This window comes from Budorcas taxicolor, chromosome 20, assembly GCF_023091745.1.
Source record: "Budorcas taxicolor isolate Tak-1 chromosome 20, Takin1.1, whole genome shotgun sequence".
NCBI classification, from domain to species: domain Eukaryota; kingdom Metazoa; phylum Chordata; class Mammalia; order Artiodactyla; family Bovidae; genus Budorcas; species Budorcas taxicolor.
Genome location: NC_068929.1, coordinates 34897528 through 34969197, shown reverse-complemented (window position 1 = coordinate 34969197; position 71670 = coordinate 34897528). Strand labels below are relative to the sequence as shown.

General features: G+C 43.7%; 2 protein-coding genes across 4 annotated transcripts; one reads left to right on the top strand and one right to left on the bottom strand.

Annotated features, from left to right (window-relative positions):
- Positions 1-11740: 11740 nt before the first annotated feature.
- On the top strand, positions 11741-37301 carry NIM1K (NIM1 serine/threonine protein kinase). Its single transcript, XM_052659327.1, has 3 exons — positions 11741-12032; positions 33124-33392; positions 36552-37301. Exons 1-3 carry the CDS (start codon positions 11741-11743, stop codon positions 37299-37301), a joined length of 1311 nt encoding a protein of 436 aa, XP_052515287.1.
- Positions 37302-48076: 10775 nt separating this feature from the next.
- Positions 48077-69059, bottom strand: HMGCS1 (3-hydroxy-3-methylglutaryl-CoA synthase 1). 3 transcript variants are annotated; one of them, XM_052659141.1, is made up of 11 exons: positions 68940-69059; positions 63908-63968; positions 55229-55686; positions 54325-54450; positions 53648-53812; positions 52154-52319; positions 51171-51341; positions 50596-50702; positions 49389-49514; positions 49113-49276; positions 48077-48189 (listed from the first exon to the last, which is right to left on the bottom strand). In XM_052659141.1, exons 3-11 carry the CDS (start codon positions 55674-55676, stop codon positions 48100-48102), a joined length of 1563 nt encoding a protein of 520 aa, XP_052515101.1. In that variant the 5' UTR covers positions 55677-55686; positions 63908-63968; positions 68940-69059; the 3' UTR covers positions 48077-48099. The 3 variants fall into 3 exon arrangements, with proteins under 3 accessions (XP_052515101.1, XP_052515102.1, XP_052515103.1); XM_052659142.1 differs by lacking the exon at positions 63908-63968; XM_052659143.1 differs by lacking the exon at positions 68940-69059 and having other exon boundaries at positions 63908-63969.
- Between the last annotated feature and the right edge of the window lie 2611 nt (positions 69060-71670).

Below are 71670 nucleotides of genomic sequence, written 5' to 3'. Positions count from 1 at the left end.
TGAGTAAGCTCTGGGTGTTAGTGATGGACAGGGAGGCCTGGAGTGCTGCAGTCCATGGGATCGCAAAGAGGCGGACATGACTGAGGGACTGAAATGAACTGATGTAGAATTTTAGGTTGCACTTTTCTCTACCTTCTTTGCAGTCATTAACCACTCTTCAAGTTGCTTTCCATCTCCCCAAAACATGTGGACACCTTGCATCTGCTATTACTTCTCTTACACTGTTTATCCTTATGGGTTTATGCCTTTTCCCCTTTCTATTCCTATTGTGGAGTTTTGTAAGGAACTAGAGACCCATGAAGGACTTCCCTGGTAGCTCAGATGGTAAAAAAAAAGTCTGCCTACAATACAGGAAGCCCAGGTTTGACCCCTGGGTCGGGAAGATCCCCTGGAGAATGGAATGCAACCCACTTCAGTATTCTTGCCTGGAGAATTCCATGGAGAGAGGAGCCTGGTGGGTTACAGTCCATGAGGTCACAAAGAGTCAGACACGACTGAGCAACTAACACACACACAAAGATAAATGAAAGTGTAAAATTCTGTATTTGACTGGACAAGTTCAAATTGAGTCGCTCAGTTGTGTCCGATTCTTTGCAACCCCATGGACTGCATGCGGCACGCCACACTTTCCTTGTCCATCATCACTTCCTGGAGCTTGCTCAAACTCATGTCCATCGAATTGGTGTTGCCATCCAACCATCTCATTCTCTGTCGTCCCCCTCTCCTCCTGCCTTCAATCTTTCCCAGCATCAGGGTCTTTTCCAATGAGTCAGTTCTTCAAATCAGGTGGCCAAAGTATTGGAGCTTCAGCATCAGTCCTTCCAATAAATATTCAGGACTGATTTCCTTTAGGATTGACAGGTTTGATCTCCTTGCAGTCCAAGGGACTCTCAAGAGTCTTCTCCAACACCACAATTCAAAAGCATCAATTCTTCAGGGCTCAACTTTCTTCCAGGAAAACTCACATCCATACATGACTACTGGAAAAACCCTAGCTTTGACTAGATGGACCTTTGTCAGCAAAGTAATGTCTCTGCTTTTTAATATGCTGTCTAGGTTGGACATAGCTTTTCTTCCAAGGAGCAACAGTCTTTTAATTTCATGGCTGCAATCACCATCTGCAGTGATTTTTGGAGCCTAAGAAAATAAAGTCTGTCACTGTTTCCATTGTTTCCCCATCTATTTGCCATGAAGTGATGGGACCGGATACCATGATCTTTGTTTTTTGAATGTTGAGTTTCAAGCCAGCTTTTTCACTCTCCTCTTTCACTTTCATCAATAGGCTCTTTAGTTCTTCTTCACTTTCTGCCATAAGGGTAGTGTCATCTGCATATTTGAGGTTATTGATATTTCTCCCGGCAATCTTGATTGCAGGTTGTGCTTCATCTAGCCCAACATTTTGCATGATATACTCTGCATATGAGTTAAATAAGCAGGGTGATAATATACAGCCTTGATGTAGTCCTTTCTCGATTTGGAACCAGTCTGTTGTTCCATGTCCAGTTCTAACTGTTGCTTCCTGATCTGCATACAGATTTCTCAGGAGGCAGGTCAGGTGGTCTGGTATTCTCATGTCTTTAAGAATTTTCCACAGTTTATTCTGATCCACACAGTCAAAGGCTTTAGTGTAGTTAATGAAGCAGAAGTAGATGTTTTCTTGGAATTCTTTTGCTTTTTCTATGATCTAGCAGATGTTGACAATTTGATCTCTGGTTCCTCTGCCTTTTCTAAATCCAGTTTGAACATCTGGGATTTCTCAGTTCACGTACTGTTGAAGCCTCACTTGGAGAATTTTGAGCATTACTTTGCTAGCGTGTGAGATGAGAACAATTGTGTGGCAGTTTGAGCATTCTTTGGCATTGCCTTTCTTTGGGATTGGAATGAAAACTGACCTTTTCCAGTCCTGTGGCCACTGCTGAGTTTTCCATATTTGCTGGCATATTGAGTGCAGCACTTTCACAGCATCATCTTTCAGGATTTAAAGTAGCTCAACTGGATTCATCACCTCCACTAGCTTTGTTTGTAGTGATGCTTCCTAAGGCCCACTTGACTTCCCATTCCAGGATGTCTGGCTCTAAGTGAGTGGTCACACCATCGTGGTTATCTGGGTCATTCAGATCTTTTCTGTGTAGCTCTTCTCTGTATTCTTGCTCTCTTTTCTTAATCTCTTCTGCTTCTGTAGATCCAAACCATTTCTGTCCTTTATTGTGCCCATCTTGCATGAAATGTTCCCTTGGTATCTCTAATTTTCTTGAAGAGATCTCTGGTCTTTCCCATTCGATTATTTTCCTGTATTTCTTTGCATTGATCACTGAGGAAGGCTTTCTTCTCTCTCCTTGCTATTCTTTGGAACTCTGCTTTCAGATGGGTATATCTTTCCTTTTCTCCCTTGCCTTTAGCTTCTCTTCTTTTCATAGCTATTTGTAAGGACTCTTCAGACAACCATTTTGCATTTCTTTTTCTTGGGGATGGTCTTGATCACTGCCTCCTGTACAATGTCACGAGCCTCCATCCATAGTTCTTCAGGCACTCTGTCTATCAGATCGAATCCCTTGAATCTATTTGTCACTTCCCCTATGTAATCATAAGGGATTTGATTTAGGTCATACCTGAATGGTCTAGTGGTTTTCCCTACTTTCTTAAATTTAAGTCTGAAAATGGCAATAAGGAGTTTATGATCTGAGCTGCAGTCAGCTCCTGGTCTTGTTTCTGCTGACTGTGTAGAGTTTCTCCATCTTTGGCTGCAAAGAATATAATCAATCTGATTTTGGTATTGGCCATCTGGTGATGTCCATGTGTAGAGTTGTCGCCTCTTGTATTGTTGGAAGAAGGTGTTTGCTATGATCAGTGCATTCTCTTGGCAAAACTGTTAGCCTCTGTCTTGCTTCATTTTGTACTCCAAGGCCAAACTTGCCTGTTATTCTAAGTATCTCTTGACTTCCTACTTTTGCATTCCAGTCCCCTACGATGAAAAGGACATCTTTTTTTCGGTGTTAGTTCTAGAAGGTCTTGAAGGTCATCGTAGAAGTGTTCAGAGTCTTTGGTATTAGTGGTTGGGGCATAGACTTGGATTACTGTGATATTGAATGGTTTGCCTTGGAAATGAACAGAGATCATTCTGTCGTTTTTGAGATTGCACCCAAATACTGTAATTCAGACTCTTTTGTTGACTATGAGAGCTACTCCTCATTTAATAGGAAGCTCCTTATTTTCTTTTGATTTTTAAAAGCAATCCATTAGTATTAGAGAATCAAGTGTGCCAGTGCAGGAGACATAAGAGAGGTAGGTTTGATCCCTGGGTCAGGAAGATCCCCTGGAGGAGGGCATGGCAACCCATTCCAGTATTCTTGCCTGGAGAATCCCATGGACAAAGGACCCTGGCAGGCTACAGCCCATAGGGTCACAAAGAGTCAGACACAACTGAAGTGACTTAGCATGCATGCACGGATGGCAGTTTCCCTATATAACCAAAAATAAAGCAAAATTTTTGTATACCAATTGTAGAAGATGGCAACACATTACATTTTTTTTTTTTAAATTATTTATCTTTGGCTGCACTGGGTCTTTGTTTGCTTCGAGGAGGATTTCTCTAGTTGCAGCGCATGGGCTTCTCATTGCAGTGGCTTCTCTTGTTGCCAAGCGTAGGCTCTCGGGCCCGCGGACTTCAGTGGTTGTGCTTCCCAGCCTCTGGAGCACAGATTAGTAGTTGTGGCACAAGAGCTTACTTGCCTGCGGCATGAGGAGTCTTCCTGGACCAGGAATTAAACCCATGTCTCCTGTGTTGGCAGGTGGATTCTTAACCACTGGACCACGAGGGGAGTCCTAATTTTCTTTTGTAAAGGTAAATACATGCACATGAAAAAAAAAAAGTAAACCACATAACAGAGTAGTGAAAAGCACACACCTTTTCCTCATTCCAGTTCCCAGTCCAACAACTTCCCTCCCCAGGCGCAATAGCTATTGCTAGTTTCTCAGGTATACCCTCCTGTTTCTCATTTTTTAAAAAAATATTTTTTTAATTTATTTGCTGCTCTGGGTCTTTGTTGCTGCAGGTGGGATCTTTAACTGTAGCATGGAGGGTCTAGTTCCCTGACCACGGATCAAACCTGGGCCCCCTGCCTTGGGAGCAAGGAGTCTTATCCACTCAAGTCCCCTTATACTTCTAATATCACATTATGAGAGGTTAAAGCGTCTGCCGGCGATGTGGGAGACCTGGGTTCAATCCCTGGGTCAGGAAGATCCCCTGGAGAAGGAAATGGCAACCCACTCCAGTACTCTTGCCTGGAGAATCCCATGGACAGAGGAGCCTGGTAGGCTACAGTCCACGGGGTCGCAAAGAGTCGGACACGACTGAGCGACTTCACTTTCACTTTCATACTCTGCTGACCTCTTAACAATATTTCTTGGATATCATAGCTCATTCTTTTTTTTACAAAAGCACAGTAATCCATTATTTTTGTATATGTATGTATTGTATCTTATTCAACTGATCCTTTCTGATGGGCATTTACACAGTGTCTTTACTATTTACTATACTATATACAATTACTATAAAACAATGCAACAGTGAATATGTTTCTTTATATTCAAAATATGTATGTCTTTGTGAATGTGTGTATAGGATAAATTCTAGAAGTAAAATAGCTGAGGCAAAGATTACATACCCTTGTACTTTAATAGCTATAGCCAAATTGTCCTCCAAGGAATTGTACCAATTTATATCCTCAGTAGCAATGAATGCAAGCTCCTGTTTCGCTCTCTAACCAGTGCATTATAATCTTTTTAGTAGTTTCTAAATATAATTTGTACAAAATCTAATTTCAGGGACTTCCTTGGTGATCCAGTGGTTAAGACCCTGCCCTTCCACTGCAGGGGACATGGGTTCAATCTCTGTCTGGGAACTAAGATCCTGAGTGCCATGCAGCATGGCAAAAAAACCCCCGCATAATTTCAGCATAGTTTTTATGTCTATTTCTTTGGTTGTGAGATTGGGCATCTCTTTGTTATAAAGCCATTTGTATTTTCTGTGAAATGTCTGCTCAGGCTCTCTGTCACTTTCTTTTGGAATATTGTTTTCTTTCTTATTAATTTGTAAAAAATAGTTTCTTATTTAGAATATTAGCTCTTTGTCTTTCATATGCATTGGAAATTTTTCTCTACCATTTATCATTCAATTTGTTTTGTTTGTTTACGATACACTTTTAGCAAATGGAAAGTTATAGTTTTTAAAAATTATTTTATTGAAGTATAGTTGATTTACAATGTTGTGTTAACAGAAAGTTATAATTTTATTTAGTCAGACATTATTTTATTTTATGGTCTTCTCTGAGATCTTTAAAAAGTTTCTGATTTTTTTTCTAGTATTTTATGGTTTCATGTATTTTGCATTTATTTGGTGATCTATTTTGGAATTTATTTGAGAGTAGGTGCAAGATAGGGGTTCAGTTTTTTCTAGTTGGCTTGCTAGCTCTCCCAACAAGTTGAGATTCATACTCAATACAATCCCGCAGCACCATTTGCAAAACTGTAACAACTTTATTCTCTGATCTAAACAGATAAAGTCTCTGGACTTTAAGACAAGACAGTTGATTCAAGCCCACTGTGTGGATATAGGGGATGTAATCCAAAATAGAGCCTGACGACACTTGGCATTTGTGTCAGATTCCCTCCTCCCTCTACGCTGAATTAGGAGGGCAGAAGGGAGAAATTCCTGGGGGCACCTGAAGTCAGTCAGGGTAGCAAGTCTAAAACTCCATCGTAAATCCCAGGCCAAAATGAAGCTCAAGATATAGATCCCAGATCGAGAGAGTTGGGGAACCAGGAAAGCAGAGAAGCCCTGGCCAAGCAGTGCCCCAGGGAGTCGGAGAGCAATCCCAGGAGGCATAAGGCCTGGGTGCTTGGGGAGACTTGATCCTCTGAACGGGGCAAGGAGGAGGAAGATTTTTAATTTCATTTTTTTTCTCTTTTTTTAAAAAAATTTTTAATTGGAGGCTAATTACTTTACAATATTGTGGTGTTTTTTGCCATACCTTCACATGAATCAGCCATGGGTGTACATGTGTTCCGTGTCCTGACCCTCCCTCCCACCTCCCTCCCCATCCCATCTCTCAGGGTCATCCCAGTGCACCAGCCCTGAGCACCCTGTCTTGTGTATCGAACCTGGACTGGCGATCTATTTCACATATGATAACATACATGTTTCAATGCTGTTCTCTCAAATCATCCCACCCTCGCCTTCTCCCACAGAGTCCAAAAGTCTGATTTTTACCTCTGTGTCTCTTTTGCTATCTTGCATATAGGGTCATCATTACCATCTTTCTAAATTCCATATATATGCGTTCATATACTATATTGGTGTTTTTCTTTCTGACTTACTTTGCTCTATATAATAGGCTCCAGTTTCACCCACCTCATTAGAACTGATGCAAATGTATTCTTTTTACTAGCTAAGCAATATTCCACTGTGTATATGTACCACAGCTTTCTTATCCATTCGTCTGCTGATGGACATCTAGGTTGCTTCCATGTCCTAGCTATTATAAACAGTGCTGTGATGAACATTGGGGTACACGTGTCTCTTTCAATTCTGGTTTCCTTGGTGTGTATGCCCAACACTGGGATTGCTGGGTCATATGGAAGTTCTATTTCCAACTTTTTAAGAAGAGATAAGAAAGCCTTCTTCAGCAATCAATGCAAAGAAATAGAGGAAAACAACAGAATGGGAAAGACTATAGATCTCTTCAAGAAAATTAGAGATACCAAAGAACATTTCATGCAAAGATGGGCTCGATAAAGGACAGAAATGGTATGGACCTAACAGAAGCAGAAGATACTAAGAAGAGGTAGCAAGAATACACAGAAGAATTGTACAAAAAAGATCTTCATGACCCAGATAATCATGATGATGTGATCACTAATCTAGAGCCAGACATCTTGGAAAGTGAAGTCAAGTGGGCCTTAGAAAGCATCACTATGAACAAAGCTAGTGGAGGTGATGGAATTCCAGTTGAGCTGTTTCAAATCCTGAAAGATGATGCTGTGAAAGTGCTGCACTCATTATGCCAGCAAATTTGGAAAACTCAGCAGTGGCCACAGGACTGGAAAAGGTCAGTTTTCATTCCAATCCCAAAGAAAGGCAATGCCAAAGAATGCTCAAACTACTGCACAATTGCACTCATCTCACATGCTAGTAAAGAAATGCTCAAAATTCTCCAAGCCCGGCTTCAGCAGTACGTGAACCATGAACACCCTGATGTTCAAGCTGGTTTTAGAAAAGGCAGAGGAACCAGAGATCAAATTGCCAACATCTGCTGGATCATGGAAAAAGCAAGAGAGTTCCAGAAAAATCTATTTCTGCTTCATTGACTATGCCAAAGCCTTTGACTGTGTGGATCAGAATAAACTGTGGAAAATTCTTAAAGAGATGAGAATACCAGACCACCTGACCTGCCTCTTGAGAAACCTGTATGCAGGTCAGGAAGCAACAGTTAGAACTGGACATGGAACAACAGACTGGTTCCAAATAGGAAAAGGAGTACATCAAGGCTGTATATTGTCACCCTGCTTATTTAACTTCTATGCAGAGTACATCATGAGAAACGCTGGGCTGGAAGAAGCACAAGCTGGAATCAAGATTGCCGGGAGAAATGCAGATATGCAGATGACACCACCCTTATGGCAGAAAGTGAAGAGGAACTAAAAAGCCTCTTGATGAAAGTGAAAGAGGAGAGCAAAAAAGTTGGCTTAAAGCTCAACATTCAGAAAACGAGGATCATGGCATCTGGTCCCATCACTTCATGGGAAATAGATGGGAAAACAGTGGAAACTGTGTCAGACTTTATTTTTCGGGGCTCCAAAATCACTGCAGATGGTGACTGCAGCCATGAAATTAAAAGACACTTACTCCTTGGAAGGAAAGTTATGACCAACCTAGATAGCATATTCAAAAGCAGAGATATTACTTTGCTGACTAAGGTCCGTCTAGTCAAGGCTATGGTTTTTCCTGTGGTCATGTATGGATGTGAGAGTTGGACTGTGAAGAAGGCTGAGCGCCGAAGAACTGATGCTTTTGAACTGTGGTGTTGGAGAAGACTCTTGAGAGTCCCTTGGACTGCAAGGAGATCCAACCAGTCCATTCTGAAGGAGATCAACCCTGGGATTTCCTTGGAAGGAATGATGCTAAAGCTGAAGCTCCAGTACTTTGGACACCTCATCAGAAGAGTTGACTCATTGGAAAAGACTCTGATGCCTGGAGGGATTGGGGGCAGGAGGAGAAGGGGACGACCCAGGATGAGATGGCTGGATGGCATCACGAACTCGATGGACGTGAGTCTGAGTGAACTCTCGGAGTTGGTGATGGACAGGGAGGCCTGACGTGCTGCAATTCATGGGGTCGCAAAGAGTCAGACACGACTGAGCGACTGAACTGAACTGAATCAGATTCTTGGGCCTTCCCAGGTGGCGATAGTGGTAAAGAACCCTCCTGCCGATGCAGAACACATAAGAGATTCGGGTTCAATCCCTGAGTGGAAAGATCCGCTGGAGGAGGGCATGGCACCCCACTCCAGTATTCTTGCCTGGAGAATCCCAGGGACAGATGAGCTGGGCGGGCTATGGTTCACGGGGTCACAAAGAGTCAGACATAACTGAAGTGACTCAGCATACACGCAACCAGACTCTAGCCTAGAGATGTGTGTGGTTATTGATACCTGGCCTCTTTATCCTTTGTCCAGCCTCTCCTCCCCCATGTAGGAACAGGCACAGTGCTAGCAGCAACCTCCTCTTTCCTGTCCTTGTTTCTGTTTATTCAGCAACCCCATACTTAAACACAATAGCAATGTAAACCATTCTGTACCTAATTGTAATAACTAGATTATCATCAAACAGAATTGGGAATTCCCGTTTCCAAAGCAGTTTCTCATGCTTTTGCTCAGGTTTTGGTTCAGAATGCTTAAGTCCAAAAATCAAATTCAACACACATTTAGTGAACACTTTCTTTATATAGGACATCATGCTCCACGCTAAGAAAGACAGAAGATACACAGGACAGAAGATAAGCAGGATACACAGGGGAATTAAACCCCATTCCGACCTTCAGGGAAAGGAGACCTGTTGGAAACTGTACAAAGTGCTGTGGGGATCCAGAGAGGAAGTGATTGTTTCTTGCTGGAGGCTACATAAAGGAAAGCATGAAGATACCCAAGCTGGGCAATATTGCTCATCATCGAGGATGCCATAAACAATTGCCCTCCAGTGACATTACCCTGTTTCTGAACCTTCAAAATAAGCTGCTGGGCCTGGAGACTCACAGCTGATAGAAATACCTAGAAAATAAGCCTTGGAGAAAAATTGACCTGCATTATAGACTAAATTCAGAAAACTAAGATCATGGCATCTGGTCCCATCACTTCATGGGAAATAGATGGGAAAACAGTGGAAACTGTGTCAGACTTTATTTTGGGGGGCTCCAAAATCACTGCAGATGGTGACTACAGCCATGAAATTAAAAGATGCTTACTCCTTGGAAGGAAAGTTATGACCAACCTAGATAGCATATTCAAAAGCAGAGACATTACTTTTCCAACAAAGGTCCATCTAGTCAAGACTATGGTTTTTCCAATGGTCATGTATGGATGTGAAAGTTGGACTGTGAAGAAAGCTGAGCGCCAAAGAATTGATGCTTTTGAACTGTGGTGCGGCAGAAGACTCTTGAGAGTCCCTTGGAGTGCAAGGAGATCCAACCAGTCCATTCTAAAGGAGATCAGTCCTGGGTGTTCTTTGGAAGGAATGATGCTAAAGCTGAAAGTCCAGTACTTTGGCCACCTCATGTGAAGAGTTGACTCATTGGAAAAGACTCTGATGCCTGGAGGGATTGGGGGCAGGAGGAGAAGGGGACGACCCAGGATGAGATGGCTGGATGGCATCACGGACTCAATGGACATGAGTCTGAGTGAACTCTGGGAGTTGGTGATGGACAGGGAGGCCTGGCGTGCTGCAATTAATGGGGTTGCAAAGAGTCGGACACGACTGAGCGACTGAACTGAACTGAACTGATAGAATACCTGTCTTCCAGGATGGTCCAGTGGTAAAGAACCTGCCTGCCAATGCAGGAGGCACAAGAGACTCAGGCCCCATCCCTGAGCCAGGAAGATCCCCTGGAGCAGGAAACGGCAACTTACTCCAGTATTCTTGCCTAGAGAATTCTGTGGACAGAGGAGCCTGGTGGGCCACAGTCTGTGGGATTGCAAAGAGTCAGACACAGTTGAGCGACTAAGCATGAACATGCATGCAGAAAGAATACTACAGGAAGAAAGAGCAGGAGCAGCCCCTATAGGAGAAGTCCTGTGAGAGCAAACAGGATAAAGGAAACGTTGTTGTTATTCAGTTGCTAAGTCATGTCTGACTCTTTGCGACCTCATGGACTGCAGCATGCCAGCCTTCCCTGTCCTTCACTGTCTTCCGGAGTTTCCTCAAACTCATGTCCATTGAGTTGGTGATGCTATCCAACTATCGCATTCTCTGTTGCCTGCTTCTCCTCCTGCCCTTAAACTTTCCCAGCATCAGGGTCTTTTCTAGTGAGTTGACTCTTCGCATTAGGAAATACACTGTTGTTTGAATCAATGTAAGAACTTTTGAAAACTAATATTAATAGGAAACCTTTATCATCATGACTATCGTATAGTTTTAAAAGTCTCGCTTTAAAGCAAGCCAAGTCAACTTGCTTATTTCCCTAAACATCAATAAAAAGAAAAATTGTTTTGCTAGAAACAAAAACAGAGATGTGATTTTGCCAGAAATATTACAGCCTGTGAGGGATTTTCTGAAATGCTGACAGGTGTGTTTGTGTGCATGTACATTTTCTTCTGACTAAATCGTGTGTGATCAAGCATTTACTATGATATGAGTCAGAACCAAATGTGTAGATGTTTTTCGATTGTTGCTTCCCCAGCAGTTCTGCATTCATTATCAATGCTGTCCAGTGTGTTAACATGGGCTAATGTATTTTCTTATTCTCTGTTCTTAGGATGAATCAGTACCCACCAAATTTTTTAGACTGCTCACGGCTTAGAGGCAAGCTCGTCTAAATTAAGGCCGGCTAAGGTGGCATTGCAGGGATTTAATCCTCCTCTAGCTGCCCGTGTGACCGGAAGGCTGATTTGCAAGTTTCTTCTTTCCTGGGGTCTGGATTGTCAGGTCTCCGGGGACCTGCGACTTGACAGCAAAAGTGCAAAATGAAGAGGATCAGAGATAAGCACCAGCAGCGGGGAACTGGGGGCCTCCTGGGGGCTTTTACACACCAGGGCAGAAGATTTTCTGACCATCAAAGGAAATAGCAAACTGGAGCCTTTGTTTCGGGACAGAGCCACCTACCACAGAGCATCAGCACAGCCGGCCAGAAAGTTCTTGGAGCCTGATTAAGGCTAGGGTACCTGGATGCATGCCTGATGGTCCAGTTAGAGCCGGGAAGTTCACTATGAAGGAGAGTGTGAGATGTCTCGAGTGAGGCGGGCAGCTTTGGGCTTGGCTGGGTAGGCAGTGCTGGGGTTGGTCTCTGCCTTCAGCTGACTGAAGCCTAGAAAGGGGTCTGCGCATCCAGGAGTCTTTGCCCAGCTCTCAAGGACACAGGGCCCTTACAACCTTTAAGTCCCATCTCTCATCCCCCTTGGGCCCCTTCCGCTCCTCCCCATCCTCCCCTGCTTGCTGCCTCTGCTGAGATGGAGAGGTGAACCTACTGTGGACGATGACTGCTGTGTATGTGAATGGAGGCGGCCTGGTGAACCCCCACTGTGACAGGTGGGGTCGGCGGGAGAGTGAGGAGAGTGGCTGTCAGACGGAGTGCGCCAAGGAGGACGAGGAGGGAGAGCCTCGCCAGCTGACACCTTTTGAGAAGCTGACCCAGGACATGTCCCAGGATGAGAAGGTGGTGAGGGAGATCACTCTGGGCAAGCGGATCGGCTTCTATCGCATCCGAGGGGAGATCGGAAGTGGGAACTTCTCCCAAGTCAAGCTGGGGATTCACTCCCTAACCAAAGGTAGGAACTGACCTCTGCGGGTGATGTCCAGAGTGTGGGGACCTGGTTTGGGGGGCAGGTTAGGAGTCTGGGGCCAGGGAAGCCGGTGAGGCAACATCACTGAGTCCCTGCTAAGGGCAAGCATTAGGGCAGCTGCTGTCTGTCGTTATCGAAGTTCATTTTCACAGTGATGGTGTGAGCTCAGTGTTTTTATTTTCACTTTATAGATAAGGAAACTAAGATCCAAAGAAGTCCAGGGTGGCTTTAGCAGTTTCATCTTAGGTGACTTTGACTCCAAAAACTTCTGCTATACCGTGCAGGTGAACTCAAACACTGAGGGTGTTCTCTCCAGTTATGCCTTGGAGAAGCCGAGTGGAGTGTGGCTTGGTTCCAAGGCCACTCACATTGCAAGTTCTTATTTGTAACTTCTGTCTATATTTGTGTGTCAATACCAATGGCACAGGGACCCTCCCGGATGGTCAGTGGATAGCGGGTCCAGTCTCTCCTCCTTACCTGAGGCTGCTGCTTCTGTGAGATTTGGGGAAAAGGGACTTGATCTCAGGATCTTCTCTGCTTTGTCTGCCCTGCACCAATTCTCACTGTTGTTAGCTCCTTGCTTTCTACCACTGACCCGTGGTTGCTTGACTGCTAGCCCCTCTGGACTCTAGACCAGCAGTGCCCACTGCCCGGGCCTCAGGAACCGTGAGGAGAACCCATGTGGGCACTTTTCCAAGTTACCTGGAATTCGGCTAAGCTTGGAGATCGACATAATGGAGTTACTAGACAGAAAAAGAACACCTGCAATTCAGTATCATCTGTCGACTTTCTAAAGCCCATGGGCTCTGCTCTCTCCCTGCAAGTCCCATACTGACATTTACCACCACGTCTTCAAGGGTGTTCTTGCTTATGTTAGAATTTTCTTTTCTCTTCTTCTCTAAACTCCAATCCCATTCCACTCTCAACCCTGTTGCATCCCTATAGAGAAAGCAGCACACGCACATCCTCCCCCCAACAATCCCCCCCCCCCCCAAGTCACTGCAGCGTCCCCTTCTGTCTTGCTCTGAGCCCGAGTGTCTGGGTTCATGCCTTCACATCTCGGCTCCTCATCTTACCTACCTGGGTGCATGACAGCACCGCTGTGAGCCTTGGGCTCCTCACTGACAGAATGCAGCCAGGAGCACTGATTACATAAAAGTAAATCGTGTGTGTGTGTGTGTGTGTGTGTGTGTGTTAGTTGCTCAGTCATGTCTGACTCTTTGCAACCCTATGGACTGTAGCTGTCCGGGCTCCTCTGTCCATGGAATTCTCCATATCTAGTGTGTGTGTGTGTGTGTGTGTGTGTGTGTGTGTGTGTTGCTCAGTCTTGTCTGACTCTTTGCAACCCCATGGACTGTAGCTGTCCAGGCTTCTCTGTCCATGGAATTCTCTAGGCAAGAATACTGGAGGGGGTTGCCATTTCCTTCTTCAGGGCATCTGATCTTCCATCTACCCAGGGATCAAACTTGGGTCTCCCACATTCAGGCAGATTCGTTACTGTCTGAACCACCAGGGAAGCATAGAGGATTTAAATCTAAATTAGGACAGATGTTGCTTTTCAGTGGTCTAGAGGAAGAGTGAAGGGCAAAAGAATTTTTCAGTGGTCTAGAGCAAGAGTGAGGAGCAAAAGATAAAACACATAGGGAGAGCTGAGGGGCTGGAGATTGAGACAGCAGTTGGAAGACTTGATCAGGAAGGGGAGACAAGAAATTGGGTAAACGCTAACCAGGGGAGGAGTTCAGAAAGGAGAGAGTACCCAAAGTGGCAGAGAGGACAGAGGGGCTGATGTTTGAGCAAAGCCTACTGGATGTGGCCAACTTGGAACTCTTTGCTGAATGTGGGTTCAGATATTCGATTCTAGTGGAGAGGAAGCAAGAGAGAGTGGAAAGAACGTGGGCTTCAGAAACAGGCAAATCTGAAAACATGGGCTTCAGAGCATGGGCTTCAAATCCTTGTTCATTCACTTGCTAGGTATTTGACTTTGTGCATATTATACTCATTCTTTTGGTCCTCAGTTGCCTTAACTGCAAAACAGAGATAATTATTCTTAGAATTGTAGGGAAAATCAGGAATAACATAAACTACATGGCACATAGTAGCCACTCAATAAATGGTTGCTATCACTGTGCACGTCTGTATTTTACTTAAACTTATTTCAGATGGAAATTTGATATTAATGTCTTGAAAACCTGTGAATAGAAGATAGTGGTAAAAGTAATGCAAGGCAAACAAATTTAAAAGTTGTATTTATTTTTCCAGCTTTATTGAGATGTAATTGATGCACAATATTGTTTAAGACTACAATGTTCTGATTTTATATATGTATATCCTGCAAACTGATTACCTGGATAAGGTTATTTAACACATTCATCCCCTCACATACTTACAATTGTGTGTGTATGTATAGTGAGAACTTTAAAATCTATTCTCTTAACAACTTTCAAAACGTTTTAATGGGATTCTCTAGCAGTCCAGTTGTTAAGACTCCACGTTTCCAGTGCAGGGGGCACGAGTTCAATCCCTGCTGAGGGAACTGAGATCCCACAAGTCACCCAGGGCAGCCAATTTTTTAAAAAAATTTTAACAGTATTTTATTTAATGCCCAAACTATGTCAAACTATTGTCATTTCAACATGTATCCAATATAAGAAATTACTAATAAGAATAACTTACATTAAAAAGAAATTTTTTAAAGGAAACTTAAGTGACTGAAAGTAATTTAAAACATGCCAGAAACCCATCCGTGTTTCTCTTTATCTTACTTAGGAGAGTTAAGGGAGAACTCTTAACTGATACTCTTAACTCTTAAATGATATGAAAATAACATTTTTATGCTGTGGTTTGGTGCTATTTAAGGCTGTTTCCTTGCACTAAACTCACTGCATGACCCACGAGTGTTCAAGGTTCCGCTTTGGGAAACACTGACCTCATTTCATCCTCCTGTGTTTTACAAGTGGGAGTAACAGAGATTCAGGAGTGGCTGTCCTGAGGTCATGGGCAGAGGCAGGGTTAGAACTCAGCTTTGTTTTTGCTGAACCCAAGCTTCCTCGGGATTTCAGTGCAGTGACGGGGTGACTCATGTGCAGGGGAAATTTGTGGCCCCACGTTGGGGTGATGGAGGTTACCCTTTCCACCTCTCCTTTCCCCGGGGCCACATGTTTTCTCATTCTACTTCATACGTCTTTCTGCAGAGTGGTCTTCTGTGCTTAATTATCCAAAAGCACATCACCAACAATGACTGCTGCCCATATCTATGTAATCTCTCAGCTTTATTGCCCGTCTCCATCTGACCAGTCTCATCCTATTGCAGCTCAGATTTTAAAGAGAGAGAATATAAGTCCTCACTGGTCAGCCGGTGATGGGCTGCCGCTGAGTCAAGGGCCTGCCTGGGTCAAGTCAGTGGCCCAGGGTCACACGGCCCACCTCACTGTCAGAAAAGCCCAAGGTCCAAAGAAGCATCTCTGAGAAGGGAGAGTGGAGAGCACAGTGAAACGATGACACATCATCACAGAGACTGTAGCCAGCTAAGCAGGGCCCTGCCACTGGCCAACGGCACAGGGCATCTAATTCTGCAGACACCGTTATGTGAGGAGGACAGAAGAAAGAGGATCAACAATCGGCATTTACATAGTGACTGTCATCTCAAATGCGAAAGGCATGCCTGTTGTGTTACAGAGGTAACTTAATTCTAGCCCCGTGGGTTTCAGAGAACGAGGCTTTTCCTGCTTGTGTAGATAGTGCCTCAGCGGCCTCACTGCCATGCTCTCCTCACTCATAACCCCCCACAGAGGAACCTTGCTATCAAAGGCCCAGTGTCACCTCTGCTTATGGAATGGCATGGGGGCAAAGGGGGGAAAGACGGCTAAAAGCACAGGCAGAGGAAAATCAGTTCAACAAGCTCAACATATAAACAAGAGCCAGAAAGTGTAATGGCAGGTCCCTGCACATGCTGTACTGATGCGACAGGAAAACGAGTCCTGGACTTCACCTCCTGACTGACGGACTTGTTCCCTGATGGCCTCATCCTGGTCCCATGCTCATCTCTCCTCTGGTTCTCACGGAAGAGAGCCCAGGAAAGAATAGGAAGGTGAGAACAAAAGGATCCGAGAGCATGAAGAAGGGGGACCCAGATGCAAATTGATGTGAGGATGAAGAAAGAGCCAGGCAGTTCATGTATTGCTGCCTCTGCTGCTGCTGCTAAGTCGCTTCAGTCGCGTCCGACTCTGTGTGACCCCATAGACGGCAGCCCAACAGGCTCCCCCATCCCTGGGATTCTCCAGGCAAGAACACTGGAGTGGGTTGCCATTTCCTTCTCCAATGCATGAAAGTGAAAATTGAAAGGGAAGTCGCTCAGTCATGTCTGACTTGTAGCGACCCCATGGACTGCAGCCCACTGGGCTCTTCCGTCCATGGGATTCTCCAGGCAAGAGTACTGGAGTGGGGTGCCATTGCTTTCTCCGGGTTCATGTATTAGGAAGTAAGAACTTAGGGAAGATGACAGAGTGAAGACCAGAATACTGTGGGACTTCCCTGGTGGTCCAGTGGCTAAAACACCCCACTCCCAATGCAGGGGGCTTGGGTTTGATCCCTGGTCAGGAAATTAAGGTTCTAAATGCTGAAACTAAGAGTTCACATGATGCAGCTAAAGATTCTGCAAGATTGAGGGCAGGAGGAGAAGGGGGTGACAGAGGATGAGATGGTTGAATGGCATCATCGATTCAATGGACATGAGTTTGAGCAAACTCCAGGAGACAGTGAAGGACAGGGAAGCCTGGATTGCTGCAGTCCATGAGGCGGCAACAAGTAGTGACTGAACAACTGAACAACAATGCTGCAGTTAAGACCTGTGCAGAGCCAAATAAATAAATCTATATATATATTTGTTTTTTTAAAGGACAGTGACTTGTGACAAGAGGGAGGACATTAGTCTACCTGGAGGGGACTGGGTTAGAAAGACAGAGGGACATTCCTCTAAAATCTTCACTTCTACAATGGGGGCAGATTTATCAGGGAGTGGTTTAACCTTGCTGGGAATTCCAAATACCCTGTCCTGTTACCAAGCCATGTCAGATGACATCGTCTGAAGAGCTATTTGTTTAAATGTGGTTCCCATACAAAGCCAGCTGGCCCAGAATTGTCATCAGGTTTTCTAGGAAACACGGACAATCTGGATAAAATCACAGAGCAGATTCCCAGGGAAATGGAAGGTTTTAGTGCCAGAGGTAGCTCCCAGGACAGTAGTTTATAAAAAGGTGCCCGCTGCTCATGATCCCTCGGGAGAAGGCTCCATACAGGCCCCCCACTGGCTGGAGTTTATTTTTATAGCTAATGGCTCAGATTCCTTGGGCCTTGCAAGCAGATAGAGCAGGCTGAAACCACCACGAGTCCCATTTTAGCTGATGAGAAATTTCTCAAAAGAGATGACACACTCAGCTTCTGAATATTTTATGTCCCATCTGTTGCCTCAAACAAAAGCAAAAGCGGCCACAGCGCCTGGCCCTTTCCTGATGCTGCCCTTCCTGACCCCTTCTTTCCTGTCGTCTTCTCTGCCACTCTAGTCTCATGTTACTAGAACCCTTTTTCCTTCTCTCTTGATTTATTTATTCATCGGTTCATTCATTCTTTTTTTTTTAAAAAAAGCATAATTAACTCTCTTGTGCCTTGCAGCGGTCAATAAGATACAGTTCTTGCTTGACAGGAACTCTCAGTAAGGAATGGAGACAGACAGGAAACATTTGATAAGTGCTGTCACAGGGTGAGGGACAAAGGGTGTGCTCGACCGAACCTGAGATCAGTAAAGAGTCAGTTGATCAGGAAAGGTTTGTGTTATGTCTTGAGGTTTGCGGAGAAATGATACAAGGGGAAGGGGGATGGCAGGCAGAGAGAGATGTAAAGTGAATGGAGGTATAAGCCAGGGTGAGGAGTGTTTGGAGATTTCAAAGTAATTCAGTGAAGGGGACTTCCCTGGTGGTCCCTTGGCTAAGATTCTGCACTCTCATTGCAGGCGCCCAGGTTCAATCCTTGGTCAGGGAACTAGATCCTACCCCCTACAACTAAAGATCCTGCTTACCGACAAAAATCAAAGATTGTGGGTGCCACAACTAAGACCCAACACAGCCAAATAAATGAATGGAAAGTGAAAGTGTTAGTTGCTCAGTCATGTCTGACTGTTTGCAACCTCATGGACTGTAGCCCATCAGGCTCCTCTGTCCATGGAATTCCCCAGGCAAGAATACTGGAGTGGGTTGCCATTTTCTCCTCCAGGGGCTCTTCCTGACCTAGGGATCGAACCCGCATCTCTTGTAGCTTCTGCATTGGCAGGTGGATTCTCTTACCACTGTGCTCCCTGGGAAGCCTCAGAAGTGATTATTTTAGTGAGGAAAGTGAACTGAAGGTGAGGCCTGCCAAGAGTCAGGGATGTCAGAATCAAATATTAGTCTAATGGTCCAAATGACAATGTCCATCTCAGCTAAGGAAGTGACAGTGAGGATGGAGAGAAGAGGATGCATTTGAAGACTATTTCAGAATATTGAAAACCTGTGGTCGACTGCATGGGGGAGAAGCAGGAGGGGACAGGGAGAGGAAGAAATGAAAATGTCTCCCAGGCTTCCAGCCTCAATACTGAATAGTGACTATTGGAGAAGAAATGGATTTGAGAGTGCAGATTTTGAAGCCCTGAATTGGACATACACAGAGGTCATGAGGTAGAGGAGCTAAATGACCATCTTGGAGCCCCAGAGAAAGTATGAATGAATAATGAAGGTTTGGAGCTTAACAAATCCAGCTAGAGTGAAAGACTTGTGTGTCCTGGTCACAGGCTCCTTGGTGTCAGACACTGTGTCTTATGGATCCTCAGACTTCCCCCACATGCAGTATAAGTAATAAACATTCAAACAATACTTGGTGAATTAAGTCAGTGTAATAATGTCCTCTGAAAATCCAGTAGTAGTGAGAAGAGATGTGGGAGGGAGCCATGCATGGCAGTACTCTCTGGTGGTTCCTCATGCTGTAATCTCCCAGGAGAACTGGAAGAGAGAGAGAGCTGGAAGACTCACACAGGCTCTAGTAAAGCTTAACCAATAAGGCCTACTGGTGTTTATTTTTTTTAGTGTATTTTAAAATATTTATTTTTATTTATTTGGCTGCATCGTCTTAGTTGCTATACTTGGAATCTTTAGTTGCAGCACGTGGGATCTAGCTCCCCAACCAGGGCTTGAACCCGGGCCCCTTGCAGTGGTGGCACAGAATCTTAGCCACTGGACCACCAAGGAAGTACCCCCACTTGTTTTTAAAGGCAATCTCTCCTCTTGGGTACATTCATTAAAATAGCGATTTAAAATGATGTTTGCTGGGTGCAACTAGAGATTATTGTACTAACTGAAGTAAGTCAGAAGAAAGAAAGACAAATAATGTATGATATCACTTTTATGTGGAATCTAAAATATGATGCAAATGGACCTATCTATGAAGCAGAAACAGACTCACAGACGTAGAGAATCGACTTGTGGTTACCAAAGAGGTCGGGGAGGGGAGGGATGGATTGGGAGTTTGGGATTACATATAGAGTGGATAAACAAGGTCCTACCATATTGCACAGGGGACACATTCAGTATCCTAGGATAAACCATAATGGAAAAGAATATTGAAAATATGTGTATAAGTCATTCTGCTATACAACAAAATTAACACAATATTGTAAATCAACTGTGCTTCAATTAAAAAATAAATTAAAGGGACTTGTCTGGTGGTCCAGTGGTTAAGACTCTGCCTGCCAATGCAGGCGATATGCCTTGCAGCAACTAGACCCCAGCGCCACAACTACTGAGCCCGTGCACTCTAGAACTCTCGAGCTGCAACATGAGAAGCCACTGCAATGAGAAGCTCACACACCAAATCGAAGACCAGCCCCCACTCCCCACAACTAGAGAAACCCAGAGCGCAGCAACGAAGATCCAGTGCAGCCAAAAAAATAAAATAAAATAAAAATAGATAAAATTATGTTTTCTTGCTTTAAGAATAGTTAGTGGCTTTGGTGAATCCATCCTAAAAAAAAAGTCCAGAATTACTATAACAAAAGAATGTTCTATATTTATAATGCAAAAGACTAAAAATAATTTATATGATCCAATGATACAGGCATGCTCAAGCACATTAAAGCATATATACTGGATGGAAGTCACACAACTATTAAAAAATCACGATTATGGGGAGTCTGTAATAACAGGGAGGATGCTTGGGACATAATAGTAAACAAAAAGGCAAAATTGAGTTTATACTTCAATGGGGATACTTATCCTGGGCTCTTGTGAGCATTAAATGAGATCATTTATTCAACAAATATTTGTTGATCACCTCCCATGTAACAGGCACTTTTCTAGGGACTGGAAATAGAGCAGTGAACAAAATAGACAACAGTCTGCCCTGTGGAGCTTATGCTCCAGTGGAGAGAGACAGACAAACGTAAGCCAGGAAAATTTTCATTATGTTATGTAGTGATAAGAGACAAGAAGGAAGATAGAGCAGAGGGAAGGAGGTGGATCCCTGGGGACTGCAGTTTCAGACAAGATGCCCAGGGACAGCCTTTCTGAGGAGGTGCTCACTGAACTGAAGAGAATGAGGAAACTGGCCACGGGGTCCATGGGGGAACGTGGTCAGGCAGAGGGGACAGCCCGTAGAAGAGCATCAAGGTGGGAGAGTGCCTGTAATACCCTAGAAATGGCCAAGGCGGGTCACAGAGGAGAGCAGCAGGGACCAGATTATGGAGGGCTGATGTGCAATACCGCATTGTCAGGATTTTGGCTTTTTCCTACAGGGGACACCAGAGCCCTTGAAGGGAGCAGAGAAATGATGCGACCTGGCTTATGCTTAATAGGATCACCCTGGCTGCTCTGTTGAAAATAGGCTACAAAGGGTCAGAAGCAGAGATCAGCTGGGAGCCTATCATAATCCAGGCAAGAGAGAATGGTGGCTTGGGCCAGGAAGGGGGCAGTGAGAGGCTGAGAAGGGGCTGGCTTTTGGCTATATTTAGAAGTAGAGATAATAGGATTTGCTGACAGATTGAAAGTGGAGTGTAAAAGAGAAGAGTCAAGTACTCAAGGTTTTTGACTGCAAGAATAGTTTCCATTTACCCAAACTGGGAAGACTGTAGGAGGAACGGGTTTGGGGTGGAAGAGATCAGTATTGAATGTACACGTTGGACATACCTGTTACACAAGCACAGCAGAAGCTGTTGGTGCCTCACTTGTGCCTCTTTGGGTCTTACCATCTCAGTGCATGCAAGCTGGGCCTTTGTCTCTCATCTCTTTGCCTCTAGGCTTTCTCTAGCTGCTGGAGCTGCTTTTCCTGCATGCATGGGAGGCCAAAAATACAGGGGAATTAACATCTGTCAAGAGCATCCAACAACCAGTTACTGGCAGTAATTGATGTACCCCCACTCTCTCACACTTCTCATCAGTCAGTCAGTTCAGTTCAGTCGCTCAGTCGTGTCCGACTCTTTGCAACCCCATGAATCGCAGGACGCCAGGCCTCCCTGTCCATCACCAACTCCCAGAGTTCACTCAAACTCACGTCCATCAAGTGGGTGATGCCATCCAGCCATCTCATCCTCTGTCGTCCCCTTCTCCTCCTGCCCTCAATCCCTCCCAGCATCAGAGTCTTTTCCAATGAGTCAACTCTTCACATGAGGTGGCCAAAGTACTGGACTTTCAGCTTTAGCATCATTCCTTCCAAAGAACACCCAGGACTGATCTCCTTTAGAATGGACTGGTTGGATCTCCTTGCAGTCCAAGGGACTCTCAAGAGTCTTCTGCCGCACCACAGTTCAAAAGCATCAATTCTTTGGCTAGTAAAACTCAAATGATAACTCGCAGCAGGATTTTTGGAGGATGGAGGGAACAAAAAAAGATCCCCACTGAAAAATGAAGCAGTCAGCACCATAAACCTCATGGATCAGTTTATTAAAGGGTAACTCATAAGGTGGGATCAGGATTGGACAGACAATGATCTGGAAGCGTTTGTAGGATGTACTCTGCACTGCCAACCGGCCACTGGGACAATTTTAGAGCTAACCTAGGACATGGGGGTATATGTACGTGCTTAAAACAGGAAGTGTATTTCTAAATCAAGATGATTGAAAGGGTAACAAGTCTTGTGGGTACCAGGAATATGTCATCAAAAGTCTTCATCATTATTTGGAAACTAATAGAGCATAGAGGTCACCTGGACTTAACAATCCTTCAACAGTATCTATGCAGTAAAAAATCCACCTGCCAATGCAGGATACCCAGGTTTGATCCCTGGGTTGGGAAGATCCCCTAGAGAAGTAAATGGCAACCCACTCCAGTATTCTTTCCTGGAAAACCCCACAGACAGAGTAGGCTGGTAGGCTACATACAGTCCATGGGACACAAAGAGTCAGACACAACTTAGCGAATAAACAACAATATTAACTACAAAGCTCTTGACAACAGAAAAGTGATTCACTGCATGGTGCAGTCCTGGATAGGGTCAGTGGAAGGACAGGAGGAATTGTATGGGCCCAGGATGGTGTCAGTTGTGCTAAGAGTCATTCAGAATTAACTGGTAACTTGCTTAGTAACACATCCTTAATTGGTTGCGTTTCCTTTCCTCTCTCACTTTCTCATTCTTCTACCACCGTTTGCTGGGTACAGCTGTACCATTCCTCATCAACTGTTTGCAACTGAATCACTACCTCATGATCTGCTTCGGAACCCAAACTGAGACAACCACATGGAGAGGTCTTGTAGGCAGGTGTATATATGAACCTGGGATCACCAAGGAAATGATTGTAGAGATGGCCAAGGACTAAGCCTTCAGGTGTCCAACATTTAGAGGCTGGGCAGATGAAAAGAACACAGCAAACGAACCTTAGAAGAAGTGGCAAGAGGTAGGAGGAAAACCAAGAGTGCATGTTTTCTCAGAATCTCAGTGCAAAGATGTTCTAGGAGGAAGGATGAGCCTGAGAACTGGCCATTGTTTTTAGCAACTTGGAGGTCATCAGTGGCCCTGAGAAGAGCATTTTTCGTAACGTTATCTCTTAGGCTCAAGATATAACGAGGGTGGGACTTCCCTGGTGGTCCAGGGGTTAAGAATCTGCCTAGTAATACAGTGACACGAGTTTGATCCCTGGTTGGGGAACTAAGACCCCACGTGCTGAGGGGCACCTAAGGCAGCATGCCACAACTAGAGAAGCACGTGCGCCCGAGTGCCGCAACTAAGATTTATTTGGCAACTCAGCCAAATAAATAGATAAATTAAAAATACATATATAGTGGGAGGACCGGAGGCAGTGACATAGGACCAGCTCTTTAAGGGAGCTTTTCTATACAGAGAATGAGAAAAAGAGGTCTAATGCTGCAGGGGGAAGTGAGGTCAAGAGAGGCTTTTCTGCGACTTCTCAAAAACTTTTAAAGGTGTTCAGTGTACATAAATACACAAGCGAAGTTTTAAAATCTGAAATATTCAGTTAAGTGAATTTTCCAAACTAAAAACAACCTATATAACCACCACCAAGTTCAAGAGAAAACATCCCCAGTACTTCAGAGGCTCCCCATCCCCGCTTCTATTTACTACATCCACACATATAACTGGGCTTTCCTGGTGGCTCAGTGGTAGAGAATCCCACCTGCCAATGCAAGAGACCTAGGTTTGATCCCTGAGTCGGGAAGATCCCCTGGGGAAGGAAATGGCAACCCACTCCAGTATGCTTGCCTGGGAAATCCCATGGCCAGAGGAGCTGGTGGGCTACAGTCCATGGGGTCTCAAAAGAGTAGGACACGATATAGCGACTATGCAAGTGTAACCACTATCCTGACTTTTAACATCACAGATTACCTGTAAAACTATGTAAGTGACCTCATACAGCATGTCTTCTTTTTTGTCTTATTTCATGTGCTCAATATTAAATTTGTGAAAACCGGGGGCTTCCCTGGTGGTCCAGTGGTTAGGACCCAGCACCCTCACTGCCAGGGCCCCTAGTGCAATCCATGGTGCAAATCACACAGCATACGCAAAAAAAAAAAAAAAAAAAAAAAAATCTTGGGAAAACCATTCGTATTATTTTGTGTAGTTTAGATGCTTCATTCTTATGCTATACAGCAGCTCATCTTATGCTATGCAGCAGTACGAATATATTATAATTTATGCAATCTACTGTTGATGAACATGAGGATAGTTTCCAATTTGGGGCTACTATGAATAATGTTACTATGACTATTTTAGTACAGTCTTTTGCTAGCATGTACGTATTTTTGTTGGGAAGATTTTCTCATTTTTCTTAGATGGGTAAATAGCATGAATGTATGCAGGTGGAAAAGATTAAGTAGAAAGGTTAAAATTGATGATGCAGGAGAGAAGGAAGAAATTTTGGCTGCCTATTCTTGAGTAGATGAGAATAGATGGAATCTATTCAACATGTTGAGGCGTCTTAACCAGGCCTTAGGAGCAGGGACCATTTATCCAGAGGAACAAAAAGGAAGACAGAGTTTATGAGCACAGATTCAGGTAGGTTGGAAGACTTGAGGAAATTCTCTTCTATTGCTTTCTTTACTCAATAAAATAGAAAGCAAAGTCATTCAGCTATGAGCAAGGAGAGAAAGTATTAAAGAACTGATGGGAGAAAAGGAGCTGTGAAAGTATCATCTAAAAGTGTAGGAGTGAAAAATAAATAAATAAATAAAAGTGTAGGAGTGTTATTGGACCAGACAAATAAAGTGTTTGCCAAGAGCATTAAAGATGCACCCGAGGTTATAAATCATGAATTCGAAGTGAGACAAGCCATCATGGTCACTGATGGGTACAGGCAGAGAGTAGGTGAGAGGCTCGGTGTAACCAGGTATGTTTTAGCTGAGTGAACAGGATGAGAGAGGAGAGCAGAGATGCTGAGGGAGCACACAAATCCATGCCAATGACAATAAAGATGCTTCTCCAACACATGCCATCATCCTCCCAGTTCCTCAACCCAGAAACCTTGACCTCTTCTTCAACCCGAAACCTTAGCTGAACCCCGAGTCCTACTGACTCCGCCTTCTAAATATCTCACCCTTTCCTAGTTGATTAAGCTGTTGTAATCTGTCTCCCTCATCCGTGTTTATCCACACTGCAGCCAGAAGTGATCTTTTAGAAAATGCAAGCCTGGTTGTGTAAGCTAGCTCTCTGCTTGAAACTTTCTAGTGGCTTCTTTTGGTTACCAGAGGGAAGGGTTGGGGGCAGAGGGGATAGTTAGGGAGTCTGGGATTGACACTGCTATATTTAAAATGGGTAAGTAACAAGGCCTTACTGTGTAGCACAGGGAACTCTGTTCAATATTATGTAACAACCTAAATGGGAAAAGAATTTGAAAAAGAATGGTATATGTATAACTGAAATCACTTTGCTGTTCAGCTGAAACTAACACAACGTTGTTGTTGTTTATCAACTATGTGCTGTGCTCTGCTTAGTCACTCAGTTGTGTCTGAATCTTTGCAACCCCATGGACTGTAGCCCGCCGGGCTTCTCTGCCCATGGGGATTCTCCAGGCAAGAATACTGGAGTGGGTTGCCACGCCCTTTCTCAGGGGATCGTCCCAACCCAGGGATCGAACCTAGGTCTCCCCAGATTCTTTACCGTCTGATCAACTATACTCTAATATAAAATAAAATAAAGAAAAAAAGAAAAGGAAATTTCCCATGATTTCTCAAAGTCCCTAATTTGAGGTCCAGAATATGACTCAGGGACTTTGGTCCTGACTGACTCTCTGACTTCATCTTGGCTTATCTTTTCCTTCATTCCCCATGTGCCAGCTTCACTCTCTTCTTTCAGTTCCTCCTGGAGGTGCCTAAGTGGGGGTGCCAACTGGGATGAGGGAGGAAAATATTAAAGCCTTTTTTATATTTGTAATTGCATGGTTTTTAATATCTATGATTACACATATTAACAGTGTGTATATTTATAGTTACAGTTCAGTTACAGTTCAGCCACTCAGTCATGTCCAATTCTTTGCGACCCCGTGGACTGCAGCATGCCAGGACTCCCTGTCCATCACCAACTCCTGGAGTTTACTCAGACTCATGTTCATTGAGTCAGTGATGCCATCCAACCATCTCATCCTCTGTCATCCCCTTCTCCTCTGACAACACGTGGTCCACTGGAGAAGGGAATGGCAAACCACTTCAGTATTCTTGCCTTGAGAACCCCATGAACAGTATGAAAAGGCAAAAAGATATGCTTAAAAATGTTTTATTAGTAAGGGAAGCTAATCAAAAAAGTGTATAGACCAGTCCCCTAAGGTGTCAGGGGCTTTCCTATCTCAAGGTCTTTTCTCCTATACATCCCTATATACCCCTATATAGATATCCACCTCCACACATATAGCTCCTTATTGCTTCTCCCCTACTTTCCTCTAGTTAACACTTAGACTCCCGGGAAAGTGTTAGAAAGTCTTCCCTGACTCCATGACTCGGGGTGCAGCCCCTTGTGTTCCACTCAGCTGCAGCCTGCTCTCTCACCCTCCAAGCTTGCTGTGCTGGACATCTCCCATCTGCTTCCCCAGGTCCATTTTCCACCCTTCATTTTCCGCTCTGTCCCAGACTATAGTCCTCTAGGTTCCAGCTGGGTTTGGTTTGTAGGGAGATCTTGCAGGGGATCAAAGGAAGGAGAGCAAGAGTCTGAGCTCTGTCCCCCCAGCCTGACTGTGAGGTTGATTCAGGCCAGCTGTACTCTGGAAGAATGGTCGTGGCTTCTCTCAAGGCAGCTGTCTCTACACAGCACTCTCTAGGTTCTAGTATCTTTTCCTTCCCCTTATCTCCTTGGTCCTAAAGACAGATTTTTGGTTGATCCACTCTAGGTTTGAAAAATTTGAATTAGTTGTTGACACTTAATGATTAGAATGATTGCATTACAATTCCGATGTCTCTTGAAAAACATTAGATTTGACAACACCGAGTCTACATTCCCAATAGTAACAATTGTCTGAAGTTGAGTAACAGCTACCTCTTTGCTCTGAGGCATGTATTCCTCAGGATGCCACAGTCCCCACTACTCCCTGTTGCCTTACAGTAAGCCTGCCACCTTATTTCCACCCTAGCCTCTAGAGACATTTGAGTTTGCAAGTCCTGGTTTAAAGAATGTGTCAGTCTTTTCACTAAATTTGGAGAAAGGGGAGGTTTATCTTTCAAATTTCTCTGCTTCTTTCTTTCTCCTCTCTGCCACTACCCAGAGAGTCCTCTCTCTGCCATTGCTATCATCACCTCCAAAAACACTGCCCTGCTCTTAGGCATCCTCTGCTCCTATCCATTCCCCACACTGCAGCCTGAGTATGCATTCTAAAATGGAAATCAGGGACTTCCCTGATGGTCTAATGATTAAGAATCCACCTTGCCGTTCAGGGGACATGGGTTCGATTCCTGGTCAGGGAACTAAGATCCCACATGCCTCGGAGCAGCTAAGTCCTCACACCACAACTAGAGAGCCTGCACATTCTAGAGCTTGTGCTCCACAACAAGAGAAGCCTTCAAGCTGCAACTAGAGAAATCCCACTCACTGTAAGCAAGACCCAGTGCAGCCAAAAAAAATTTTTTTTAAAGAATAAAATGGAAATCAGATTATGACAATCCCTTAAAACCTTAAAATGTCTTCCCACATTTTAAGAATAAATATTAAGAATAAAATGTTTTATTCTTCTCTAAAAATAAACGCAATTTGAAAAAAAATTTGAAGTGTAATTAACTTACCATATTATAATGGGCTTCCCTAAAATTATATTACTTTCAGGTATACAACATGGTGATCCAATATTTTTATACAATACAAAATGATCACCATAAGTCATCTGTCACCATATAGAGTTATTATAATATTATTGACTATATTCCCTAAACTATATAGTACATCCCTGTGACTTTTATTTTATAACTGGAAGTTTGTACCTCTTAATCTATCCTTGTTATCTGAAAATGAAAAGCACAGCCTAAAAGTTGAGAATTATCTTTTATTCAGCAGGCAAAACTGAGGACTTAAGCGGGGAACACAGTCTCTCAGATATCTCTGAGAGATTGCTCTGAAGAGGTATAAGAGGAACCAGAATATATAGGAGTTCTTGCAACAAAGACCAGGTAGTCAGAAGTCCAAAAGATTACTGTTAAAGAAAACCAGATATCCCAGGTTAAGGAATTCAGCACTTTTCTATGTCTGGGAAGATGCAAGAGTCTGGACTCATTGAAACCATTCCTGGGATATGCACCTCAGCTAGTGGAGCCAATATCCTGTGCTTTCTCCTGAGTCTCCTCGGGTGCAGGGGGCTGGGGTTGCGGATGGGGGTGACTGCCGGGATGACTGCTTGATGGCTGGCATCCTATTTCCATCCCCAGTTCCCTCAGGGCTCACCTTCAGTGGCTGTAATGTGAAGGCTAGATGGCTGCAACATTCTGTTTACTGATAAATCAGGCAACATTTTTTTTCACATATAACCTATTTCTTCATTTCCTCCCTCCAAAGCTATATTTCTTTCTTTTTAAAAAAATATTTCTTTATTTGGCTGCATCAGGTTTTAGTTGCAGCGTGTGGGATCTTTTGTTGAAGTACACAGGCTTCTCTCTAGTAGTCTTGACAGGAGGTGGGACGGGCTGGCTTAGTTGCCCTGAGGCACATGGGGGTCTTGGTTCCCCAACCAGGACTCGAATTTCCCCTGCATTGGAAGGCAGATTCTTAACCACTGGACCACCAGGGAAGACCCAAGGCTACATTTCTTTCTTTCTTTTTTAAAAAATTTATTTATTTTAATTGGAGGCTAATTACTTTACAATATTGTACTAGTTCCAAGGGTACATTTCTTGTAATAACTTCTAAGGTTCTGGGTCATGTGACACCTGCCTACTGCTCCGGGCTGGTTAGTGACTCCTTCCCCTCCACCCCCACCCACTTCAGTTCTCAATGTCCAACATAGTGGGATTTTCAAACACAAACAGGACATCTTGCCCAGACCTGGCACACTGTCCCCTTCCCATGGCCAGGTATTGGGCCTCCTTCCTCACCTCCTGGTCACAGGGCATATCACTTCTTAATGGGGAGCTGTCTGTTCTCCCATCCGCACTCCTTCCTAACACATGCCACAGTGTAATCAGGTTTTTCTCAAAGTCCCTCTGTCTCACGTGTCTGTCTTCTTCACCATCTGGAACACACTAGGTACTGCCTGAACATTTGTTGAAGGGGTAGACTTAGAGACCTAGTTCTTCATGGAACCGCGATTTCTACCACTTAGTGGCAATCCAGAACACCAGGGATTTTAAAATGTTTCCTGCTATTATACATTAGTGTTAGAGGAGGCATGGCTAGAATCTGATTTAACACAAAGTGGAGGAAGCAGGTTGGGACTAGAGTGAGCAGGCATACGGTGTGGAATTTCAGGAAGGGCTTCCCCTCACAGCTCCTCTCTTGCCTCACTCTGACCCCGACCCTGGGAGGGCAGCCTCTGCTCACAACCACTCAGGTATACAATTGAAAAACCAAAACTAGGATGGTGGTAAAGGGCGGTTTGAGACAGCCGCCTGACCTGCACGCAGTGCGAGGAGCGAGAGTGCCGCTCCCGGGCGGGAGGGGGCGGCAGAGAAGGGCCGGCACCTGAACTGAAGCCGGGCGGGCGCTGGGAGGACCGGGCGGAGAGGCGGCTTCTCCTACCGGCAAGCTGCCAGACTGAAGGACGGAATTCACTACTCTAGCCCTTAAAACGGAGAAGGCAATGGCACCGCACTCCAGTACTCTTGCCTGGAAATCCATGCACGGCGGAGCCTGGTGGGCTGCCGTCTGTGGGGTCGCACAGAGTCGGACACGACTGAAGCGACTTAGCAGCAGCAGCAGCCCTTAAAAACAACAGCTTTGAGAACACAGGAAGGCAAGGCTCCTATTTGACCTACTTGGAAAACAACTGCTTTGAACAACTTTAGCACAGTGCTGTGCTCAGTCGCTCAATCATGTCTGACTGTTTGCGATCTCACGGACTGTAGCCCACCAGGCTCCTCTGTCCATGGAATTCTCCAGGCAAGAATACTGGAGTGGGTTGCTATTTCCTTCTCCAGGGGATCTTCCCAACCCAGAGATCGAACCCAGGTCTCCTGCATTGCAGGCAGACTCTGAGCCTCTAGGGAAGCCCAAGAATACTGAGTGGGTAGCTTATCCCTTCTCCGGGTCATCTGCCCGACCCAGGGATCAGACCCAGGTCTCCTGCATTGTGAGGATGGCTTTATAATTCCAAGTGTACTAAAAAACCATGGAATTGCACACTATGGGTGGATTGTGTGCTGTGAGAATTATAAAAAATAAATGAATAAAATAACAGCTCGCCTAACGGGCTACGCAAAACCAGTTTCTGTTTCAGGTAAACAGCTGCGCGGATTCTTAATCCCAAAGACTGAAGAGTAGGAAAGCCACGACGAGGGAGGGGACCCCTACCCCCACCATCCCCCCCAACTCTGGGGGCTGGCCCGGGCGGTCAGTCCCTCTGCCTGGAGCATGGCCTGCGGAGGGAGGGCGCGGGAGCCCCCAGGGTTCCGCTCGGTAGAGCCTCCCCCACGATATTGAGATATTGCGGACGCCCTGAGCCAACGTGGGCGCATCAGGCACCGGGAAATTCTGCCGCTGTCTTCTGGGAGACCTATGACCTACTTTAACAAAACCACTGACACTCTTACTTTAAACTAGCTGCTTCTATTTTCACATCTGTAAGATAGAAGCTCAGCTGGTAGCTCAGCTGGTAAAGAATCCTCCTGCAAAGGAGACCCGGGTTTGATTCCTGGGTTGGGAAGATTCCCCCAGAGAAGGAATAAGCTACCCACTCCAGTATTCTTGGGCTTTCCTAGTGGCTCAGCGGAGAAGGCACTGGCAACCCACTCCAGTACTCTTGCCTGGAAACTCCCATGGACAGAGGAGCCTGGTGGGCTGCAGTCCATGGGGTGGCGAAGAGTCAGACGCGACTGAATGACTTCACTTTCACTTTTCCCTTTCATGCATTGGAGAAGGAAATGGCAACCCACTCCAGTGCTCTTGCCTGGAGAATCCCAGGGACGGGGGAGACTGGGGGGCTGCCGTCTATGGGGTTGCACAGAGTCGGACACGACTGACGTGACTTAGCAGCAGTGGCTCAGCGTCCGCCTGCAATGCAGACCTGGGTTCGATCTCTGGGTTGGGAAGAGCCCCTGGAGAAGGAAATGGCAACCCACTCCAGTATTCTTGCCTGGAGAATTCCATGGACAGAGGAGCCTGGCGGGCTACAGTCCATTAGGTCGCAAACAGTCAGACATGACTGAGTGACTGAGCACAAGCACTGTGCCAAAGTTCTTCAAAGCAGTTGTTTTCCAAGTAGGTCAAATAGGAGCCTTGCCATCCTGTGTTCTCCAAAGTTTTCTTGCCTGGAAAATTCTTATCAAAGTCTGGTCTAGTTTGAGCGAAAAAAAAAAAAAAAAGTGTCAGTTTTTAGTAGAGATTCATTCATTTTCAAACATTAACCATTTTTAATACATAATTCATTGATGTTAATTATATAATTAATTGTAGGAAAATTTAAAAAAGGAAAACCATCCATGATCCCCTTATTAATAATATAACTATTCTACGCATTTGGTGTATTATCTTGCCAGATTTTTTTCCCTATGCAAATGCATATTTGTGTTTTTCCTCATGTTCTTTGTTTCTAATGTTTATTTATTGGTTGCGCTGAGCCTTTGTCGCTTCATGCAGGCTTTCTGTAGCTGCACTGCACCGGCGTCTCATTGTTGGCTTCTCTTGTTGCAGAGCACAGGCTCCAGAGTGCAGGGTTCAGTAGTTTGGCTCACGGGTCTAGTTGTCCTGCAGCATGTGGGATCTTCCAGGACCAGGGTTTCTACCCATGTACCCTGCGTTGGCAGGCGGATTCTTAACCACTGAACCACCAGGGAAGTCCCCTCACATGTTCTATATTGAGTATCTTTCCATGTCCATCAATAGAGATCAACATCATTATTTTAATCACTGCACATACCATTTTGCTAGCTCTGTACCATTGTGGAGATAGGTGAACCACACTTTATTTTAACTATATCTCTCGCTAGACTCCTAAGCTGTTCTCTGTATCACCGAAGTTTTCTTACACAAAGAATCTTGTATATGCATCAGATTATTTAAGATTAACTGCCAAAATGGAAAAAATCTGGGTCAAGTGTTCAACCATTTTTAAGGCTCTCAAGATGTAAAACCAAACTACAATCCAGAACCATCTTACCGACTAGTCCTCCCACCAGTGGTACCTTGCAGTGCCCATCTCCTCATGGCTCTCTAACACTTTACTCACACTGAACACTGATGTTTTCCATGCTGGTACATGGTGTGCCAGGCACTGACAAAGTCAAATAAGAACACAGCCCAGGCAGGGAAGGGGGTAGGAGGAAGAAACGAGTAAGGAGTCATCATTTTCAGGGCAGGGGGCTGAGATTCTTGTACAGAGAATACACAGAAATTGGATGTCATCTTCCAAGGACAGGTGTCATAGAAGGCTTCCTGGAAGAGGTTGTTTCTGAGGCTGGCCGTGAAGAATCATCTGTTATTAACCGAGTAAAGATAGGGAAGGAGTGATGAGCCAGATAGAGAAATAGTCCTGGTAGATGCAGGTAGAGAAGAGATCCCGGGTGTGAATGTAAAAGACCTTTTCAGTGAACTGCAAAGCATCCTGTAACAGACTGAAGGGTACATGGGGAGGTGGGGACCATGGACAGGAATGATGGACAATGAGGCTGAAGGGGTGGCTTGGACCTGATCAAGAGAGTCTCTGTTGGCTATGTAGAAGTGCTTCATCCAGAAAACTGGATAAACCTCACCGAACTGAAACCTCCTTCGGAGGCAGAAGTTGGCATTAAAACCTATACATGGTAGAGTCATACTGATTCCAGGGACCAGCACTGATGTTGAACTCAAAAATTGCTAGGAGCTCTCTGAGCTAGAAACAGCCACTTAACCTCTGTGTCTATTAAAATAAAAATAAAGGGACTAGGTTCCTTCCAGTTCTAAGCAGCTATGAATTCAGGCACATCCTTTGACTTTTTTTCTTTTTTTCCAGAAAAAGTGGCCATTAAGATCCTGGATAAGACCAAGTTAGACCAGAAAACCCAAAGGCTGCTATCCCGTGAAATCTCCAGCATGGAAAAACTGCACCATCCCAACATCATCCGCCTTTATGAGGTCGTGGAGACTCTATCCAAGCTCCACCTGGTGATGGAGTATGCAGGGGGAGGGGAGCTCTTTGGGAAGATCAGCACAGAAGGGAAGTTCTCAGAACCAGAAAGCAAGCTCATCTTCTCCCAGATTGTGTCTGCCGTGAAGCACATGGTGAGCGGGGTGAGGAGGGAGGATCTGGCTCCCATTCCCCACCACGATGGAAGCATGGGGCTTTAGTTTACCTTTGTCTAAGCCCACAGTCTCCAAACTTTTTGGCACCAGGGACCAGTTTTGTGAAAGACAAGTTTTCCATGGACCAGGGGGCGGGGTGGGTGGGGATGGTTTCAGGATGATTCTCATAAGGGGCTTGCAACCTAGATCCCTCCCATGCACCGATCACAATAAGGTTCGAACTCTTTTGAGTATCTAATGCCCTTGGCAGAGCTCAGGCAGTAACACGAGTGATGGGGAACAGCTGTAAACACAGGTGAAGCTTCACTTGCTTACCCTCCACTCACTTCCTGTGGTGCAGCCTGGTTCCTAACAGGCCATGGGCCAATACTGGGGGTCGGGGCCCCCTGATCTAAGCATCCCTGAGGGCTTCAGTCCTTTATAAGGGCAGATAGCAGCCCCTTCTCTGAGAGTCAGAGGTCTGGCTGGGATTGTGCTCCTGACCTCCAAAGCGACGCCCAGGGGTCTCAGTTACATGGCAGCCTCCTGGCTTCTGCGGAAGTTGACAGGAGTCACTCTGAGCAGCCAAATGACCGACACCCATTCCCCGGCCACACCTATTCCTCCAAGCCTGTCTTCTGGTACTCAGAGAACTGGCTTCTCGCTGCTTCCTGGCTTTGCTTTCCTTCTGTGTCTAGGATGCCCTCTCCCCTCTTATCACGCCTCACATTCCCGATCTCATCCACACTTCGGGACCCAGCTCAGCTTGAATCTCTCATGAAGCCTTCTTCAGTCTGGTCTCAGCCCGCGCTGATCTTCATGCCTTTGGTGGCTCTTCTAGTTCTCCTGCCTCTGTGCTCAGCACACTAACACTTGCTTGTGTCTTTCTGATTTTAGTTCTCTGATTATTTCTTTAGGTAAATCTGGACTCCTTAAGCACTCTCCCCCTGATTCTCCTGTGTCCTCTCTATCAACAACCATACTACTGGGCACACAGGAGGAATCGGACTTGCAGTCCTGACCACCACTTGTACCACTTTGTTAGCGCAGAAGGTTTGGCCACCTTCTTTGCCCAGCTCTCAGTGTAACTGGCAGGAAGAGACACGTGTCTGGGATCTGTGTTAGCTGAGAAGCTGTATCTAGTATGCTCTTCTCCTTGGATGTCATGAGATAAGAACTGGGATCAGTGAGCTCCTGGCCAAATTATTAGCAGGTTGGAGGAGCCTCGTCTTTGGGGTAGCACAGAGTTGGACACGACTGAAGCGACTTAGCAGCAGCAGCAGCAGCAGTGCCCTAGGGACCCCGAGATCACACTTGGGAGGGAGAGGGGGAAGAAAAAGAAGTGAAGAAGGGAGAACCTAAGCCTGATAGTGGTGGCTGTGGTACCACCGATTGTCACCTAAGTGACTGCTGGGGTGGACTTTCCCCAGGCCGAGAACTAAGCCAGACCTATACCACGCATAATGCTGAAGCTGAAGCTCCAATACTTTGGCTACCTGATGCGAACAGCCAACTCATTGGAAAAGACCCTGAAGCTTGGAAAGTTTGAGGGCAGGAGAAGGGGATGACAGAGGACGAAATGGTTGGATGGCATCACCGACTCAACGGACATGAGTTTGAACAAACTCTGGGAGATAGTGAAGGACAGGGAAGTCTGGAGTGCTGCAGTCCATGGAGTTATGAAGAGTCGGATATGACTGAGCAACTGAACAACAAATACCAAGCAGTGGAGCAGGTGGTCAGGGTCTTCCACATTCTTCTCAGAAAGAGATCTGGCAGGAGAGCAGAGAGGATCCAGCAGTCGAGAATGCAGACTGAGCCCTCTGAGGCTCTATACCAGGACTTTCTCCAGCCCTCGGGTCTCCAAAAAGAGAGGATGACAGGCATAGATCTGGATTTTATTGGGTTTGCTTGCTGTATGCCAGGACCATGCTGAACACTGCAGATACAGCATCACGTTCGGTTCTCACAAGAGCTTTGTGTGTGTGTTAGTTGCTCAGTCTTGTACGACTCTTTGCCACCCCATGGGGTGTAACCCACCAGGCTCCTCAGTCCATGGGATTTTCCAGACAAGAATACTGAGTGGGTTGCCATGTCCTTCTCCAGGGGATCTTCCTGACCCAGGGATCGAACCTGGGTCTCCTGCATTGCTGGCAGACTCTACCATTTGAGTCTACCAGGGAAGCCCATACAAGAGTCTTAGGAGGTGGTCCTCAGTGTTCTGTTTTACAAAGAAGAAAGCTGACACTCACATACACAACTGGCATAGTTGAACCTAGAACTAATAAAAATGTCAGGCTCCGAAGCTTGGACTCTTACCCCAGAAGGTCCATCTGGAAATGTTAAACCATTTCCCAAGTGCCCTTGGCATTAAACTGGTCAAGAGTCTTCAAGGTTTTCTGGATCCCGAATGCAAGGGTGGGATGGGATCTGCTGCCAGAAACTTGTCCACTATAAATTTCTCCCTTCTACTGAATTGTATAAAGTTAGAGGAGCCCATCCAAAGGAGCAGGGGTAGGGGGTTGGAGGAGGGCTTTTTCTTCTTGAGGTTGGCCCTAGTCGAGAGATTGCTCAGCCAGGAAAACCCACATATGGTCTCAGAGGTGAAGGATTACTGTTTCATTGTGTTTCACAAGATCTAGGTCTTTCTCTTTCTCTCTCTCTTTAGTCACTAAGTCTTGTCCGACTCTTGCAACCCCTTGGACTGTAGCCTGCTAGACTCATCTGTCCATGGGACTCTTCAGGCAAGAATACTGAAGTGGGTTGCCATTTCCTTCTCCGGGGGATCTTCCTGACCCAGGAATCGAACCAAGGTCTCCTGCATTGCAGGCAGATTCTTTACCAACTGAGCTAGGAGGGAAGCCCATCTGGGCCTTACTTTTGGCACTAATTCCTAGGGCCACGTGGGGGACAGACTCCAGCCTTGACTCCACAGAACAGAACCTTTGGTCTGCTTGGAGGGTACAGGTGTTACATTTGGCTAAAGGTTATGCCAGGGCAGCTTGCAAGGTCTGAGATCTGACATGACTTCAGTTGATCTCCATTGAATTTCTGTTGTTATGCCAACATCACCTCACTGTTTCGGAGCAACTACTGCATCTTTAATGTTGGTTTTTACTTTGAGAATGATGACTTTCCCTCCTTTGTCTTTTTCCACAGCATGAAAACCAAATTATTCACAGAGATCTGAAAGCAGAAAATGTGTTCTATACCAATAATACTTGTGTGAAGGTGGGCGACTTTGGATTCAGTACAGTCAGTAAAAAAGGTGAAATGCTGAACACTTTCTGTGGGTCTCCACCCTACGCGGCGCCTGAACTTTTCCGAGATGAGCACTACGTCGGCGTTTATGTGGACATCTGGGCCTTGGGGGTGCTTCTCTACTTCATGGTGACTGGTACCATGCCATTTCGGGCAGAGACCGTGGCCAAACTGAAGAAGAGCATCCTGGAAGGCACCTACAGCGTGCCTCCACATGTGTCAGAGCCCTGCCTCCGCCTCATCCGGGGAGTCCTCCAGCCAGTACCCACAGAGAGGTACGGAATCGACTCCATCATGAACAATGAGTGGATGCAAGGGGTGCCGTACCCCACCCCTTTGGAGCCTTTCCAGCTAGATCCCAAACATTTATCAGAGACCAGCAGCCTCAAAGAAGAAGAAAATGAGGTCAAAAGCACTTTAGAACACTTGGGCATTACGGAAGAGCACATTCGCAATAACCAAGGGAGAGATGCCCGAAGCTCCATCACAGGGGTCTATCGAATTATTTTGCATAGAGTCCAAAAGAAAAAGGCTTTGGAAAGTGTTCCAATAATGATACTACCAGACCCTAAAGACAAGGACCTAAAGAAAGGATCTCGTGTCTATAGAGGCATAAGACACACATCCAAATTTTGTTCAATTTTATAAATTGCATTAGATTGCTGGTAATTAAGATCGTTGTTGCTGCTTTAAAAATTTTTTCACCAACTTGAGTGGAGACTTTTTGTAATTTTTAAATAAATTTAAATTTAAGATACGCATTTCCCCCTACCCCTCCCAAATGTTTGTTAGCTCAGATTCTAGCTTGGTTTGCAATCTTGTTTTGTTCTCAAACTCTAGCCTTCATTCAGTTAATCAAGGAATATTTACACAGTGCCAACCATGTGCTGTGCACAATTTAAGGTGCTGCAAAATAGGATGGCCAAGCAATCCAGGGTACTGTGTTCAGATAGCAGTATCCCCTAGAGGCGTGGGTTTGAATCCCACTGCTGAATGAATTTCCCAGCTAGCTCCATAGTAAAGAAGCTGTCTGTCAATGCAGGAGACACAAGAGACATGGGCTCAATCCCTGGGTTGGGAAGATCCCCTGGAGGAGGAAATGGGCAACCCATTCCAGTATTATTGCCCAGAGGATCCCCATGGACAGAGGAGCCTGGTGGGCTGCAATCCATGGGATCGCAAAGAGTCAGACAGGACTGAGCAGACACATTGCGTTACATTACCATATACCAGGCACTGTTCAAGATCCTGCAAAATCAAAAATAGGCCAAGTCCTTCCTCTCCTGTGTGGGATAGTCTTGTGCTGAACAAAGGTACTAACAACACCAACAACATTTTCTAAAATATCAGATAGTAATAGATGCTATACAGATAATTCAAATACAGTAATCTGATATTAGAGGCTTGCCACTTTGTATGCTGGGGAAGTCTGGTTTGAGTAGCCGATGATCTGAGATCTGAATGAGAGCAGGAGTGACTCTTGGAAAGCCAGCCGTGAGCATTCCAAGCAACGAAGGGTTTGAGACGGGGTTGCTTCCGAACAGAGCCTAGGACAGAGGCTCCATGTAGAGTGATTGATTTGGGAAGTGATCCTAGAGAGCAGGAAGGAGGGTAGAGGCGAGAAGCAGGGAGGATCATTACAGGGTGGCCCGTGCTCCAGGTGACTGTCACCCAGTCCTGTAGTATGCTCTGAGGAGCCTTATGAAACACATCTGAGGAGTCTGCCCAGGGTACTCAAAGGTAAAGTGTCTATCCAGCAGCTCCTTGGGCCCCACGATGCCACCTGCACCTCCAGATTGTGATGAGTGAGGGCCATGGGGATTCCTCATACTTCTCATGCCTTACAGCCAGGGCAACCCCAAGGCAGGAAGAGGTACATACAGTTGGCCCTGGGACAAGATGTGGTCAAGTAGGGGCCATGTGAAGCCACCCAGCTTGCCCCAGTGGTTGCTGCATTAGTGGCTGGAGAAGGAAGTGTGGCTGAAAGGATCTGAAATCTGTGGTCGGACACAGCCCACCCCCAGCCCTCCTCACATTCTTCCTCCATTAAGTCTGATCCATTGCTGTCAGTCTCCTTCATGGGGTGAGAGCTGGAAGGACTTAATGCAGTAGGATTAGTCAAATAAGTCCCAGGGGTGATTCTCAAGTTCCAGGTCACCAGAATCACCCAGAAGCTGTGTTAAAACAGACTATGAGGCCCTGCCCCCAGTTTTGGAGTCAGAAGTGAAAGTGTTAGTTGCTCAGTCAGTTCAGGTCAGTCACTCAATCGTGTCCAACTCTTTGTGACCCCATGGACTGCAGAACGCCAGGCTTCCCTGTCCATTACCAACTCCCGGAGGTTGCTCAATCTCATGTCCATTGAGTCAGTGATGCCATCCAACCATCTCATCCTCTGTCTTCCCCTTCTCCTCCTGCCTTTAATCTTTCCCAGCATCACAGTCTTCTCCAATGAGTCAGTTCTTCACATCAGGTAGTCAAAGTATGGAAATACAAATTCTTCAAGAGGGTCCTTGACTGTCATGATGAGTGAATGAGTGAAAGTCACTCAGTCATTTCCGACTCTTTGCGACCCCATGGACTATACAGTCCACGGAATTCTCCAGGGCAGAATACTGGAGTGGGTAGCCTTTCCCTTCTTCAGGGGATCTTCCTGACCCAGGAATCTAACCAGGGTCTTCTGCATTGCAGGCGGATTCTTTACCGACAGAGCTATCAGAGACTGTCATGGTAAGAAAAATCAATTCTACTTCCACCCATTGGTGCCCAGACTTGTATATTTTAACAGCAAGGAACATATATTTATGAGCTAGTGTTAAAGCATGTATACTGAATCCTGGGGGTCAGCACCTCAGCCCTGCAGGATGTTGTCCTGCTCCATCGCTCTGTCCGTGCTGGCTGCTTCTGCTGCTGAGGTACTTAGTAAGAGAAGTACATCCCATGGTCATGTGCCCATTCCCCCCACTGCTTTTACCAAAGATGTGGTATTTGAGGCAATGTAATATACATGATAATGGATCAGGTATTCTCTAGGACCTCGCATGACGGTCTTGGAGGATTCACTGAAGACAGGAAAGGTGAACCTATATCCTGTGTAGATGTCAGCTCTGTGAGGATGAATCATTGCTTTGTCTGTCTGAATGTATGACTGTGGATCTGCTAATGCTCAGCTCATGAGGAGATCTGCTTGGTCCCTTGGTGACCCATAATCAGGTGCTCAGTCTCTCCTAGGGCCCAGAAACATGCCGAGAGCCTGAGGAGTTCTGTTGCAGAAAGCGTGGCCTCACTCCCGAATCCTGCAGGGCTGCGCTATAACCTTCTGCAGGGGTGGCCAAACAACACACCGTGTTCTTAAGCACCACTCAGTCAGTCAGAGTAGCAATGCAGTTTGCACTGAAGCCTGAAACTACTGTAGGTCTTTTTTCTGTGGCATCCACTTGAAACCAGCAGCCCTGATAAATGGTTGGAGGAATATATCAGATACAATACGTGTGTTTCCAAAACCCAGAGAGGCCTACTAAACCCTGTGTCTCTATCTCAGTGATAAAGGGTACCAGGTGCAACATACAGAGACGTGCCTCAAGTCACTGGTCCTCTACACACTTCATCAGTGTGGGCTGGCCCCTGCATTTTCATAGAACATCACCCACACTCTGACACACACAAGTCTTAGTACGGCCTCTGGACGACTCGCTACTTTCTGATGCCACATCCGTCTAGAATGCTGTTGCATGGACCAGCATGAAGTGCTGCAGAGCATCAAGATGATGAGGGTCCTTTTAGACTATCTTGTGATGTAGAGCAGATTTCACATCGCCTCGGGGCAACAGGATATGTGAGAATATCTATCCCAGAAAAGTGTGAACTGCTTTTTAATTTTAAATTTATTTAATTGAAGGCTAATTGCTTTACAGAATTGTGTTGGTTTCTGCCAAACATCAACATAAATCAGCCTTAGGAATACACATGTCCCCTTCCTCTTGAACCTCCTTGCCACCTTCCTCCCATCCCACCCCTCTAGGTTGTTACAGAGCGCTGGTTTGTTTCCTGAGTCATATAGCAAATTCCCATTGGCTATCTATTTTACATATGGTAATGTAAAGTTTCCATGTTACTGTCTCCATATGTCCTAACCTCTCCTTCTCCCCAACCCCTGCCCCCCCCCCTCAGTGTCCATAAGTCTGTTCTGTATGTCTGTGAACTGCTTTAATCCTCCCTTTTGATGTAAAATGAGAATGATAATTTCCCCCCAAATAGCTGTATATCAATGTGAGAGTCTTTGTGTAAAATTCACATCCAGCGGAAACTGAGACTAACAGCGGTCCACTGTCATCCTTCATTAGCCATCTGCTCTCTTTAGGAGTCTGATGAGTAAAGTAAGTTAACGAGGTTATGATGGAACCCATTACCTTTGGGTCCTTTATTATTCTCCGATGGTGACACTGATGCATGCATTTCCTCATATGGTTACTTACGAGTTATTAACATGGCTGGGGAGATGACATACTTTCAGAGGTCTCCATGTGGTGCCACCTCTCAAAATGGTTCTTACTCCACAGGTCAGGGGTCTAAATGTGTTTATGCCAAATAGGTACTTGGAGACAAAGAAAAGGACCCCAAGATGAGACCCCCAGTGTGGGACAGACTTTGGCCAGAGCTCCAGCCACCACCTGGTCTCCATCCCCTGTCTACACGTAGGGCTGTAATGGTGCTTGGGGTTCTCCGGTGTCCAGTTCACACCTTTTATCCAACAGGACTTAAACATCCTATACATATCATATACACTTGTAGCAGGGCCTTTCTTCACGGAATCTTGGCTCCCCCCTCACTGTGCACTGGATCTGTAAATTAGCTCAGATCTGGAATCATAATTTTCTTATTGTGACAGGCTACACCAGCCTACTGCTCACAGCTTGCCTCTTTTCTTTCCTTTTTGGTTATACAAGTCAAGTAACACTCTACAAATTGTCACTCAGAACTCTGATCTGTTAGCCATTGTCCCAAAGCCCTGCAAACCAAGCACCCTGACTCCCACTCTAGCCTCAGGGCCCATGTTACTATGTCTACCTCACCTCTGACATTCAAGTAAATGCTACATGGCCTCTGCCACTCTGGAATCCCATGCATGCCCTGTTTCATGACGGCACTTCCTACTCTCATCCCTGCCTGCAGGGGTTGGTCGTCACTGAGCTTGTGGGAATTGGGGTGCCCCTCCCCATTGCAGTCTTTGTTGCCTGTGTGAAGGCAGTGTCCTGGGATCTTAGGTGGTTCTTCAGACTCACATAATGAATCCATTCTAACAGTCACACCTCTTGGAACTTTCTGAGCCTTTCCTTAATTGTATAGCACAGCAGTTCCACCATCTCCACCTCACTGGTATGCCAGACTCACATCCAAACCTCAGTAGCCATCCCAGCAGTGATATCAGGACCAGCTTCAGGTGACGTTCACCTCACAGGGACAGGCTCCCATGATAAACTCTGTCATCCTGCCTCAACCTCCATCCCCAGCTCACTCCCTTCAGAGTCCACTCGCACACATTCCCCTCTGGTTCCTGACAGTAGCATATTAGCCAGCTTCGGTAATTCCCTCAGTGTCTAGGTGTTTTCTCCCTGACAGAGGTTGTATTTCTCTGCTCAGACTATGTTGAGACAGGACCAGTTCCTTGTCTGGAGAATAAGGGTGTTGGAAGAACATCTTGAGGAGGTCACGCATCCTCAGGTGTTGGTCTCACCAGCGGTCTTGGCAGGCTCTTCAGGAAAGGAAGTACGAGCTGCTCCTTCCAGCCCCACACTCGCGGGATCCTGGTCTTCAGCATTTGCAGGCTCTTCTACACTGTTTGCCCTGCCTTGTCCTACTCTTACTATTGAGGCTACGACTTTGATAAGGAATGGTCAAGGCTGAGTATTTCATTTCCTTTGCAGCTCAGCCTGCCTTACAGTAGACCTGGTGCCTGTTTCATGTAGTTTTCTCTCTGCTGCAAGAGAGAAGCTCTCCTTAACTCTCACTTCAAAGGCCCGTGGGCTTTCAGTATACCTTGAGCTGATGTTTGTCGTTGTTCAGTCTCCCTGTCATGTCTGACTCCTTGTGACCCCATGGACTGCAGCACGCCAGTCTTTCCTGTCCTTTACTATCTCCTGGAGCTTGCTCAAACTCAAGTCCATGGAGTCAATGATGCCATCCAACCATCTCATCCTGCACCCCGCCCCCCCATTTCCTCCTGCCCTCAACCTTGAGCTGACAGTTGACTTAAACCTGTCATTGCCCACTGCAACCCCTGACAAGTTTCCAAAACAGTTAACAAAAGCTAGCCAAATCCAGAGGCTTTATCATTGCCCCATCCCATCAGGTGCCACAGGTGCCACAGGATCCAGTATTTCACCTTCCATCTATACCTACGGACCACAGGCTCAGCAGGAATCGTGCTGCTCCTGCAAGCCAGGGTTCTCAGCACCCTGCTTCCCAACAGCACATTCGCGTTCTATTGACAGTGCTGTGAGATGGAAGTCCATCATGTGTCTCTTTGGGCTAAGATCCAGGTGGCATCAGGCCTGGTTCCTCATCAGGGGAGCACCCACCGCCTTGCTTTTACCTGCTCCTAGAGGTAGCCCATATGCCTTGGCTCATGATCTCCTTTCCCCGTCTTCAAAGTTAGCAATGGGCTATCTCTTTGGTCATCCTTTTATAGTCACATCTCATTCAGACTACAGCGCAGAAAGGTTCTCTGGTTTTAAGGGACCCTGTGATGATGTTGGGCCTATCTGGACAATCTAGGATTTCTCCCCATTACAAGGTCCTCAACCTGGATCACTCCTGGTTTTGCCATGTAAGGTTACATATTCATAGGTTCCCAGAGGCAGAGATCTTTGGCTGGGGGATGGGAACCATTCTGCCTACTGCAAACAGCAGTGGGGTTTTTGCCATGACTGTCAGTAAACCAGCTGCAACCATCTATCCTGAGAGTTGGGCTGTTCTGGGTACCAACTGTATTAGCCTGGCTTCTCCAAAAGAACAGAGCCTGAGACAGAGGCTTCCATGTAAGTCATTCATTTGGGAAATGTTCCTACAATGCAGGAATGAAATATAAAAGAGGCAAGCCAATAAAAGGATATATTGCCAAACTGGCTAAAGTGAAGTGAAAGTCACTCAGTCATGTCTGACTCTTTGCGACCCCATGGACTATACAGTCCATGGAATTCTCCAGGCCAGAATACTGGAGTGGGTAGCATTTCCCTTCTCCAGGGGATCTTCCCAACCCAGGTATCGAAGCCAGGTCTCCCACATCACGGGCAGATTCTTTACCAGCTGAGCCACAAGGGAAGCACAAGAATACTGGAACAGGTAGCCTATCCCTTCTCCAGGGGATCTTTCCAACCCAGGATTGAACCAGGGTCTCCTGCATTGCAGGCGGATTCTTTACGAACAGAGCTATCAGGCAACTGGTAGTTCAGCAGAGGAACCACCAGTCTGGAAGGCTTCCCTGCCCAGCGAGGGGAAGGAGGAAGCATTTCTCGACCAACAAGTAAGGGCCCACTGTTGTCAAGAGTGGCCCTGTGGGAACTTCACCTCTCTATACTACTGAGCCATGAAATTATGAGTTCCAACGACCTCTGTGTGGACTTCGTATCACAGTGAGACCAAAATGAGGGGTGTGCAGCAGGAATCCCAAGAGAGGTACCATCATATTCTCTGAGATCCCAGTCAGAGCCCACATGGACATAGCTCTCACAAGTGTGACTGCTGTAGAGGGCAGGGCAAAGGAGGCCTGAAGTGGGGCCCACGGATCGAAGGCTCTAAGGCTGGAGTAAGTGAAGTGAAAGTGTTACTCGCTCAGTCATGTCCAACTCTTTGCAACCCCGTGGACTGGAACCTGTCAGGCTCCTCTGTCCATGGAATTCTCCAGGCAAGAATACTGAAGTGGGTAGCCCTTCCCTTCTCCAGGGGATCTTCCTGACCCAGGGATCGAACCTGGGTCTCCTGCATTGCAGTTAGATTCTTTACCATCTGAGCCATCAGGGATGCCCAGGGTGGAATAAACTTGGCATATTTGAGGAGCAGAGAAGGCAGGGGCAATAAAAACACAGGAGGCCTTAGTGGTACTGAGTAGGCAGCGGCCGGATGCCTCAGGACTTGGCAAGTTTGAGTAAGGAAATCTGATATGTAGGGTGAGAAGTGCTTACTACTCAGGTAGTCCAGGCAGCCTTCAGGGAGGAACAGATCTTGAGCGGAGATCCCCAAAAGTCAACAAGGCTTTGCTAAGATGAAGTGGAGGTGCTAGTTTAATAGCATGCAGAAACAGCTGGAGGCAAAAGGAAGCTTTAGTTCAAAACTTTCATTATTTTTTACTCTAGATGTCTGCACAGTAATGAAATAAGACAAAGAAAAGGTGAATTCTTTGCTTTGCACTTCTAAACATTTACAATAAAAAGTACATTTTTTGTTTTAAGCTAGACCCCTGATAATATAAACTTTCTGAGGCTTGGTATTCATAATCTGCAGCACCATAGTATTAACTTTGTACTAGTTTGAGGGGGAAAAAAATAAAAATATCACAGGTCAATTATTTCTTTCTCCCACTAACTAGGAAAAAAATAGGAACTTCTAATTTAATTAAGAGTGGTTGCTAGAAATTTTAAAGGAAGTGCTTGCTTTTATATGACGATTACATGGCTCTAAATTATTTAAACATCCTGTTACATTCCTTGGTCTCTCCACCTCTACTTTAGTGTGTCAGGACATTTCAAACAGCAAACAAGAGATGAAGGGTTTCAACCAAGTCCCAGGAGGATGAGAAGTAGCTGTCTGCATCTGTCTGAGTTCTGTCTAGCATTCATATTCAATGTACTCATCACTGTTCATGAAATTAACAAAATCCAGAAAGAAAAAAACAAACAGAAGTTAAGTGCAAAAATTCCAAAAAGGAGAAGGGGAAGGATAGAATTCTCAACGTCATATTAATTAGGATCTTAGACTTTGCAGAATTAGGATCTAGAATTCCTAGAACTGCAGGATTAGAGAACACAGGCCTTATCTTCTAAATCACCCAGAGAAATTGGGAGACTGGCCCAGAAAATAAAATCACTACTAAGTATTGAATCTAGACGTGACAGCATGATAAAATAACTGATCAGTACTAGAAAATATTCTGATTTAATTCTTGGTTCACATAATCCTAAAAATTGATAGCGACTGAGATTATCTCATCCAATGTTATTGCCAATGTAAAAATTCTCTCTATAAAACATCTGGGAGAACACCAGCAACCTGAGACACTCAGGCTGGAGGCTCTAGTTGGTAGTAGGCAGTTCTATATTGGCTATAAAATCTGCTTTTAATGTTTAATTGCCAACCATTAACCTTAGGTTGTTGTTAGGAAAACACAGTAACTCTCTTCACAACTATTTATGGCAAAATTTATACATGTTAATTTGGGAGTTAATTTCTTTGTTTGAAGTATAAGAATAATAAACTATCAGTATATGTTCCTCCAAACTAGACAAATAGCTCCTTGAAGGCAAAATCATAGATCTTGTAAATCTTTATTTCTGACTTAAGTGATGTAAGTAGAGTGCCCTGCTTATATCAGGTTTATAAACTTTGGTGAAAGAGTTAGTGAATCAGTGAACTGAAATGAAATGGATGCCCCCATTAAAAAACAGCATATTAGCTGCCTTCTTGCCTAAACTGTTAGTTCAGGAGGGGGAAAATAAATATCCAAGTATCTAAAATATTTCTCTAAAACTTTATTCGAAGTTACCCACCTCACTGTTAATAAGGTGTACAATTAATGCTCTGTGCCAGTATTACTAGGCCTGCCCATTGCCGGCAATGGACTTTGAGAAAACCCGTTTCCTGACACCCCAAAAGTTAAATTACTCTTTTCAAAACATACTGAACTCCTGATACTTGCAAAAAGTATTACATGCACCATGGCCCCATCAATCTTTAAATCTGAACTTACATTATTAATCTACATCAGTGTATGTTAAAATGATTTCAACAAGTCATGACTGTACAAATCAAAACACCACTAGTTAATATTAAGAGTATTTTACAAACACTACATTACATATTACCTTGCAGTCTGAAACATGACATTTCAGTTTTGTGTAAGTTTATTTTAGATAACTGAAACTTCACAGAATTCAACAGCAAATAAAGTTTAAAAAATTTAGTTCTGTACATTAGTTCCAACTATCTCTATTTTACAATCTATAAGGCTCATGTCATAGTTCAGCACCAGAAAGATCTAAGAAACTGTCGAACCAGTCAAGATCTAAGAAACTGTCGAACCAGTCTTCTTATTCATTCCAAGTGATAGTTTACTATTGTTATTTTTAAGGTGAAAGTCTGAGAAAACGCTTTATATACCCTACTTCCAGACCTTGAGAAGTGGAATACTTTTTGGCTGGTCATACTATGTAAAAAACTTGAGTTGTATCTTTTAATTTGCACTGAACAGATACAAAAACAAAAAAAGGGAAGGAATACTTACCACATGAATTTAGGCTGTCAGTCTTTAAGTTGAGTTTATAATACTGAACCATCAGAAATAACTTCACAATGCCCTGTCGCTACCCTTCCTTTTTGCTTTAAGTTTTTGAAAGGCAGCCAGAAAAATGTTTTATTTATTCCTCAAAATAAGGTACAAGGGAAGGATCACAGCCACAAGCTTTCTCATACACAGCTCCAATAACATATCAAGGCTCTTCTGCAAATACACTTTGAACTGAGTCAGGAGCAGACCTAGGGAGCAGATCCATAGCCCCCAAAGGTACCATGTTTTCTATACCACAGTCTGCTCAGTGCTGGCATCCCTCTGTTCACAGAGGTCATGACAGTAACTCATCACTGCCAGCCTGGATTTAAAGTAACAGTTTCCAGAACCAGTGACACCGTTCCCAATTCTCTCTCTCTCAAGGATTCACAAACTCTAGAAAAAGAGTGTGTTTGTCTTGTCATTTTCAAACCGGGTTTGTGCATATTACATTAAAACCACACATTCCCTAAACTAAAAACTGTTTTTCAAAAACCACAGGAACCTTCAGTAATCTTGTTTGTTCAAAGTATAAAATTCTTACATGTTTAAAAAAAATTAAAATCAGAGACTAGTACCGCTGCTTTCCTTGCCAGAAGTGCACAATTTCAGGCCACATTTAAAAACTAAGCTTCATGCATACACACGGCCAGAGAGGTATGAAGTCTTACAGAGCCCTTAACATCCATCATTCGAGTACAGTAAGCATCGGCTAGACCACAACAGGAAGCATGTTAGCAAACTGAGCAAAGAGACTTTCTCAAGGACACGAGTTTTCCAGGCTCCACGTCAGTCACGTAAAAATTTAAGCAACATGTAATCTTTTAAAATTGACCCCAGATGTCCCGTTCCCCCAACTGTTCCCATACATTCCCCCAACCCCCCCGAAGTCCTCCACCTCACAGAAGTATCTTAATGCTCCCCGTTACTGATGACAGCTGCTTCAGGTTCTGCTGCTGTTGCAGGGAGCCTTGGCACTTTCTTAGCAGGGCTTGGAATATGCTAAAAACAAAAGAAACAAGAAAAATCATGTTGCTAACCTAAGTTCTAATAGGAAAAGGGCAGCTCTGGAGAGAAAAAATTATATATATATTTATACATATATAAATATATATTCTGTAGAACTTTTCATGGAGGGAACAAAAATGTCCATTCTTTACCTTATGGTGAACGTATCATATGATTATCCAGTAGCAAGGGAGAGGAGCGCCACGGAGATCTATCTACCATACCCAGTATTTCCCTTGTTATATCTTGCCTTTGATTTCAAACACTCGTGGCTTGATTTGCTACCTCAAAGAGCAAGACTACGCATTCAGCACATTTGTGCTGAACGGATAAAATAAATAACTTCCAAGTTTTTAAAGCCCTCAGTTTGAAGCCTAGCTCTGATCTTGGTCAAGTCATTTAACTTCTTTCAGCTTCATCTCTAAAATGGGCACAGTAGCATTTACCTCAAGGGGGTTTTTATAAGGGTTTATGTAGAAAACCTAAAAAGTGACTAGCATGTAATACGAATTCCAGTCATAACAATTACTATTCCTTCTTGATACCTGGAGATAGATTAGACAATGGCCTGAGAGAAGGGATGTGAGGGGCTTAACACCCAGCCCCTGCTTCATCTCTCACCAAGATACAAACCACAAGTGAGCCTTCTCAGTTTTGCTTTAAACTTTGGTGTTGCTAAAAAAAGCCTAGTACTTACTGTGCACTGAAAAATACTAATAACTGCAAAGCACCGCATACAACTGGAAAACAGCACAGCTGGAACCCACTCCCAGAGGCCTGGTTCTGAATCACCCTGCTTTACTGACATTCCTTTAAGTGCATAAATCTCAGTGAGGTCACCTCAGTCAGGAGACCTGGGGATGGAGATTTTCTTATCCAGTCAAAGCCCAAGACCAAACACAAGGAGCTTTACTTACCTCGGCTGTAGTGCTCGAGGGCACAAGGCCTACTCCCTCATCCAAAGTGTCGTCGTTTAGAGAGGGGCGCCGAGCGTAGGTTCTTCTGTGTTTTTCATCTACTCGAACTAGGTACCATGTTCCTTCGAAGAGGGAATCTATGGAACTCTGGGGAATGTAGTTGGCTAAAGGAAAGGCAGAGGATATGAAAAATGAGTTATAACATATAACTCATCTGGTAATAAAACAGCCCTCCAGTAGGCTTCTGGGTGTTTATTAACAATTTAATGTTTTTACCCAAGTGATGAGTATCCTCTCGGAGCTTCATGTTTTCAGCAAAAATATCTGGTGCCACACAAGTTCTCGAGTCAAGCCTTGACTTAAGATCACATATGCTTGATACTATTTTATCAAGAGCGGACCCTGAAATAGGAAATAATTGCAACATTAAAACACTAAAAATAGTATACATATCCCAAGCCTGAACAAAATGCTGCCAAATGGAAAAAACAACTTTTCATCTCTTTCAGAACTACAGGCTATTGTTTAGTTAAAAGATAAGATGTTATTTATTTGACGTAGCTTCCTATGAGCCTTGACTAGACATTTGTTCAGCCTTGGCCAGTAGACAACTGAGGAAATAGGTGGGATGTGAAACTATAAATAACTTGTCTAGAGTCAACTAACAGTTTCAAAATAATGCCAAGTCTTCCATCCGTTTTTCCTCTGTATTTTGCACAAAAGTATCCTTAAATACAGCTAAAACCACATCCTTATACACATTAGATAACTTAATAAACCACCAACCACAAGAAATGGCCTGGTATTATTCACTCCTATGATCAGTCTCAGTCATTAGTGTGAAGACTCGAAAGCTGCCCGCCTTAAATAAAGACACTTCCTTTTCTCTACCTATGCTTTAAAAATGCCATAAAAGGGACTTCCTGGGTGGGTGGTCCAGGGGTTAAGAAACTGCCTTTCGATGCAGAGGAAGTGTTTGATCCCTAGTTGGAGAACTAAGATGCCACATGCCTCAGAGCAGCTAGGCCGGCATGCTGCAACTACAAAGCCCAGGAACTTGAGAGCCCGGGCACAACTACTGAGCCTGCGCATCACAACTAGAGCGCCTAAGCACTGCAACTAAGACCCCACGCGGCCCAGTAGTAAATAAAGATTTTTTTTAATGAGATAATAGATTAAAATAAAATTACTTGCCAAAGGAGGAAAAGTTAAACACTATACCATTAAAAAAAAAAATGTTTAAGCTCATTATACAGTTTTTTTCCTGACTTGGAAAGAAGGAAAGATATTCTGACTCAGACATAATCTTGCCATTTACCCAGTTAAAGCAGAATTTTTGGGCAGAGTGTTGAAAGAACTAATAAAGATTAAAATGTCATCAACATCTATGGAAGAGACTTAAGCGTTCACTTGAGAAGCCTGCTAAGTCAGCCTTACCACAGTAGGTTCTCAATACATTGTTGTTAAAAGACTCAGCATTTACCTGGTGTGGCATCTTGTGTAACTTTGAGGGAGTACAGAGTGGCAGCCAAACCAGAACCATAAGAAAACACGCCGATCCTCTTTCCTGCCAGCTGCTGAGGTGAGTACCTGTGTAGGAGGAAAAAAGCTCTTAAAGTTTAACTCAGCCTACTACAGTGGGTAGAGAACCACAGCTGGAAGAGACTTCATCCTAAGCCCAGGGATCTGACCTACAGTTTTACTGTTTACAGTAAGCAGATTGAAAACAAAGAGTTCTCATCTCTCTAGGAATGATGGAATTGAGAAAAGTTATGCCCTAAAATAAACTACTTTGTCAACTGGGGATTTATGGTTCAACTGTAGGTCAAGAATAGACCATGAGAACAACAGGGAAAGCTAGTGTGAAATTTAGTACTCTGGGATAAATAACTATAGCCTCATTGCATACCTCCTTCAAGTCAACAGAGAAGAGGCTAGAGAACCTCCAAGGAAAAGACCATTCTGTGACCTGCCACCAACATGCCTGATACCAGATCTGGTCTTAGAAATGTAACATCCCCAAACAAGCGGATTGAAGCAATGGAAATCCATACTTACTGTGCGAGAACAGAAGCCAGGGAGCCATACACTGAAGATGTGTACATATTTCCATTTTGATTTGACACAAGCAAAGATGCCTTTGTTTTCTGATTGAAGAGTTCTGAACTAGCTTTCATAAATGCCTTTTCCACATCTCTGTCAAAGTAGGTATCTTCTAATTTAACATCCCTGAAAATTTTAGAAAAAAGATAATCTTGTAGTGTCCAAAGACTATATTTTTACTATATTACTTACTGGATCTAACTACCATTCTAATAGAAGTATATGATGCTGATTTCTAGTTATTAAAAACCAAGCAGCAGTATGCTAATTGTGAGGTAAGATTTAACAGTTGTACAAATATGGTCCTTTTTCTGAAAAGTTTTTTTTTTCTTTAATGATCAAGACAACATAATTCTAATGGGTTAATAACCCCCTACAGCTCTGTCATCACCAAACAGAATATACTACTATTTCAAGTCCATAATATTGTCTATTTAGTTAGAAGAGGCACATTTATTGGAGCCAAGTGTTATAAACAGTTAAAATATATTTTATCAGATGGAGAAGGGACACAGGAGAAACAGCAAGAGTTTAACAGGCATAGCATGCCAGGAGGCCCAAAAAGCAGGGAAAACGGAAGGAGTATGAGAGCAGATATCAGGAGTGGCCAAGGGCAGAATGGATGTGGGCAGGAGAGAGGCAGGGAGAAGAGTGAAGACGCTGCTGTATAAATACAGGCACTTGAGGGGCTCTATTATCAAGGTGACAACAGGAACAGATCTAAAAGGGGGAAATAAGAAAATCTGAATAGAAAAGACTAAAGAATTCATACAGGTGAGCGACTACCTCTCTGGGACTCGGTTTCTTCACTGATTAAATAGGTTAGACAAGATGACTTCTTTTGACTCTAAAATTTTCATGTCTGTATAAATAGCGGTTTAACCAATAGAAAAAAAATACTCTCACATATAAGGGAGAAAAATCATAATTCCTCTTACCCAAAGGCTTCTAGGCCACTGTAGATACTATTTTTATCTCTGTTCTGGTCATTAAGGAAGTCATTCAGCAACATCCGAGCTAGAGATTTCTGAACCAGTTTACAATAGGGTGAGTGGAATATCATGAAACCAAAATCATTCAAGGTGAAATCTCTATCATTTCCCTCTGAAAGAGAAAGAAATTATAATCCATTTAAGCCACTAATTTTTGAAGTCTGATTTTAGAACAGGGCTGGGATGTCTTTATATCTTTAAGCAGCAATAAAAAATATACTATACAATGAAATATCTCTATGGTTTAAAATTTGTGTCAAAAAGACATCCAGAAATTGAACAATATACACTATTACTGGTTTTCAAATGAAACTATCACAGTCCATTAGTGGGCTGTGTAATCAATTTAATGGATCAAGGCCAGTATTTTTTTTAATCTTAATAAATTAAGAGGTTGTTTTTTGTCTGAATGAAAAAAAGTAGAAAAGAGTAAACTGTATAACTTGCAGCATGGGCAAAAAAATTTGATGACAGTTTCCATTTAACTGCACATAACAATGCAAAGTCTATTTCTTACTGCAGAGTCTAATAAATGTTAGAAAATAACTGTGTAAACAGTCTATGTTACATACTTCAAGAATGCTTATCTAAGGCCACTATGTTTCCTAATATCGGTTATTGAATCTTATTTTTAACCCTCTTTCAAAAACCCTATAAAGTAAAGCTGGACTATGGAAAAAGCATACTTTATATAATACTGTGTGCTTTCATGGTTTTAATTCAAATACTGTCCTTCTCAGTATCTCAAGCACTTTCTCAGGGTTAAAGACAGAGATTGATGATGACACTAAAAGCAACTATGAATTCACAGAAGTGAAGTGAAAATCGCCCAGTCGTGTCCAACTCTTTGCGACCCCCATGGACTATACATACAGTCCATAGAATTCTCCAGGCCAGAATACTGGAGTAGGTAGCCTTTCCCTTCTCCAAGGGATCTTCCCAACCCAGGGATCGAACCCAGGTCTCCTGCATTGCAGGCGGATTCTTTACAAGCTGAGCCACAAGGGAAGTCCAAGAATTCACAGGTCAAGTACAAAAAGACTATGCAGGGAGGTGGGGGTCACTTTGGTAATTTATTTTCATTAGTTTTCTCCGGATCACAGTTGCAAACTAAAATTTGTTTGCAATTGTCTACCTCTCTCAGAATATGTACCAAATTCAAGTTACTTTCTTTTTTTACCTTACTTTTGATATTCTTACTGGGTTAAGTCATCCTAAGTATTTTTACAGAAATAAACTTTATTTGCAAAGTTTACCTGTTGTCTTAAATTACACATTATCAGAAACTGTGGGAAAACTATGCTATTTGGTGGGTGAGGAAGCAGTGGTTAAAGGAAAACACTAATGAAGGATGCCCATGAAGCAGTTTCACACTAGACAGTGAGTACATTACACCACCCTCGACAGATCGCAAAACCAAGGAAAATTGATAAAACCCACCTTTCTGCCACCGGGCATGGATCTTCTTGCGGTAGACAGAATAGCAGTGGTCTAATGCACTGAGGTAGCACTGTATGGACAGTTTTCCATCTACTATAGGATATTCAGAAAGCATATCAGGCTTGTAAAAGTCATAGGCATGTTGCATATGAGTCCCACGAAGTCCTATTAGAACAAAAAAGGAAGAGGTCCTTGTAACTCTGCTTCCTGATGTATGTTAGTAAGCAAATTGCATTATCTGAGAACTTTTCTTAAATCTAGTCAACTCATCACTTGCAGAATAGAAATCACAAGGAGAAGTGTATATGTAATTAAAGTGAAACATAACAATAGCCATGGACAGGCCTAAGCCTCTTGATATACAACATTTTATGCAAGTTTCATACACCTAACTGGACAATCACAATTGCTCTGAATTGAAAACAAATTACTACATGACTATGGGCAAGTTACTTCTCTCAGTTGTTAGCAATCCTACTTAAACCCATTTTACTCCTCTGTAAAATGGGGATGACACCACTTATGTCACAGGATTGCTATGAAGACTAAATATGATAATACACATAAAGCTCTTAGCAGGTAGTGCCTGCATTTAATGGAACACCAAGTACAAGCTTCTAATTTTTAAGTTTCTCAGCATATTGTGCAAATAAAAAAAATACTTCCCAAACACTCACCTCGTTCAAAAATTAAAGGTGCATTAGGCCCAATTAGCATAGCAACGGCTCCAACTCCACCTGTAGGTCTGGCATTTCCTGTGGCATATACAGCAATATCCCCTGCAACTACCAGGGCATACCGTCCTGAAAAATATTACTGTTAGTATACAAGAAGGTGACTGACACCCTAACTATCATACATACAAACTGAAAGTATGGTATTTTCTCAGAATGTATCATATTTTCCCATCTTTGGTAAAGAAAAAAAAATATATTCTGACTAAAATTCGATAGCTAATTTTATCCTACATGATCTGTCTAGTCAAGGCTATGGTTTTTCCTGTGGTCATGTATGGACGTGAGAGTTGGACTGTGAAGAAAGCTGAGCGCCAAAGAATTGATGCTTTTGAACTGTGGTGTTGGAGAAGACTCTTGAGAGTCCCTTGGACTGCAAGAAGATCCAACCAGTCCATTCGAAAGGAGATCAGTCCTGGGTGTTCACTGGAAGGACTGATGCTGAAGCTGAAAGTCCAGTACTTTGGCCACCTCATGCAAAGAGTTGACTCATTGGAAAAGACCCTGATGCTGGGAGGGATTGGGGGCAAGAGAAGGGGACGACAGAGGATGAGTTGGCTAGATGGCATCACTGACTTGATGGACGTGAGTCTGAGTGAACTCCAGGAGTTGGTGATAGACAGGGAGGCCTGGCGTGCTGCTATTCATGGGGTCACAAAGAGTCGGACACGACTGAGTGACTGAACTGAACTGAACTAAAAGAGAACTAATTTGTAAAGTAAGTAAGTTGAAAGTCATAGCTATCTTTCTGAACACGTTCAAACAAGCATAACTGGTAAAGTCTGCAAATGGTATTTGGGCCTATTCATCCTCAAGGGAAGTGTCTTTCAAAAAATATGCAACATACCATCCCAAGAGCTGGACTCGATCCAGTTAACAGCATTGAAGACAGCGGCTGTGCCTCCATAGCACGCATTAGTTGTGTCTATTCCTTCTATATCCGTATTCCCAGACTCCTCAAAGAGCTGCATCAAATTTGTCTTCACTGACTTTGATTTGTCGATGATTGTCTCCGTTCCAACTTCTAGCCGCCCAATGCAGTCATAAGAAAGGCTATTTCTCTCCATAAGGTTCTGGACCACAGTCATGCACAGAGAGTTGATATCTTCTCTATCTGTGCAGAAGCCCATCTTGGCCTGGCCCAAGCCAATAGTATACTTTCCAGCGTCTACACCATCGTATTTTTCCAACTCTGCCTGATCAACATATTGAGAAGGAAAATAGATCTCAAGGGCAACAATTCCCACATCTTTGGGCCAGCAGGCTTCTGCATTCAAAGGAAGTGACCCAGGCATGGTGAAAGAACTTTAGAAAGAAAAATAGAAAAAAAAAAAAACCCAAAAACATTGTTTTAGATTATAGGTTGTAGACTGTCAAGTTCAAACTTGAGAAATCAACATTGATATTAATTTCTAAATTTAGTATATTCTTAGGACAATTTTAATATGTGGAGGTAGCAATGATAGTATAAGCAGAGTTATTGACTCCACTATTATTTAAAGTTTTCATCTTTTAGAAAGACTTACAGGTTATTCAAAACTAGGTATCTTTAGATTTAAAATATGATTATTAGAGGTAAAGAAAGCTGAAGTAAGACTCATCTATGTTATAAAGAACTATAAAATAAAATGAGAATTTAGTAACATGGCCCACAGATCAGAACTTAAGTATCTGATCTATTCCTGGCCACTCAAAAAGTTTAAATCATTCATTCATTTCCCTATATGGATTATTCATAGCTATTGACTTTATGGGACTTTACATACTAACAGTTTTAGTTAAACTAAGATACTAAACTAAACCTGTTACCTACTAACCGTTTTAATTAGGTCAAACAGTACTGCATTCTTTATTGATCTAAACCATCCCAGTACGTAGAAAGGCCACACTGCCAAGTCTGCCATGGCACTCTATTCAAGGCCCCTGCTATTAAATTCAGCCTTCCAAAGTAACCCCCACCCCCACCCCACCATCTAGAACCCAGATGATTACAATTTAAAGCAAAGACAAGTTCCCGGACCAGTAACAGGTCAAAACTTAATATTCTGTACTTTCCACAGCTAGTGTACAGGTGATAAATGATCATGAGATCACAAGATTATCATTTAGCTTCTACATCAGGCAAAAGAAAACAACTGATCCAAATCTGAAAACTGGTACCATAATCCACATATTATTTGCATGGCATCTTAGACATCACCTCTTAAAATAATCCCTTTTTTTAAAAAAAAAGGCCTTTAAAAGTTGCACCGTTGCCACACCAACGTTCAGTAGTGTTTATTTACCAACAGTGAAAAGAAAATGTGCTAGCCACTCAAGAGTGTTGCTATGACCTATGGGCAAGTCAGACCTATCAGAGCCTCAATTTCTTTAGAGGTTATTTCAGTCAGAAAAAGAGAAATTACTCAAGATGTTTCTAACAAGAAGGAGGATTTTAATATAGGGCAATGGTTACCACTCCGTCGGCCCAGCTACAGGAGCAAAAGGGGGAAGATGGTTACTGTTCAGACCCCATGAGCGCACACTCCTACTAAGGCTGCACCTTGGCTGCTGAGGGAGAGCCAAAGCCCCACACTCTCGCTGCTGCTGCCACTGACAAAAGGCAGATCCCGTATTTATGTCATTTCTCTTCTGCCAGTCTGCCAACACAGGCGGAGCACTGGTGATAATGAAATCTCAGGCTGCTGCCATAGTGAGCTGTTAATTATTGAAATCTTGAGAAAATATCTCAAGCAGAGAAGCTGTCCTTAAATCATGAGATCTACCCTTAGCCTGTAGGTTATCAAGATAGGAGTATATTAAAACCTGAAAAATAAGCACCTGGAAATATAGTCACAAAATCTTAAGTTAAAGGCCTTAAGGGAAACCAGTTGAATCTTCCTTCTAAATACAAGAATCTTATTTATATTTTTTCATCCATCCAAACAATGACAACATGTTAAATGCCAAACATTCGGGGTAAGTTTAATAGGACGTAACCCTTGCCCTTTCTAATATTCACTGTCTTGTGGGATAGCAAGCTACAAATGTAACAATAAACAAGTGAAACGACAGAGACAGTCCAGTCTCATTCTGTCAGAACTACCTAACCCAACTGGGGAAGGAACGAGAAGAAAAGCTTCCTGGTCGTCTTAGGAATGAGCTGGTAGAATCAGTAAAGCTCTGCAGAAGCAGAGAGTAGTAGTTTTCACAGGATAGACAACATACACAAAAGCACACCACAAGGAACCATGGAAAGTTATACTAATTTACTGAAGTGAAATGTGAGCCCAATGAGCAGATCAGGCAAGTAGTGGGTCAGCAGAGCTAGCTAAGGGGTGAGTCATAAAGGTTCTGGCATGTGATGTTAGAGAGCTTCAGCATCACCATGAAGGCACTAAGAAGCCATCAAAAGAGTTTTAAACAATATGGTTACATTAGTGTTCAGATCAGTCTTTTTCCAATTCTGGAACTGATTTAGTGAGCATCAAACAACATCTTTTTAAAACAAAATAGAAAAAACCAAAATATCAGATTGCATGGCACATGGTAAATGCCAAGAATTTTTCATGAAAATTTTGTTTTAATTATTCACACGTATTCTGGGTTGCAATACAACGTTGATTCCTTACTGAGGAATCAACAGCCAGAAAAGTGTGAGTCCCCATTTTACACAGTCACTGGTGCTATGTGAAGAATGGATCTGAGTTAGGAAGTTGATATGGAAGCCCAATGAGATATAGCTAATGAAACAGAGGAATTACTACATGAAGAGAAAAGGAGCAGCTTCAGAAAGTTTTGGAAGCAAAAAACTGGCAGAAATTGTGATTGACTAGATGGTAGGAAAAGGATGAAATATTTAGAGTAGACAACTCCCAGATTTCTAGCCTCCACTATTGTATTTCTTGACAGAATCACTCATTGGCAGATACACTAAAGTCAGCAGAGAAGCACCTCTCCACTTTGTCCCATCTCTTCCCTCTTATAGGCAAATCCATCGATTTTATGATAATCTAAACTCGGCTACACTGAGGTTTAACTGAAGACCTAAAGGGACTATCTAATGTGTCACAAGGCATATTCTAAGTTTATAATAAAATATGTTTAAGTCGTCTGCATAGTCCACAGAAAAGAACTCTAAAACTAGTATTAGAAACAAAAAAGTAGTCCATATACTTATAAAAAGAACCCCTCCTATATGCTTCCTTTTAAATCACCAAAACAGAGGCAGTAGGATTAACCACTCTTCCAGCCTTTCCCACAAGGTTACCCTTCATATTCTTTTCATCTCTTCAAACTGCTCTAAACATGATGAGGACAGTATAATTTTCCCTGCCCGGTCCAATAGCCTGCAGTGCAGTGGAAAAATACATAATCTTCTGAAGATGTGAACCAGTTTACGCCATAAAACAAAGCTCTAATTCCAGAATTAATCTATGTTTATCATAATCAAATCAGCTCTGATTAGTTCTTATATGGTACTTACTAAATAAGGTATAATTATATTATTAAGCCTAATACTTCAATATTCTTGCCTTGAGAACCCCATGAACAGTATGAAAAGGCAAAATGATAGGATACTGAAAGAGGAACTCCCCAGGTCAGTAGGTGCCCAATATGCTACTGGAGATCAGTGGAGAAATAACTCCAGAAAGAATGAAGGGATGGAGCCAAAACAAAAACAATACCTAGTTGTGGATGTGACTGGTGATAGAAGCAAGGTCTGATGCTGTAAAGAGCAATATTGCATAGGAACCTGGAATGTAAGGTCCATGAATCAAGGCAAATTGGAAGTAGACAAACAGGAGATGGCAAGAGTGAACGTCGACATTCTAGGAATCAGCAAACTAAAATGGACTGGAATGGGTGAATTTAACTCAGATGACCATTATATCTACTACTGTGGGCAGGAATCCCTTAGAAGCAATGGAGTAGCTATCATGGTCAACAAAAGAGTCCAAAAGGCAGTACTTAGAGGCAATCTCATTTGACAGAATGATCTCTGTTCGTTTCCAAGGCAAACCATTCAATATCACAGTAATCCAAGCCTATGCCCCAACCAGTAACGCTGAACAAGCTGAAGTTGAACGGTTCTATGAAGACCTACAAGACCTTGTAGAACTAACACCCAAAAAAGATGTCCTTTTCATTATAGGGGACTGGAATGCAAAAGTAGGAAGTCAAGAAACACCTGGGTAACAGGCAAATTTGGCCTTGGAATATGGAATGAAGCAGGGCAAAGGCTAATAAGAGTTTTGCCAAGTGAACACACTGGTCATAGCAAACACCCTCTTCCAACAACACAAGAGAAGACTCTATACATGGACATCACCAGATGGTCAACATTGAAATCAGATTGATTATATTCTTTGCAGCCAAAGATGGAGCTCTATACAGTCCACAAAAACAAGACCGGGAGCTGACTGTGGCTCAGATCATGAACTCCTTATTGCCAAATTCAGACTGAAATTGAAGAAAATGGGGAAAACCACTAGACCATTCAGGTATGACCTAAATCAAATCCCTTATGATTATACAGTGGAAGTGAGAAATAGATTTAAGGGCCTACATCTGATAGATAGAGTGCCTGATGAACTATGGACGGAGGTTTGTGACATTGTACAGGAGACAGGGATCAAGATCATCCCCACGGAAAAGAAATGCAAAAAAGCAAAATGGCTGTCTGAGGAGGCCTTACGAATAGGTGTAAAAGAAGAGAAGCGAAAAGCAAAGGAGAAAAGGAAAGATATAAGCATCTGAATGCAGAGTTCCAAAGAATAGCAAGGAAAGATAAGAAAGCCTTCCTCAGTGATAAATGCAAAGAAATAGAGGGAAACAACAGAATGGAAAAGCCTAGAGATCTCTTCATGAAAATTAGAGATACCAAGGGAACATTTAATGCAAAGATGGGCTCAATAAAGGACAGAAATGGTATGGACCTAACAGAAGCAGAAGATATTAAGAAGAGGTGGCAAGAATACACAGAAAGTGAAAGTGAAGCCACTCAGTCATGTCCGACTCTTTGCGACCCGTGGACTGTAGCCCATCAAGCCTCTCTGTCCATGGGATTCTCCAGGCAAGAATACTGGAGTGGGTTTCCACAGAAGAACTGTACAAATAAAGATCTTCTTGACCCAGATAATCACAATGGTGTGATCACTCACCTAGAGCCAGACATCCTGGAATGTGAAGTCAAGTGGACCTATCACTATGAACAAAGCTAGTGGAGGTGATGGAATTCCAGCAGAGCTATTTCAAATCCTGAAAGATGATGCTGTGAAAGTGCTGCACTCAATATGCCAACAAATTTGGAAAACTCAGCAGTGGCCACAGGACTGGAAAGGGTCAGTTTCATTCCAATCCCAAAGAAAGGCAATGCCAAAGAATGCTCAAACTATCGCACAATTGCACTCATCTCACACTCTAGTAAAGTAATGCTCAAAATTCTCCAAGCCAGGCTTCAGCAATATGTGAACTGTGAACTTCCAGATGTTCAAGCTGGTTTTAGAAAAAGCAGAGGAACTAGAGATCAAATTGCCAACATCCACTGGATCATGGAAAAAGCAAGAGAGTTCCAGAAAAACATCTATTTCTGCTTTATTGACTATGCCAAAGCCTTTGACTGTGTGGATCACAATAAACTGTGGAAAATTCTGAAAGAGACGGGAAGGCCAGACTACCTCACCTGCCTCTTGAGAAATCTGTATGCAGATCAGGAAGCAACAGTTAGGACTGGACATGGAACAGACTGGTTCCAAATAGGAAAAGGAGTACGTCAAGGCTGTATATTGTCACCCTGTTTATTTAACTTCTATGCAGAGTACATCATGAGAAACACTGGGCTGGAAGAAGCACAAGCTGGAATCAAGATTGCCGGGAGAAATATCAATAACCTCAGATATGCAGATGACACCACCCTTACGGCAGAAAGTGAAGAGGAGGTAAAAAGCCTCTTGATGAAAGTGAAAGTGAAGAGTGAAAAAGTTGGCTTAAAGCTCAACATTCAGAAAACGAAGATCATGGCATCTGGTCCCATCACTTCATGGGAAATAGATGGGGAAACAGTGGAAACAGTGTTAGACTATTTTTGGGGGCTCCAAAAATCACTGCAGATGGTGACTGCAGCCATAAAGTTAAAAGACGCTTACTCCTTGGAAGGAAAGTTATGACCAACCTAGACAGCATATTAAAGAGCAGAGACATTACTTTGCCAACAAAGGTCTGTCTAGTCAAGGCTATGGTTTTTCCAGTGGTCATGTATGGATGTGAGAGTTGGACTGTGAAGAAAGCTGAGTGCCAAAGAATTGATGTTTTGAACTGTGGTGTTGGAGAAGACTCTTGAGAGTCCCTTGGACTGCAAGGAGATCCAACCAGTCCATTCTGAAGGAGATCAGTCCTGGGTGTTCATTGGAAGGACTAATGCTGAAGCTGAGACTCCAATACGTTGGCTACCTCATGCGAAGAGTTGACTCATTGGAAAAGACCCTGATGCTGGGAGGGATTAGGGGCAGGAGGAGAAGGACACGACAGAGGATGAGATGGCTGGATGGCATCACCAACTCGATGGACATGAGTTTGAGTAAACTCCAGGAGTTGGTGATAGACAGGGAGGCCTGGCGTGCTGCGATTCATGGGGTTGCAAAGAGTCGGACACGACTGAGCGACTGAACTGAACTGAGAGTTAAACAAGTGACTTGTTTCACTTCGGGGGGAAAAAGTGTAGCTAAACTAAATTAATCTATACCCATCAAAGTGAATCATGAAGTGAATCATGACTCAGACTTTGGTGTGGAAAATTTTTTACATTGTCTACTTCAGTCAACATTGCTCATTCTCTGAGGATTTTTGATAGCCAAAGTATTTTCGTTACATCCTTGGTAAAAGTTAGTGAAGTCTAAGCCCCTCAGTTGTGTCCGACTCTGTGACCCCATGGACTATAGAGTCCATGGAATTCTCCAGGCCAGAATACTGCAGTGGGTAGCCTTTCCGTTCTCCAGGGGATCTTCCCAACCCAGGGATGAAACCCAGGTCTCCAACATTGCAGGCGGATTCTTTACCAGCTGAACCACAAGGGAAGCCTTGGTAAAACACTATCTAATTTGAAAATATTTACCTTTTGGTTGAAATTGAGGGAAAGTGAGAAAAGTAGAAAAAGAGAGGAGTATTAATTCAGAAAGTAATTGGCTTCATGGCATTTAAAACAAAAAGATTGGTATAGTTTCTGGTCTAAAATCTTTAGTTTATTCTATTCAGTGTGTGCTCTTATGTCGTCCTCTCAAATGTCCTCTGATATAGGCCAGACATAAACTAGAGGAAGAAAAAAAGGCGTTAAAGATCTGAGATTTTCAATAAAAAGATATAAATTTTCATTTAAAATTTCTTCTTTACAAAGGAGGAGAAAAACACTTTTACCACAGAACTCTGTGAACCTTCCAAAGCTATCTTCCACCAAAGACCAGAAGAGACTCAATCTGTCCTAAAGTGAAAGCTCACCCCCTCTGGTGGATAGGAGTTCCAGGTCCCACTTCCTTGTGAACAATTTCTGAATGCTTCCTACCTAAGAGGACACAAGATGGACCAATATGATCCGCTGGGAATCTTTTAAGTTTGTGAATGACAGACAGATGGGAAAAGAAAAAGGAAAAAAAAAAGGGGGCAAAAAAGCAGGGAAATCAGCTAAGGATGCTGATATAAGGGCAGACCTAGCTCCTCAGGGCTCATCAGGGAGGGACTTTGGCATCAGTTCCTAGGACCATGATGCCAGCCTCCTGAGCTCTCTGCCTCCATCCTTCCCCTGTCCTAGGATCACCTTTCTAAATGCACATCTGACCTTTGATAAGATGCTATTTAAAACTATTCCAAGCCTCTTCCTTGCATTGCACAAGGAGCTTCTGGAAAGCAAGGCGTGTTACCTTGTTCGTCTTTCTGTCCCTAGTCTCCAGCCCAACGCTTGGCATAGGCTAGAAGCTGGATGTTGAATAAATGAAATCCTACTAGCCTTCTAATCTAAAATTAGTAACAACCATAAGAAATCATAAAGCCGAAGCATAAAAAAGCAGAATCATAAGAGGAGTTCCATCATTACAGAAGAAAGCGATAGCTGCAAATAATTCGACTATTGGTTCAAACACATCTATAACTACTGTCCAGCCTCACGTAATTGTAAACATTCATCCGTAGCCCAGATGGATATCTTTCGAGGCTGTAATTCAACATGCACTATTGGTACACGTGCATACCTGTGACTGTTTCTGATTAAGCCATTTATAGGATTACATTTTATTATCTACATTTTTTGCCTCTTATGAACGAACACTAATTTTGAAAATTAGTTTCTAGATTTTAAACATTAGTCTAATAAACACAAAATTAGCCTTCTGAAGCTTTATGGCATTAATCAATATTTGAAAGATAAAATAAAATTCTATAATGGGTTTTAAGAATGTGTAGTGCACACAATGGTTATTTGTCCTAGCATAAAAAATTAAAATTCCCCCTTCCATTAGAGAGGAAGACTCTCCTTTAGCAGCATGACAGGATGCCATACCTGTGTGAGGGGTAAAGAACTGCAGTCTCCAGGTCTGTCACTCTGTCTCCTCCTTCAGGCACTAGGAATTTCAAATAAGAACCTTTTTTAAAGTCATATATCAAATAATGACTCCAATTCTAAGTAAGTTAAAATCAACATTTCCTGATCCAATTACATTATATAGAACAGAATTTGACTTTGCTTAAGGAAAAAAAAAAATGGTACTTAAAGATCATAAAACTTTTTTCTCCTTATTTTATTAGCTCTTACAGTGGTAGTTTCAGTTCTGGTAATAAGTTGATACATGTAGTTCATATGACTGATTCAGGCTTTAAACCAAGTATGATGCTGGGAGAGTTGTAATCTTTACTAAAGTAGGGTTTTCAAGAATCGGGGGAGAGGAATATAAGTTGTACTAGGCTAACAAATCTCTGGAGTAAAGAGACTTACACATTCAAGAGCTTGCTCTGCACTTAGGAGCTTGTGACTTTAATGACAGTCTGTGCCTTTCTGAGCTTCAATTTCCTCCTGTGTAAAATGGAGCTAATACCTGCCCTCCCGGTTGATTGTAAAGGATGCTTGAGAAGATAAAATATGTAAAAAATATAAAGCACCAACACACTGATAATTATCTTACTTCTCAGTATTTTTCAAACAAAAACAAATCTTTCTAGCAAGAGTGAATTACCTTCATTTATTTAATCTTATGCTCCTGGTTTTCAACATGGTCACTGTCACCTACCCCAACCTTTTAGAAAGTGATTTTCCTCTTAGAGCTTGGGTTAAAAAGGTAGATATTTGATATCAAGACCAAGGATCATTAAGTTTTATCATCATTTAAATTATGTGGAAACAAAATGGAAGGTGACCTTGGAGCATTTTACTCTGTCCGTTTACTTTGAAGGGTTGTTACTTGGAACAGTTCCTGTTGGATGCAAACACAATTACCTTTGGGCTCTATTTAATTGTTGGCAAATACAGCATCTGCCCTTGCCTGATTAACTGGAGAGTACTCTCAGATGCTATTCAGTAAAGCTTTACTGCTTTCACATAATTAGATCATTTAAGAGCTTATAGACTTAGTTCCTTTTACTTCATTCATCTCCCCCCACCTTAAATAGATTCTGAGTTTTATCGGAAAAGATAAGACTACTGTATTCCAAAAACCTGATGACAGGATTATACAATGAGAAAAGAACTAATTTTGTGTTCTTGATTACCTCAAATTATGCTTTTGTAATCTGCAAATTAAACTTTCCATGAAAACTACTGGGGGGCGGGGCATGATCCCTCTTCTCTGAAAAATGTTGAAACTATTTAAATAATTTAATATTTCTTCTTGAAACCACGTATGTATATGCATTTGACACTATTTTAATCAAGGGAATTTCTCCTGAACTGCCAATATTCCTTCTTTCAATTTTGATTATTTCCATCAGGGAGGGAGCTTAGGTGGGAAGGCATAGAGCAAGCAGCAGGGAGAAGGGAGGGAGTGAACTCAGTGCACAAGAGAAAGCAAGGAGAGACACAGAAGATAAAAGAACCGCACAGGACTGCCCAGCTACTCAGGTTCTCAGGGGAAACAGAGGCCTGGAGTCGACAGGAAATGGAGCCCACAAATGCTGCTCTGGGAAAAAAAAAAAATCAATCCAAAAGGGACCTCCCCCCAAGCCTGCAGCTTTCCATTCTCTTCTGCAGCTGCTAGGAGGCTTCTCTACCTGGACAAAAACAGCAGTGCCAAAGGCTCAAGCAGGTTATCAGCTTATTTCTAACAGGTCTCTTCAGAGCAAGCGGCAGAGGCAAGAGGTATGGCTTAGGAGGCAGTTAATAAATCATAGGCATTTTGAGTTTGGCAGAGATTAAACCTGAAGATGGAGAAGGAACTGGCAATCCACTCCAGTATTCTTGCCTGGGGAATCCCACAGACAGAGGGCCTGGAGGGCTGGATTCTACGGGTTCACAAAAAGTTGGACACGACTTGAGTAACTAATACACACACAACACACCTGAAGAATGATGAGACTGCCTAGGGCCAACCAACTTTCTCCTGGGGTTTATTGAGTGTTCTGAATTCCTCCTCTGCCTCCCTTGTTAGCACAGATTCAAAGAGGTGGTCAGAGAAGTTCCCCAGTACATATTCTGGTACACAATAAACCACACACAGTTACCTGCTGATCCTTTTCATCATTACAGGAAAGAAATCCAGGAATCCTTCTTAACTGAGAATGAGCTGGCAACCTTTTCTCCTTAGGAGGGCCAGCAAGCAAAACTACTGTTAGGAAAGCCTTGCTCACATCTGTACAACTCTGGTCTAGTTCCCTAACAAAAAAATACAGACACCCTGCCTCCCCTCAGAGGTACTGGTCTGCTTATCGGATACTCTACTCATATTTCAAGGTCCTCCCTCTTCCAGGAAGGTTTCCTCGAGCTTTCTAGTCAGGCCCTGCATTCACAATGACACTGAAGCCTTCAGAATCCACTGTCAGTGGAAAGCTAGTTTCTGGCAGTCTTCTTAAGCATATGGAATACTTAGATTCCTGTTGGGAGAAGGGCTATATTTTGATTCTTTTAAAATCCCTTTGAGATGCTGGAGTAAAGGGCACACAATTGCATTTTTTGAGTGACTGAATTTGGAGTTATAATAGAGGAAAAATCTTTTAAATTCAAGTAGTTATAGCAGCAGCCCTCATTAGTGAATTCTTTTCACTATCCCTTTAAGATGAGCTGCAGCCCCAAATGGTGTCCAAAAGCTTAAAAAAAAAAAACACCCTTTTTTCTGCTGCTCTTCAAAGCAAATGGTAGGTTTCAATTATTCCCTGAAAAATGTAAGGAATTCATATGGAATCAGAAGAGAACACTTGTTGGCCTTATGTCATTCCCAAATGCACACCCCTCCAGGTCCATGCCTTCCAAAGATGAAGCCTGTAAGCTCTGAAAGACTAGCTTCTCCACTGCTCTCACTACACTCGGTTAACAAGCAGCAAGCGGGCACTACCACAAGCCAAGCATTAGGATGACTAGATTATTAAGAACTGAGTCCTGTCGCCTTCCCATGAGATTGGGTAATATGTTTTTAATCTATACCACTGTCTTGAGAAACAAAATATCACATCCTGTGATGCTTGGTTTTTTAATAAACCCAACAAAATTATGACTGTTTTCTTTTTCAAATGAAACTAAATAGAGATTCTGATATATAGCCCATTAAACTCCTCCATCCACAGCCCCAGTGCATCTCCCCCCATTCAGTTCTACTGGATTGCTGTTTTAAACAATGCTAGGGTCCCCAGGAAACACATATTACACCAATATCAGGGTTTTGCATTTCCCGTGAGAAAAGCTATCGAAAACGTCAACCAGAAAAAAAAAATCTCAAAATCAATCCCTCAGTTAAGAGAAACAAGATGTAAAAGCACTCTGGAGAAATATTTTAAAAAAAGAAAAAGAAAAAACAAAGGCCCAGGATTAGTTCAACAAATGACGTGGACTTCTATGGCCCCAAACAAAATATTCGTATAACTCACCCAATCTGAAACACCTTCTGAGAACTGGGGCTACTTACTAAACTAGAATTGAACTGAACTACACTGGAACTGATTTACGTGCAAATTTACAAACTTAGGAGAGAGACCTGCAAAGTTTAGACACACAGAAAATAAAGTCTTTCTCCTTTTCCTTAAGATCTGCTATCATCCCTGCCCTCCTCATCCACACAAAAAAATAACTCAAATTTTAAAAATAAAAAAACCACAAACTGCTTGGATATCTCAAGCTGCAAAGAACCATTTGGCCTAGATACAGGGTAAGGACTTTCAGTTAGCCTTCTAACAGAAATCTGTGCAAAGAAGTCTAAACTCCACCTCAGAAGGAAAAATCTTACTAGCCCTTCCTTGTGTCTTAATCTTCTCATTTATCTTGCCATGGTTTTTCATAATTCACCCCTGAAATAGAGCAAATTTTACTCAGCAGCGGCTAGACCATCTCAGGTGCAGCAGGTTGGCAAGAGCATCAGTCTGAGGGAAAAGTTGATGCAGAGGTGAGCGAAGAAGCCTGTGATGCCCTAAACCAAGGCCGCCGGGCAACTGTTACCAACAGGGACAGCCTCACATTACCTGTTGTCCAAAACTCTCCTCCAGGGTGGGTAATCCCTTCTCTACCACTGGTCAAGGCAATTCACACGTTTTTCAAAGACTCCATATATCGAGTTTTGAAAAGTCCTTGGTTCAACCCAAAGCCTACTGTGTGTGAAGCCCTATGCGTGCCTGCCCATTACATCATCATAACAAGTCAGGCTGATTCTGAAGCTATTAATATTAGCAGGAGGGAGATACGGGCTTTCAGAACACGGAAGAGACATATATATATGGGCTTAAAAAATATGGAGGCTGGAAGGTGGGAGCAGGGACCTGTGATATTGGAAGCAAGCACATACTGAAGCAGTCAAGAGTGTGAAGTACTCAGCCAGGTTAAACCACGGTTGTGATGCTTTCTCGCACCTGAGCTAGAGAAGAAGAGCAACGCTGTCCACCTCCCTTCCTCCCAGTCACTCTCTTTAAGAGGCAAGAAGACACACCCCCTGCCAACCTACAAGGCTCCAAGTGTGATCCTCCGCATCCTTCGGAGTCCACCCTGAAGCCAAGGCTCCGGGAACACCCTAGCAGGCCAGCTCCTTTCTTGGCCCCCTCAGGTACCCACCCCCATCCCCTCAAGGTGGTCACAGCCACTCCCCTAGCACCTCCAGCTCCTGACTATGTCATCAGAAGCCTACCCCTCAATACCCTCTCCTTCTCCCCTCTGCGACTCGCCTGCCCACATTAATGCCCCTGTCCTCCAGGACCCACCGCGGTCGGCCCCAGGTCCCCGGCAGGGGAAGCCCCGCACGGACCCCGCTCCCAACGCCCTATCCTCCAGGTCCAGGTCCAAACCTTAGCCCCGACCCGACAGAGCAGGAGCTCCTTCGGGCCTAGTCAAGGACACCAATCCGCCGTGCCCTCATCCTGCCCGCGAGGCCTCGGCAGCCCGGGTCAACTCCTCCACTCGGGACACTCACCCAAATATGACCGGGCGGTGGTCGTAGAAAGTGAACGACCAACGAAGGGGTAGTGCGAGCCGCCTCCCCTCCGCCACTAGCTTTATAGCCGCGGACCCACCGGACTCCGGCAAGGCCGGGAGTCCGTGAGAGGCGGGACAGTGGCCCCAGCAGCCAATCGTGGCCGGCAGAGGAGAGCCGGAGTGCCCGCCCCCTAGCCCAGCTTCAACCAATCCGAAGGAAACTAGAGGAACGACTAGCTGGGGGGTTTCCCTTGTGGCTGGAAGGGCGGGGGAAGGGGCGGGGACAAAGCCGGAGGGCCGAGAAAATGGGGTGAGAGAGTGACGTGTGGTGGCCCGAGAGCCGGCCTACCAATGACAGAGCGGCGAGACACGGCGAGAGCCAACGGGAGCGGAGTGAGAGGTTCTCCGGCCAATTGAAGCTCAGCGAGAGGAGGTGAGAACCAATGAGGCCTCCGCGTCCCACCACTGGGGAGAGATGGTCTAGTGTGGGAGGCAAGTTGGTCCCTGCTGGAGAGGCCGTCAGGTTGCCTAGCAACCAGAGCTAGGCTTCACCTGTAAGATTTATAAAATACTTGATTTAAATTCAATCTTAACGTTTTCTAGTTTCCTAGAGCAGCCAGGCGTGCCCGCATTTCAAGCTGGAGCAGAATACATCACCAAGAATTTGTAAACTTATTCTAAATACTAGATTTGTAAATAATATTGTAACCTCTATAATGTTGGTTTGGGATTAGACACCAGTGAGGAGGGTAAGGGGCCTTGCCTAAGCAGGGAGTTTGTCCTAATTCTTGGATTTTTGCTAGTCCATATCATATACTCTGAGGAAAGTGGCTCCACCTGGCCCATTCTCCACTGTATCTGCTGAGCTTGATGTGTGGTAGTTGCCGAATAAAAGGTTGTTGAAAGAAGGAAGGGGTCTTATAATTCTCAGTATAGCAAACCCACAGGATAAGCACCATCTAGTTCCCCCAGGAAAGAGAGAGGAGCAATTCAAGCTGGAAGAAAACACTGAAACACTGGGAGAATCCAAAGGAGGATAATTATGGCCTTAAGTAAGACTCTGCCTCATCTCCTCAGATAGAGAAACTGTAGTACTTTGGTGGGAAGCCATGAGAGTTTCTGAGTTGTTTGTGTCTCCCCTTCAGTTTCATTATGACACAGGAATGCTGTTGATAAGGGGTCACTGATGATTCTGTACATCACACAACTACTGTTATGTGAAATTTCTTATCCGCTATAGATAATAACCTAGTAAGAGACATTCTCAGCAGGAAAGTGGCAAGGAACCACTGTGGAGTGGTGGCATAAGTTACTTGGGGGAGAGGACCACTCAATAATGGTTATACTCCATAATGTTGCTCATGACATTTGTTCTGTTCCAGAACCAATGTCACTGATACCTTCATAAAGTAACTAGGTGATAGAGACACCACTTGATTGTGATCAATAGCAATTTGAGGATGGGATTTAAACATTTTGGACATGCTAAAATTCACTGAAAGACAGTAAGGACAGACACAAGAAAGAAGACAGCTTTATCCTTAGAAAAACATTTTTAGCAGTAGAGCAAATATTTCCAACTCCAGGAGTACACAATAGGAAATAATTAGCTAGATAGTCTTGAAGATTGTTTTGCACAATAGGAAATTCCCACAAAGCCCAGACTGCCTTTTTGATTGAATTAGTCTCCAATTAAGCAAAGTGAGCATGGTTGTTGATTATTGGGAAGTCAAGCAATAGACAATGAAGCAGGTTAATAATTAAATATAGAACTTGTCAGTTGAATTTTAAAACACAAGCCTCTGTGATTCTGTGAAATATAATGGTAGATTATACCAGGCTACATATACATTAGCTATCCATGCAACTGAGGACAAAATATACATACATTTATTTTGGTTGCAAGTGTAAGGATTTTTGAGCTACAATTTGACATAAGCATGTCATACTTGAATGTGCATTTTTAAGCTTGTTAATATATATTTAATAATATTGTTTCTAAATTTAATGCCAAGTAGTGTCGGTAAATCACAGTAGATGATATATATCAAAGGGAAAGTATACCTTATTGTTCTGCCCTACTTTGAAGGGAACAAACTTTAAGAAGCAAGAAATGAAATATTGCCTGCCATATCAGTAAACAAAGGATGTTGCAGTCATCACTGATTGTAGCCAGCTGCCATACATGAGCTGGTGAGCCCTGAGGGGACTCTGGAAGGAAAGAATACCTGCCACCTGTAGCCATGTGACTGCAGCCACTCCCCACAGTGAGCCCTGAGAAAACTCACAATTTAAAAATACAGAATACTGAGATTGCTGAGCTTGAATATCAGAGGAATAATTTCAGTGAGTCCAGACTCTGGCATCCTCCCATACACAGAAAAGCCCTAACTTCCTTAACTTGGGATATCTGTTTTTCTTCAACAGTAAACTTTGGAAGTTCTAACTACATGGTCTTTGTTGCAAAACTTCTGTATAACTTGGCTCCCCCATTGATGCCTCAGAACAGTTTTTTCAGGGTGTCTTAAGATGCTGCCTCCCAGGATTAAAGTCCTAAAAATTCCTACCAAATAAAATATAACTCTCAACTTTTAGGGTGTTTCCAGGTAGCACTAGTGGTAAAGAACCTGCCTACCAATCCAGGAGACGTAAGAGATGGGGGTTTGATCCCTGAGTCAGGAAGATCCCCTGGAGGAGGGCATGGCAACCCACTGCAGTATTCTTGCCTG

Excerpts from the sequence above, each read along its gene's own strand:
- NIM1K (XM_052659327.1), top strand. The coding sequence starts at position 11,741 with ATGACTGCTGTGTATGTGAATGGAGGCGGCCTGGTGAACCCCCACTGT. Across the intron at positions 12,033-33,123 it reads GATTCACTCCCTAACCAAAG|AAAAAGTGGCCATTAAGATC; the intron begins GTAGGAACTGAC and ends CTTTTTTTCCAG. Across the intron at positions 33,393-36,551 it reads TGTCTGCCGTGAAGCACATG|CATGAAAACCAAATTATTCA; the intron begins GTGAGCGGGGTG and ends CTTTTTCCACAG.
- HMGCS1 (XM_052659141.1), bottom strand. The coding sequence starts at position 55,676 with ATGCCTGGGTCACTTCCTTTGAATGCAGAAGCCTGCTGGCCCAAAGAT. Across the intron at positions 52,320-53,647 it reads CCATGCCCGGTGGCAGAAAG|AGGGAAATGATAGAGATTTC; the intron begins GTGGGTTTTATC and ends TTTCTCTTTCAG. Across the intron at positions 49,515-50,595 it reads TACACAAGATGCCACACCAG|GGTCCGCTCTTGATAAAATA; the intron begins GTAAATGCTGAG and ends TTCCTATTTCAG.